The sequence below is a fragment of the Zingiber officinale genome, chromosome 2B (genome assembly GCF_018446385.1).
Source record: "Zingiber officinale cultivar Zhangliang chromosome 2B, Zo_v1.1, whole genome shotgun sequence".
NCBI lineage: Eukaryota > Viridiplantae > Streptophyta > Magnoliopsida > Zingiberales > Zingiberaceae > Zingiber > Zingiber officinale.
The window spans coordinates 131,548,016-131,620,104 of record NC_055989.1 but is presented as its reverse complement, the minus strand read 5'-3'; the positions used below and the strand labels follow the sequence as shown (position 1 = coordinate 131,620,104).

Sequence of the window (72,089 nt, the reverse complement as noted above, 5' to 3'; positions counted from 1 at the left end):
AACCAGAAGGGAGGACCAGCAAACAAGCAGACCAAGTTCCCTCCCTATCCTAAATGTGGGAGAATGCATCCAGGAGCCTGCCTTTTGAGGAAGATGGGATGTTATTCGTGTGGGCAGGAAGGACACATGGCTAAGGAATGCCCTAACAAGCTCAAAGCACCTCAGCCACATCCAATACAATATGGAGGCAAACCTCAGTTACATTATATGCCTGCAACTCTGGAAGGACCTCAGCTCAGTCAAGGTTGGAAGCCCCACCAATTCCAGTCAGTGCCAGAGTATTCTCCCTCACTAAAGAGGAAGCTGCTAGTGACTCCACAGTCGTAACAGGTCAAGTAGTTATTTTTCAGCATTTAGATACTGCACTATTTGATATTGGGGCGACCCATTCTTTTGTATCAGTACCCTTTGCCAAAGAATTACAGGTACCTACAGAAAGCATGAACTCTAAGTTCCTGACAACCCTACCTTCTGGGGAAGTCATGGAATCCAACCAGTGGCTTCGGGTTGTATCAGTCAAAATTACAGACCGAGAGCTATATGTTAATCTGGTAGTCCTCGCCATGCAGGATTTCGATGTCATTTTGGGTATGGATTTCCTCAGCAAGTACAGTTCTTCAGTGGACTGCCGCAGAAGGAAAGTGATCTTTAGTCCAGAGGGTGAACCAACCTTTGAATTCACAGGAGTGCCAAGGACGAGGACCCAGAAGCTTCTCTCTTCTCTGACAGCTCACCAGATGTTAGCTAAAGGGTGTGCTGGTTTCCTTGCATTCATTGTGGGTACAGAAGAACAAGAAAGACCCAAGCAGGAGGAAGTTCAGATAGTCTGTGAGTATCCAGAGGTATTTCCAGAAGAGCTACCTGGACTACCTCCCAACAGAGAAGTGGAGTTTGAAATTGAATTAGTTCCTGATACCGGTCCAATTTCAAAAGCTCCATATCGCATGTCTCCAGCAGAGCTGAAAGAGTTACAAGAACAACTTTAGGAGCTGCTTGACAAAGGCTTCATTCGCCCTAGTCATTCACCATGGGGAGCTCCTGTGTTGTTTGTCAAGAAGAAGGATGGATCTATGCGGATGTGCATAGATTATAGGGCTTTGAATCAAGTGACAATCAAGAACAAGTACCCACTGCCCAGAATCGACGACTTATTTGATCAATTGAAAGGGCCAACAGTGTTCTCTAAGATAGACCTGCGCTCTGGTACCATCAGTTGAAAGTGAAGGAAAGTGATATACCCAGAATAGCTTTCAGGACCAGATACGGACAATATGAGTTCGTAGTCATGCCTTTTGGTGTGACTAATGCACCTGCAGTCTTCATGGACTTGATGAACAAAGTGTTCAGAGAATACCTTGACAAATTTATCATCGTGTTCATCGATGACATTCTAGTCTATTCCAGAACCTCAGAGGAGCATGACACACACTTGAGAATAGTCCTGCAGACTTTACAGCAGAAACAGCTTTATGCCAAATTCTCGAAGTGCGAGTTTTGGTTAGATCAGATGGCGTTTCTATGTCACATTATTTCTAAAGAAGGCATCCAAGTGGATCCTGCCAAGATAGAGGCAGTCAATAATTGGCATAGGCCCAAGAACGTTAGAGAGATCAGAAGTTTTCTTGGATTAGCTGGGTATTACAGATAATTTGTGGAGGACTTTTCCAAGGTGGCCTCTCCACTAACAGCCCTAACAAGGAAGGACAAGAAGTTTGAATGGTCAGACAAATGTGAACAGAGTTTCCAAGAGCTAAAGAAGAGACTGACCAGTGCTCCCATCCTGATAGTTCCAGAAAGTGACAAGAGTTTTGACATCTACAGTGATGCTTCCAAGATGGGCCTAGGAGCTGTACTCATGCAAGAAGGAAAAGTTATAGCTTATGCTTCCAGACAACTCAAAGACTATGAGAAGAACTATCTCACTCATGATCTTGAGCTGGCAGTTGTGGTCTTTGCACTAAAACTCTGGCGACATTATTTGTATGGAGTTCAGTACAGAATCTTCACCGACCATCAGAGTTTAAAGTATTTCTTTACTCAAAGACTTAAACATGAGACAACGCAGGTGTCTAGAGTTGGTTAAAGATTATGACTGTGAAATCCTCTACCACCCAGGCAAAGCTAACAAAGTGCCAGATGCACTAAGCAGAAAATCCAGTGCATCCCTGATGTCTTTGTCATCATTAGCCCTACCACTGCAGAAGGAGTTGTCAGATTTTGGAATGGAAATTATTTATGGGCAACTCTCTGCATTGACCTTAGAGTCTACCTTGCTTGAGGATATACAGAGAAAGCAAAGTGAAGATCCAGACATCTAGAAGATCAAGCAAGGGATACAAAAAGAAGAAAATTTGGAGTTTTGAGTATCAGACAGTGGAATTCTTTATTAGGGGAGCCGTCTTTGTGTCCCCAATGATGAAGAACTGAGAAAGAAAATTTTAGAAGAAGCTCATAGTACACCTTACTCCATGCATCCTGGTTCTACCAAGATGTATCAAGACGTGAAACAGAGGTTCTGGTGGTCTGGACTCAAAAGAGATGTTGCTAAATATGTCAGTACCTGCCTGACATGTCAGAGTGTCAAGCAGAATACCAGAGACCAGGAGGAGTTCTACAGCCTCTCCCAATACCAGAGTGGAAGTGGGAAGACATATCCATGGACTTTATAATAGGTCTTCCAAGAACTACAAACGGATATGATGTGATATGGGTAATAGTGGACAGATTGACCAAGTCTGCTCATTTTCTAGCCATCAAGGTCTCCCACTCTATAGAGCAGTTGGCACAGCTATATGTAAAGGAGGTGATCAGACTTCACGGAGTTCCTAAATCTATTGTTTCTGATAGAGATGGGTGTTTCACCTCTCATTTTTGGGAGTGTGTTCAGAATGCACTAGGCACCAAACTCAAGTTCAGCACAGCCTTCCATCCTCAGACTGATGGATAGATAGAGCGAGTAAATCAGATCTTAGAAGATATGCTCAGGGCTTGTGTACTAGATTTCAAGGGAAGTTGGTGCAAGTATCTGTGCGTAGCTGAATTTGCCTACAACAACAGCTATCAAGCCACCATCAAGATGACACCATATGAGGCGTTGTATGACAGGAAGTGCAGATCACCCATTTGCTGGCAAGAAGCAAGTGAAAGAAAAGAAATGGAAGTGGAGCTGGGTATCCAGACAGAGATGATAGATGAGACCACTCAGGCTATCCAGAAGATCAGACAGAGAATTGAGGCTGCCCAGAGGAGACAGAAAAGTTATGCTGACACACGCCGTATGCCACTTGAATTCCAAGTAGAGGATTCAGTTTTTCTCAGGGTTGCTCCGATGAAGGAAGTTATGAGATTTGTCAAGAAGGGCAAATTAAGTCCTCTCTACGTAGGACCTTACCTGATCATGGAAAGAATTGGGAAAGTAGCTTACAAGCTGGATTTACCACAAGACATGTCAGCAATACACAATGTACTTCATGTCTCTATGCTAAAGAAGTGTCTCCACTGTTAGGACCAAAAGTAGCTAGAGGGGGGGGGGTGAATAGCTCGTCGTGTGCCCGGTGTTCGGCGTTGCTTGTTTCTTCAAGAATTCACAGCGGAAATACAGAGAAACAACATACAACGCTAACACGGTTGGTTTACTTGGTATCCACCTCACAAGAGGTGACTAGTCCAAGGATCCACACCTACACACACACCCTCCACTAATGAAACTCTCCTTTATGGTAACTACCAAGGGCGGAGAAGCCCTACAAGACTCAATACAAGAAGAAGAAAGGGTAGTAAAGAGATACAAGCTTACAAGCTTACAATGAGTGACCCTAACCCTAGTTTCTTCTTCTTGCTTTGATCCGCCTCTTGACTTGGAAGAGCCTCCAAGAACCTTCAAGAACTGGCGATCTCGAGCTTGAGAAGAGCTGTGGAGGAGCTGGTGAAGATCTGAAATGAATCTGTGAAGTGATGCCGAAGACAACACTCGCCTGCGGCTCAAATACGACGCAACGGTCGGATCCCAATCGATTCGATTATTCCCAATCGATTGGGGAGGCTTTAGATCGATCCACGGATCGATCCAGAGCACCTCTGTGCTCTGGAAAAATGCCTGGATCGATCCACGGATCGATCCAGCGCTTATCGCGCGAAGCAGCAGCGTCCCAATCGATCCACTGATCGATCCAGAGGCTTTCTGTTCGCTGGGAAAGGTCTGGATCGATCCACTGATCGATCCAGCACTTGGTTTTTGCCCAAAACCAAGTCCCAAACCTCCCAAACCAACATCCGGTCAACCTTAACCTGTTGGTACGTCATGCCTAGCATCTAGTCACTCCCTTGACCTGCTAGGACTCCCTCACCAAGTGTCCGGTCAATCCCTTTGACCCACTTGGACTTTTCTTTCATGCCAAGTATCCGGTCACTCTCTTGACCTACTTGGACTTTCACCTAGCTTCACTCACTAGGGTTTTCAATCTGCCTAGCTTCACTCACTAGGTCTTTCACCTGGCTTCACTCACCAGGACTTTCAATCTGCCTAGCTTCACTCACTAAGTCTTTCACCTGGCTTCACTCACCAGGACTTTCATACTGCCTAGCTTCACTCACTAGGTCTTTCACCTGGTTTCACTCACCAGGATTTTCCTTCTGCCTGGCTTCACTCACCAGGACTTCCACAGTCAAGTATCCGGTCAACCTTGACCTACTTGACTCTTCTGCAATCAACCTTTCATTGTCAAACATCGAAATTCAAACCAAGACTCAAGCTTGGTCAACCAGGTCAACCTTGACCTAAGGGATATTGCACCAACAATCTCCCCCTTTTTGATGTTTGACAATACAACAATAACACTTACAATACTACATGTAAGTTAGGCTAATCCCATAGCCTCCTTCTTCATGCCACTAGGTAATGAACACATAAGTTAAGCTCTTCATTCTCCCCCTAAGAGGGCAAACTCCCTCTAGGTAATGAAAGCCTAACTTACCCCCTTTCATAAGTCCTTTCATTCTCCCCCTATTGGCACACATCAACCCATGCCCCATTCTTGGGCACACATCAACAAATCCACTTGTTGAAAACTCTCCCCCTGAAGAGTTGCTCATCGTTGTTCACAACTTTACTCATTGTGATCAACACGATAATGAAGGTTCCATACCCTTCATTATCACTAATGCTCACCCTTGAGCATTAACAAAGTCCAATGACCTAAATGAAGGTCCCATACCCTTCATTTATCCTTAACCCTACATTTCTTCCTCAATGTAGGCAAATACCCATCCTTGAGCATTATCCACTGAAACCAGTTGAACAATGAGGTTATCCACTCCCCATTTAAGTTCAAACGCTCAACCTTGAGCATTTTCAAATAGAAGGTTAACCACCTTCCAAGGTTCATGAAAAATAATTTTCATGTCTTTAAAGAGTACCTCCCCCTAAAGACATGGTGGTAACTTCTGTCATTGCACCAACAATGACCTGGAATCCCTAAAACTTTAGGAAACCCAATTGTAGAAGTTTTGAGGTTCAAATATTCAAAATCTGAAACAAACCTCAACCTAAACTTTAACTTAGCCTTCCTTAACCAATCCATCCTTGTTTTCACATGAAAACACCCTTTTTATGTATACAAATATATTTTTAGGGGTTTGGAAAGGTTACCTAGACTAAAATAGATTTAAAGATGCTGAAATCAGGCTTTCCCAGCCAAAATCAGCAACTTGGATCGATTGGAGTTGGGTTCCAATCGATTGAACCCGATTCAGACTTCCTGGATCGATCGGCTGATCGATCCAGCGAGCTTCTGCTCGCGGGAGACTTGCCTTCTGAATCGATCCACGGATCGATTCAGGCACTCCAATCGATCCATGGATCGATCGGAGCTCTGATAGTTGCTGAATTTCAAAATCAGCCAACTTCAGAAACCCCTAGAAAATTCTACAAAGATCCAAAAATCATGAAATTTCATGTAGGTATTATTTAGGGCATATACTATCAAGGAAAAATAGTTTTCTATGAAAATACTTCATATTTTCAAAGATTGACACAAACTTGAAAACTTGCAAAAACTTTAGTGTTTTCTTCAAGTTTGTGTCTAACTGTTCAATGGTGATTACTATCAAAAGATAGCCTTCACCAAGGTTTTTCAAAATTATTTTGAAAACATTTTCAAACCAATATCCCACCATGTTCCTTGGGCTTAATGCACATGACTTGTACATTAGCTTTCCCAATGATGGAAAAACACATAACTATGTGTTTTGATGAACTTAAAACTCAAGGAAATGCACTAACTCAGCATGTTGAGTTTTGTTCGTCTTCCTAACATCTCACTTGTATCTATTGTGCATAAAACACATACAAGTCATCTTATAGGTCTTTGTGAGATGTTAATTTTGGTTTTGCCCTAACCTAGGGTTCATGCATATTTATCTAGGCATCTTGTGGATATTGACCATCCACCTAGGATGTCATTTGGTATACCACTTGATGATCACTGCCATTTGTCCTTAATTTTAAGGAAATAACATAATGCATGATAATATTATGGCATACATCAAAAAGAAATAATTTTCAGAAGAAAATTTCCTATAACTACATGATGTATGTATGTCATGACATGGTATTTTTGAGTTTTTCATAATAAGTCATGAATGCACAAATAAAACATGATGTCATGGCATATAATGGGCAACCAAACATGGCAAGATTTAGCATAATTAAAATATACCTAGATTATCTATGTAAGTATCCTTAACCCTTAGCTAATCCTAAAGCATAAACCCTAGATTGCCCAATTTCCTTAAGAAAATGCCAAAACCCAACTTGACATTTCTTTAATCTCTTGAATTAATTATGCCAATTAAAAATTTAAAACATTCCTCAAATGTTGGCATATTTCATTTCCCCATAAGAGTAATCACTTTAAATTAAGGCTTAGATTTGCCTTAAATTCCTAAGACAATACCAAAGTCCCAATTTGGTATTTCTTAACACTTGATTTCTTGTGCCATTTAAAGTCATCTCAAATTTCTTCCTTTATAGCACATTTTACTCTTTCCAAGAGTAACAATAAATCCATTTCATTTTCAAAGGTTAACAAAAACCTTGAAAATGCTCCTTGAGTGTCAATTTCTTCAAAGTTGGGTTAACTACCCTTCTTCTCAGAGTTGACACTCTCTAACCCATCTATGGGGTAGAGAAGATGCTCCTAGGAACCCAAAACCTATTGGTGCTCCTTGGATGCTCTAGGTATTCACTAGGGATAACTTCCCTAGATACCTTTCTAGTGATCTTGTTTGACTTCTTAGAAGTCTTGGTCACTTTTTCTAGGTCAACTCTAGGGATTGCTTCCCTTGTAACCTTCTTTGTGACTTTCTTAGACTTCTTAGAAGTCTTAGTCACATTTGTTGCAAAAATACTCTTAGAGATAACTTCCCTTGTATTTTTGGCTTGACCACTAGACCTAGGGTTGGTTCCATAACTATATGAAACCCTATGGTAAGAGATTACATCCTTCTTAGCCTTTGGTTTGTATCCCAAACCCCTATGGCCATTAGATGACCTTTGTGCTCCTAGACATAGGTTATGCTCATTTTGCCCTTTTAGGATATTTTCCATCCTTTTTAGGGTCTTTTCCATTTTATCAAGCCTTGACCTCAAGACTTGATTTTCTATCACTAAGTCCTTAGTTTTTGGTTTTCCATTAAATTTATGAGCATTTTTATTTCTAGGCTTGTAGCTAAGGTCCTTAGTGTGATTGCCTAGATTTTTATTTACCTTCATAATCCTAGGTGTGGTAGTTTTAGCATGGTAAGCTACATTATTTTCCTTAATTTTACCATGCTCTCTATTCTTATGGTAAATAACATTAAAATGATATAAGTTAGAACTAGCATTCTTTTTACCATAATGTAAAGGGGTAGGCTCAATAAAAGTTACCTTCCTTTTTACCTTAGAGGCTCCCCCTTGACTTGAGCTTCCTCCTTTAGCCTTGACCATCTTCTTCCCCTTAGGGCATTGACTCCGGTAATGCCCCTTTTGATTGCAAGAGAAGCACACAATGTGCTTCTTGCTCTTCTTTGTTCCGGGGATGGTCTCCTTTGGCTTCTCCTTGCCCTTAGGTGCCACTTGGCCCTTCTTCTTGGCCAATTTAGGACACTTGCTTTTGTAGTGCCCATATTCCCTACATTCAAAACATATAATATGATTCTTATTATTAATTGAACTATTTATACCTTCTTGTGTAGGGGTGGCACATGCTCCTCCATTTGATATGAATGTAGAGGCTTCCTCTTGATCCGAAATCGATTTCCCTCCAATTGATTTATCTTGACTTGTGGAGGTGGAGGCTTCACCTTCTTCTTCATCCTCTTGTACATGAAACAAGGAATATGCTCCTTCCTTGCTCTTTTGATTACACTCCCTTGAGAATGAAGCTTCTTGGATTTCCTCTTCTTCGGAAGTTGAGCATCTCTCAACTTCGGAGTCCTCCTCTTGATCTTGCTCCAATGAGTCACCCTCTTTGGATTCTTCTTGGTTAGGTACAGTGGAGGGGATCTCATGAGCCTTTTCCAATTTGCTCCATAGCTCTTTGGCATCTTCAACTTCTCCAATTTTCTCCAAGATGTTGCTCGGCAATAGATTGACCAAAAGCTTGGTCACTTTGTCATTTGCCTCACATCTTTGGATTTGTTCTTGGCTCCATTTGCTCCTTTTGAGAACTTTACCCTTTGAATTCCTTGAAGCCTTAAAACCTTCCATTAGAGCAAACCATTGCTCTATCTCCATCATCAAGAAATTTTCAATTCTTGATCTCCAAGAATCGAAGCTTGTGGATGTGTATGGTGGAGTCACCCTTGTATCAAATCCAAGTCCATCTTGGAATTGCATCTTGAAGTTGAGCTTCTTGAATTCTTTGACTTTGATGAATTTGCTCCTTCTTCTTCACCCTCTAGCTTTGCTTGTTATGTTTGCCCCTTCCGGCGGTGATTCCGGTGAAGAGCAACCTTGCTCTGATACCACTTGTTAGGACCAAAAGTAGCTAGAGGGGTGGGTGAATAGCTCGTCGCGTGCCCGGTGTTCGGCGTTGCTTGTTTCTTCAAGAATGCGCAGCGGAAATACAGAGAAACAACATACAACGCTAACACGGTTGGTTTACTTGGTATCCACCTCACAAGAGGTGACTAGTCCAAGGATCCACACCTACACACACACCCTCCACTAATGAAACTCTCCTTTATGGTAACTACCAAGGGCGGAGAAGCCCTACAAGACTCAATACAAGAAGAAGAAAGGGTAGTAAAGAGATACAAGTTTACAAGCTTACAATGAGTGCACAAACCCTAACCCTAGTTTCTTCTTCTTGCTTTGATCCGCCTCTTGACTTGGAAGAGCCTCCAAGAACCTTCAAGAACTGGCGATCTCGAGCTTGAGAAGAGCTGTGGAGGAGCTGGTGAAGATCTGAAATGAATCTGTGAAGTGATGCCGAAGACAACGCTCGCCTGCGGCTCAAATACGACGCAACGGTCGGATCCCAATCGATTCGATTATTCCCAATCGATTGGGGAGGCTTTGGATCGATCCACGGATCGATCCAGAGCGCCTCTGTGCTCTGGAAAAACGCCTGGATCGATCCACGGATCGATCCAGCGCTTATCGCGCGAAGCAGCAGCGTCCCAATCGATCCACTGATCGATTGGGACCTCTGGATCAAACCACTGATCGATCCAGAGGCTTTCTGTTCGCTGGGAAAGGTCTGGATCGATCCACTGATCGATCCAGATTCTGGATCGATCAACTGATCGATCCAGCACTTGGTTTTTGCCCAAAACCAAGTCCCAAACCTCCCAAACCAACATCCGGTCAACCTTAACCTGTTGGTACATCATGCCTAGCATCTAGTCACTCCCTTGACCTGCTAGGACTCCCTCACCAAGTGTCCGGTCAATCCCTTTGACCCACTTGGACTTTTCTTTCATGCCAAGTATCCGGTCACTCTCTTGACCTACTTGGACTTTCACCTAGCTTCACTCACTAGGGTTTTCAATCTTCCTAGCTTCACTCACTAGGTCTTTCACCTGGCTTCACTCACCAGGACTTTCAATCTGCCTAGCTTCACTCACTAGGTCTTTCACCTGGCTTCACTCACCAGGACTTTCATACTGCCTAGCTTCACTCACTGGGTCTTTCACCTGGTTTCACTCACCAGGATTTTCCTTCTGCCTGGCTTCACTCACCAGGACTTCCACAGTCAAGTATCCGGTCAACCTTGACCTACTTGACTCTTCTGCAATCAACCTTTCATTGTCAAACATCGAAATCCAAACCAAGACTCAAGCTTGGTCAACCAGGTCAACCTTGACCTAAGGGATATTGCACCAACATCCACGACCCTAGCCAAGTGATCCAGCCTCAGTCAGTGCAGATCCAAGAGGATCTTAGCTATGAGAGCAGACCTACACAGATAGTGGATAGAGCAGTCAAGAGACTAAGAAACAAAGAGGTACCACTAGTGAAGGTCATCTGGCAGAACCAGAAGCATGAGGAAGTCACTTGGGAGCGTGAGGACAGTATGAGACAGAAATATCCAAAATTATTCTAAGTTCGAGGATGAACTTTTTATAAGGTATGGGGAATTGTAACAACCCGAATTTCCTCATTTAGAGTTCTAATTGTGGTTTGAAAATATTTGAAAATGCTATAGAAATATTCTAGAGATTTTTAGAGTATTTTTATGCAATTTTTGGAGGTCATTTGGTATTTTTACTAAACGAAGAAAGTTTAAAAAAAATGTCCAAGCCGAGATTCGAACCCACGAACTCCAGCCGACCCAAACCTTAAGCGAATCCGGTTAGCCAAGTGTGCAAGCGGGCGGTGTTAATTAAGGAAAGAGTGGAAAATATTTATATGGTAGTAGATAACAAGAACCCTAGGTATAATAAAAGAGAGAACATAAGTTATTTCGGGAAAAAAACCTTTTCCCTATCTTCCTCTCCCGACGGCGTGGCTCTCTCTCGGGCGGAAACGAAGACGACCTAGGGCACATCTCCGGCGACCGACGAGCACCGTTCTCCGGGAGATCTTCACACCTTCGTGATCCCCTCGTCGAGAAGAGCAAGTAGATACAAAGAGATCGTTGAGATTTGCACATCCTTGAAACCCTAGAAGCCCTTCCATTCGGCTATGAGTTCAAGAATACGCTGTAAGTGCTTCTCACCTGTAGTAGAGTAGTTTCGGATTTTTGTTTCTTCTTATCTCTTTTCGAAGCATGCTATAAAGGGGCGGTTCTTTTGGGTTTGCTGCCGTGAGTTTGATAAAGAAGATGAGAAGGGATTTAGCATGTGTTTAAGTATTTCATTTTATGTTAGCTTTGCAGATTTTAGTTCATATGCAATTAACTGGACATGAACAGCATGTGTTTAGTATATCACGTGTTAGTTTTGATAGCAGCAGAAATTCTGTTGTTTCTTTTCCTTATGCTTTGTATTGGCAGTAGACTTGTACCATATGCAGTAGCAGTGCAGAAACTTAGATTTCCTTAAGCATTTCAAGTAGAATCTTCTTGTTAGATAATGGACAGGAACGGTCTTTAGGATGAGAATGCAGATTTAAATTTTTTTCTTTCACCTTTAGTAAATGCAGGTTCAGAATCGAGTTTCCTTGCTACTGTACCAAACGTGAACTGCTTCTTATTCCACTGCCTTCTTGTTCCAAGCATGCAACTTGGATTTTCTGTTAATGAGAATAACATGAGCAACTCTCCTTTACTGTTAGATGTGCACGGGCAGTTTATTTTAGATCATGCAATTACAGAACTTATGCTACTTTCATGAACCTGAAAAGCTCCTCATTTTGTGCATTTAATCCTAGATTTTCTGTGCCATTTAATAATCATGAATAGCCATGAATTTTGGTGGAGTGTTTATGTGTTCCATTAAACCCTTTCTGAGGATTATGAGTAGCTATAAGTAAGAAAAGACCAAGGTCTTGATAGGATCCCTAAATTTTAAGAATTGGGATCAGCAGCATACCAAGTGCTCAAAAAAATGCCAAGGCATTTTATTATAAGAATATTACAAGATAACAAGTATTTTATTTTAAAAATGCTAGTACCCGACTTCCAAGGTTGTCGTTAAACAAATCCAGGTGACCAATTCCAAGGTCTTGGCCCTGGTAAGACCAAGGTCTTTACCCTCGTAGGACTGGTGACTAGCTACCACAGTCTCTATTAAGGAGCGCGCATTGGTACTAAGCCTGGGTCCAAGAAGAAGTTTATTATTATGTTGAAGTATAAGAGTATAAGTTTTTGAAACAAATGAAACAAGCCTTACATAATATTTAAACTTTAGCAGATTTTCATTTTGTTATTAGTTGGGCACAAGCAGATTTTCTTATTGCTATTAGATGTGCAGATTTCTTTTGCTAATAGAAGTGCATATTTCTTTTGCTAATAGATATGCAGTTTCTTTATTTCTATTAGACGTGTAGTTTTTCTTTGCTATTAGTTTAACATGAGCAGTATTGATTCTTATTCTTAGTTCATTTGCCATGAGTTGAGCATGACCAGTTTTCTTGCTATTAGATATACATGAGCAGATTTTCTAGATTTTCCATTAGCTACTAGATGAGCATGAGCAGTTTTTATTTTGAAGCATTTAGTTTCTACATCCCTTTTGTATACATGCATATCCGAGTTTTGTGAGTTAGATAGCGCTTACTAAGCAATTCACTTCTAGTTTGCATTTCCTCCTACTGCAGATAAAGGTAAAGGGAAGCTATAGCCAGAAGGAAGGAGACAAGGAGATGTGTGGTGGATGTGCGATGCCTGGACTATGGAAGCCTTGGGGCTAGAAAGGAGTTCTTTCAGTTTTCTTTCCTTTTTGTTATGTTAGAAGTATTTGGGATCGTATATGTTATCTTGCTGTTATTAGAAAAATGGTAGATGGATTGTGATCTCGTGTGATGTCACTAGTATAGTTCTCTTTTGTTTTTGGGTTATTTCTGATGTGAGTGGTATTTGACACTTATTTAACTGCATGAGTGTTTGATATATGTTCCAGCCGCCTGTGGCTGATGTATACTATATATGTATCTCAGTTTATGGTCACGGGTACAGGGGAGATATTGCCGAAATTTTTCGGTAGGGACTCCTCTTGGTTTCGATCATACCAGTTAAGTAGAGTTAGTAGTTAAGTAGCGTCCACCTCTAGAGAGTAGTAGGGAGGCTGGGTCGTTACACAAGCGCTCCGACTAGATAAGTTTTATCAACACCAGCCGTTGCGAGCTATTGCGATGTGAATAAAGTTTTATCCACACCCAGACACCAAAGCCCTTCTAAGCACCCAGAGCTGCCACGTCAGTAAATGGTCAGATTCGACCAGTAGGCTATAAATAGAGCCCTTATCTCAGTAGTTCAACATAACATTTTCTGTACTTCGAACTACGTCTTGGATTAACAACCTCCTCGGTTGTAACCAAGTAAAAATTAGTAGCCTCTTTTAATTTATGCATTTTAGTTTATTCTATTAAAGTAGTCTTAATCAAGCTGTAAGTTTCAAGAAAGGTCTGTTTAGTTTTTCAAGAAAATTTACCCCCTCTTGCTGGTCGACCAAGGTCCAACAATAAGTATGGCAGTCGACTGGTATCGAGCTATTGGGGTGTAACAGTCAATTTTTTCATAGAAGTCAGTCAATTGGTGACTTTACTAGTCGACTGGTGGCGAAAAACATAGCTTGTGTTTTCTTCCGAGCTCTATTTAATAGAGCTTGTGGTGGCCAGCCATGGTTGACGAAATAGAGATAGTTAATCCCTATTAGTAGTTTTCCAAACTCCTGTGTATGATCCGTGTGTATGTGATCAAGATTGTAGTGTGGTTTCTCTACCGACAAGGAGATCGTGCTAGCCGAAGGTTTTTCGGGAATTGATCCACCGAAGGATCACGGGGATCATCCACCTTATGGATACACTGTAGAGTAGGAGTAAGTTATCTCAAAACTACGTTACATAAACGTGTTAAGGTTTGCTTGGTGTTTGTCTTATCTTTGTTTTAGGGTTTAGCTTTATTCTTGTTAGTTTATTTTTGTATTCCACTGTGCACTAACAAGTATAGGAAGCGAACGAAGTGGATGATCGGATATTCACCCTCCTCTGGTCGAGCATCAAGATCTCAACACCTACTAGTCTAACACAATAAGTGAGCTATGATTTCTATCCTCCGATCAATTATACGATGTTATTAAGATATTAAGTAGATCATTATACAAAATTATGACCAAATATATACAATCGAAGAAAGAAAGACTATGCATGCATACTAGAAAACTTTGATCAAATTAAAATTGAAAATGTAAAATTAAATAAAAATAGAATTATTAGAAAAGAATTTTGCATGTTCAAATTTGATTTTTTTTTTTAACGAGTTTCAAATATTAAAAATAATAGAGAACTAGAATGGTATTTAAAAAATTACAAGGCCAGAGTATAAAATATCTTAAAAATTATTTTTAGCAACTCTTTTGTTCGATTTTAATTTATTTTAAATTCTTCTTTAATATAAAATTATGTTTGTTTTGCTAGAAAATATTTTAAAATTTTTTGACTTATATACAATTTTTTTATGAAAGTTTTACCTAAAAATGAAATTTTAATATTAAAATGTTTTGATGATAAATTTTTAAAAATTTTGATTTTTCCAAAACTAATTGCTAGATTTTAAATGTTCAAAAAAAAACTATTAAGATTTTGATAAGTTAAAATATATTTTTAAGTATTTAAATTCGAAAATAACTATTTCTGTTCAAAAATATTTATTCTACTTACAAAAAAGTATTCTTTTTGTGAAAATTTTTATCATGATACGAATACTTCTGTTTAATGTTGACAAAAAATTTCATGATTTTTTAAAAATAAAAAATAATTCTTAAATAATTTTTATCAAAACTGAGGACTAATTGTTAAAAATTATTTTCTTTGTAAAATAGTTTTGATAAAAAAGATACATTCTTGAATAATCTGTTTACAACCCCAAGAATTTTTTAAATTTTTTCCTTTTTTTCTTTATTTTCTTTTATTTTTTGATGTGATCAAATGAGAAAAAAATTATAGAGGTGAAGTTAAGGTGGAAATTGCATTGCCAATTGCAATATTTTATATTGTTAGATTGCATTGCTAGTATTTAATTGCAATATTTCATATTGTTTTATTACCTGTACTAAATTGTAAAATTAATTGTTTTAAATTTTATAAATTATTCATTTCTTTACTTACCCTAATCTTAACTCGGATTGAAGTATATCAAAAATAAGAGATTGTAACTATCTCGAGTTATTTTTGATGTGATAAACTTAGTTAAGATAGATCCTGTGTAATTGATATCTTGTGTCTGAGTGTGTAGGGACTTAGGAACACAAGAAGTCGAGCCGAAGACACAGTGAACGAGATGGATGTTACGGGAAGCGAGTTGGCGGGCTCGATTTATCCGAGGGACGAAGAGTTGCGGAAGAGTTCACTAGTGAACGAGAAAAACGCAAGCGGAGCGTTCAAGGGACAAGAAGTCGGGGAGGAAGCATACTCAAGGAGAAGTTCAGAGTTAGGTTCAGGTGAGCTCAACTTCAGACGATCGAATCATCACCCAAGCGAGCGTGAGGAAAAGAATGATCAATGAGGAGAATGACCATTCGACTGCATAGTGCTCGAGACGTCTCCGAGTGGACTGGAGGTGTCTTAGACGTTCAGCGAATGAAGCTGTTGAAGATGGGATTCAAGCCGCCTCCAATGGACTGGAGGACCCTTGGATGAACACTAGCCGAGTTGCCTCCAGTTCATCAAAGGCGCCTTGAATCCCATCTTCGGTTACTTCATTTGCCAAACGTCCAAGGCGCTTCTAGTCTAGTCGGAGATGATTGGAGGTGATTCGAATGAACAATAGTCGAGGCGCCTCCAGTTGATCGGAGGCTCCTCTAGTGAACAGCAACCGTTAGGCTACTGTTGAGTATTGGATAAAGTTTTATCCAATTGGAGGCACCACCAAGTGTTTTGATGTGCCTCCAATGTCACGTCAACAAATGGCAATTTTTTTTCCAGAATGCTATAAATAGCATCCTAGATCTAGGAGTTCAATACACACACTAAGAATCAACTTCTGTACTTAGTTATTGAGCTTCTAACTGCTATAAGGGGTTTCCCTACCTCCGACTATTGTCGAAAAAGGAGCATTCTTTTAGTGCTTTCATTTGTCATGAATTAACAACCAGCTAAGTTGTAACCAAGTAATTTCTACCTTCTTCTTTCTTTTTATGTTATTATTTTTATTTAATTAATTAGTGTGTCCTTCCTAAGTAAGTAGTAAAAGAAAGTTCTAAATTTTTATTGTAGGTTATTCACCCCCCCTTCTAGCCGGTTCACCAGATCCAACAACTTCAACACCTCCCAATTGATTAGGTCACGTCAATTCGATCATTTAAAACCTATAAAACAACTTTTCGCCTGACTAATCAATTGGTGAGTCATACCAATTGATTCAGCAGCTTTTAATCAATTAACCAATTGATTCAGAAGCTTTCTATTCTCACGAGAGTCTCTCAATCGATTCCAACACCTACTGTCCTCTCACGCACAAACATCAATCGATTACCTTAATTGATTGGTGAAGCCCAAATTGATTGCCCCAATTGATTCCAAGCCCTTCTATTCTCATGTGAAAATACCCTTAATTGATTGACCTAATCGATTAGCATAAGGCCTAATAAATTAGTCAAATCGATTCAAAGTCTTATTATGTGTTTGGCCAAAACCTCCCAATCGATTAGGCAATTCCTTGGCCTAATAGATTAAGCAAATCGATTGTCCAACCCTAAATTCTGAACTCGAGTTTAGAGTTCCTTTGCCCAACCCTAAAGTCATCCGTGACTCGATGGGATTTCCTGTTGCCTAGCATGCAGTCACCATTGATTTGCTAGGACTTCTTCACTAAGTGTCCAATCAATGTTTGACCAACTTAGACTTTTCATCTAGTGCTAACTCTCATTAGACTTTCGATCACCAAATATACGATCAACCTTTGATCCACTTATATTTTTTCTTTGCCTGGCTCCGCTAAGACTTCCACTGTTTAGTTTCACTCACTATGACTTTTTCGTTGCCTAATTTCTAATTAAGATTTTCATTGTCTAACTTCATTCACTAGAGCTTTTCTATTACCTAATCTCTAGTTAGGACTTTTCGTTGCCTAATTTCTAATTAGGGCTTCCCATTGCCTAACATCCAGTTAGAATTTTTCCATACAAGTATCTGGTCCTCCCTTGACCTATTTAACTTCTCTCTCATATATTATCAAACATCGAAATTCAAATTTGAGTCAATTCAAACTTAGTCAAACTAGTCAATCTTGACCCAATTGCACCAACAATAACAAGCCCTTGATTAAGTCACTAAGCATTTAAGCTTAGTCCATTTCCTGCATCAACCGGTCGTCGTTCGTTGTCGCCGTCACCACCGCCTTCAAGCGCCGGTGCCACCGGCCGCCTTCGGATGTCGGCGCCATCGACCGTCGACGGCGACAGAAGTCGCAGGATATTTTATCATTTTATAATAATATGAACTATATTTCTTATAAAAAATAATGAACACTAAATAAAAGAATATAATCATCTTTATAATCAAATATTACATTATAATATACAATTCTTTCATCAAATAAAGTAATATAATATTAATTATATTAAATTACATTATAAATTTTATTATATTACCAGCTTCATTATATTACTCTAACCAAACGCAACTTACTATCTATTAGAACAAAAACAGAGAGTACATGAAGGAAGAAACACATAGCTAGCCAACAAGCGAAGCCATACCGATAATTTTAATGAAAGCGATGTAGGAGATAAGCATTACCTCGTAGCATGGACATACTTGGAGTGAAGTGGAGTCCTTCCCTTCGTATACTCCATCGTTTATATCGTGACGACATTTTGTTTGTTTGGAAGAGGAGGTATCGTACTTGTCTTCTTCCTTCAACGCTTGTTTCAATTTGTTCCTTTTTCGCTTTCACATTTAATACTTCGAAAAGCGAGATGGCTACTTGCAAACAAATCGACCTCCAAAACCCTCATCCATACCTTTTGCCTAATTTGGTGGTGGAGAAGCTAAACAATGCCAAATCCTAATTCAAGTTACATCCCTCGATCACTCGTGTTCTCTCCATCACTCTACTCGCTAGATTGCTCACTCATTCTCGTTCATCTCTAGTTGATTATGCGTATACTTTTCGTATAGTCTATTCGATCGTGATATTATGCATAATAATATGGACAAGAAGGAGATGTCGTAAGAACTCAAAGAATAAGTTGATGTTACGTGATTCAATATTTTTTTTTTTTTTTTGGAAGGATAGAGTATGATAGTAAAAAATGATTTATTTGTCCCAAAGCCTCTCTGCCAACTACTTTTCATATTAATATGAAAAAGATAAATTACAGATGATTAATAATTTTGGATAGTTGAATATCGTACAAGAGAGAACAATACTCTGTTACTAGTAGAGATTTAACTCTCGGATTTTATGGTGGTATCATCATGCGCTAGCTAATTATCCGCAGAGACTTAAAAAATATATATAGTTTGATGAATAGATGTAATTTGCAGGAAAATCCATAAAATTCCAATATTTTGCATGTACATAAAAGAGGCGATAAAAAATGGTATTATTTTTTTTTTATGGCGTGGATTTGTTTTGGTTAATAATGGCAATCCACCAATGCTGGAGGCGCCGGGAAGACGAGTGGTTGCTGGTTCTTGAAGGGGAAGGCGACAATTGACGGCGGCGGCGAGACCATACGATGCTCCTCGGAGTCTTCGTCCTCCGGCGGCGCAGGTAGATTGAGGTCCAAAACGACGGCGTTCTTGATCACCTCATTCTTTACTTCCGGAAGCGGCGCCGCCTCGTCGGCGGGGGAGGGTATCGGGCGGTGCCGGCGCATGTGGCCGCCGAGGGCCTGGCCGGAGGAGAACGCCATCCGGCAGATGGCGCACTCGTGCACCCGCAGCGGCTTCGGCGAACTGCAGACGGTCCGTTGGCCTACGTCCTCCTTCTTCGCCGGAACTCGCTTCGCCTCGCCGTGCGGCGGAGGCGAATCCTTGTTCTTCGTGTGGCTGGTGCGGTGACCGCCGAGGGCCTGGAAGGAGGGGAAACTCTTGCCGCATGTCTTGCAGTCGTAAGCGCACTCCTCGCCGGGGAACCTGCGACCGCCGCCGCCAGCGGCGGCGTTCGCAACGAAGGACTTCCACTCGGAGGAATCCGGAGGCGGAGGAGAAGCGCGCCCCTGTGCGAGGAGGATGAGGCAGCGAGCCGTGGCCTCATCCTCTCGGCCCGTGGCGCTCCTGTAGGGCTCCCCCGCCGACGAGGAGGAAGCAGCCGCCGGTGCTTCGTCCTCGTCCTCCATACGCAGACGCTTCGTCCCCTTGCGCTTGAGTACCGACGGTGAGAAGGCTTCATGGTTCTTATCCATGTTGCCGCCGGTGCTCAGCTCCATGGCTTTCTCCGCCGCAGCCAAAACATAGGAACAGAGAGGGTAGTTATGGAATTATATAGACTTACGGGGAGTGGAGAACGAATGTTAATTTGTAAAACAAGGGCTTCAATTTGTAAAAATGAAGTAGAAAACGTAATCAGGTGTCAACGATGAAATCATTGTGATCTCTTTATACTCATTTGTGTTTAAATATAAAATATTAAATTAATTTTGTTAATCCTTCTCAATTATATATACTCACGAGACTTGTATTCATTCTAATCACATTATAATTGAATCTAAATCCATGAGACATATTGATCAATTCTCTTAATCAATTAGGCTTCAATTTTTATTTTTTTTATTCTAAACAAATTTTAAAATCTTAAAATAATTCATTCGGTTCATGTCCGAAAGTAGAGAAGATGGAAAGTTAGGAATGTGGCTAGAAAATTAATGGGATGGAGACTCCACGTAGTCCTGCAACACAGAAGCATTAGTGCTGGGTCGGGAAAGAGTTTCCAGTGTTGGTCTTCCGACGTTCAAGTCAATTTCCAATGATATAGAGAATAGTGGAAAATTGTAGCTAAAGTGTATAGAATAACGAAGTTGTATATACCTCCGCCTGTAGATAGAAACATCTTTTATAGTGTTATTGTAGTGCATGTGCAACGCATCTCAAAGCGTGTGTACGTTTTCCCAAGTATCCTATGAAAAGACAAGTCAAAAAGTGTCCCTAACACCTTTCCTTAAACGAGCATATATATATCTAATGTAACAGTCTAGAAGCTTCTACAATGCGATTTGCCTACGGAGCATACTTTGTTATAAGTGACACAAACCTCCAAAAGAGTATAAGAAGATATACGGGTGGGTCCCGCTGTAGGTTGACCGGTGGCCGCTCGGGCGGATTGTGCTGCATCGATCAATCCCCCTTCACTTAGCTTTTCCGTTGTCGGAGGGTTGCCTCTCATCCAGACAGACATGCCTCCCACTTGACGGGGACGACGATGAGGGATGCACTATCTATTTATCTCTTAACCTCGAGTTATTTGACCTTGCTCATCTGCTCAGACATACCATTCGCTCATCCGTAATAGATCTGCTCAACCGATTTTGACTCCTTCTTTAATTTTGACTTTTATGGTCAATTTATCTTTTAATAGATCTTTTTTATCACCGCATCCCATTCCAAAAATAGTTAGGAAAGAGTATAGTATTTCATCCTTTAGATACTAGAATGGAGTTTGATCTTTTGTAAAATAAATAAAATACTTAATTTTCAGTAATTGATGGAAGGGCATATTTAAAAGTGGAATTCTAAAAGCACATTTAACTTTAAATTACTAGACATATTTATTTTTTTTATCCCTCTATTTAATTATCATGGTGCTATATTCAAATTGTAATAAAAAAGGATCCTATTCATCCTAGGCATCCCAGGTTATAAACAAAAGACATAAATTACATGTCAGTTTATAATCGATAGTCAACTGATTAGAAAAAGTGAAAGAAATATGATAATTTTTTATTGTATTCTTTATTTAAAGAAAAAAATTTTAGAAATAGATCATAGTTAGAAATTAAATCTATATCCTATAGTGATATTATAGTCCTGAGGACATAGTACTATATTCAAAGAATCGTATTATTGTGATTTTAATTTTAAGATTTGTATAGTATTATTATGATGTTGATTTTTAAAATAAGTATTACTATAATGTGATTTTTTAAAATTAACATCTAATTTAAAAATGCATTACTATAGTGGTATTATTCTTTAAAATTTAATATCATAATCGTAAAAAAAATTAATGAACCGGATAATATTGAAGTCGGGACGTCCGGCTCAATCCCACATAGGATCAAAATAAAAAACAAATGCACTATTTAAAAACTTTAAAAGTTAGATGCATTTTTAAGATCTGATCATTTTAAGTGCGTGGTTAATTTTAGAACCTAGTTAAAAGAAACAACTAGAGAAAAAATTGAGCAAGTGGTGGAGGTGATGGTGCTAGTTGACATCCAGCATTAAATAGGAAGCATCTCTTGCTGTCCCTTTCTTCTATTTCCATAGTTGCTGAGAAAAATACAGCTGAGCTGCAATCTCTTTCTTCTTCTTCTTCTGCATCACAATTATGTAATTAAATGAATTGCAAACTCAAATATCCAAATAATTTAATAAAACTGTTCACAAAAGAAAACTTCACTCGATTGATTTATTTATTTTCAAATAATAAAACCAAAAAGGAAAATGACTTCCTAACCACTGTTCTTATCATCCTTCAATTAGATACTTAAGGGTTAAGGCTCATTTCAGACTGTTTTTTCCAAACTCTAGTACTAAATAAAAATTCTCATGAGTTTTTCAATATCTTATGACTTGGGCCGAGCATAACTGAGCTTAATACGTTTGCTGAGCCTAACAATCTTTTAATGACTGATCTTTTCGAATTAGGTTAATGTGATACTAACAGTGTGCTAAATGGCTATCTAATTCTAATGTTAGTAAACAAATAAGTTGGCAAAGCAATCATTAAAGCAGCTAAACTCCATTTAATTGACTCTCACTTCTTTAAGCCACACTTTTAATGTGCCACTCTCATTTGATCACCTTCTTGTTCTTTATCTCAATGATGATTAGAGTTGCTTTGCTCTTTCTTCAATCCATTGTTTGACTGGTACTTCATGGCTTTAGTTGTTTGAATTTAGAGTCGAAAGCAAGAAAAATATGTTTTTTTTTGTGTCGACAATTTGAGCATTCAAGAACACAAAAAGGAAAAGATATAATAAAATGTTCTAAGTGATCAGGTATCTGAAAAAGATGCAGAAAGAAAGAGGCACTAGGGACAATTTTCTTTAGCTTATTTATATTTTGTTTGATGAGAAGCTACTGAGAAAAGAAGGTTTTATGAACAACAATTTTCTTGTATAGAATTACTCACTTGGACCTCTGTAATATATCCTGAATAAGTTCGATTCAATTCAGCTTTATCGTTTCATTTATCATACACCGACAAGCCTAATCGGTTGTCATATTTGACCAAGAAATCATTCTTCTTATAAGCTTCTCATGCACAATTAAGATGACCAAATGCCACTGAGTGAAGGTCATCCATATCATGATATGTCGATCTCATTGCATTTGCTTGAAGGTCAAGTGAGGTCATGGCACACGACGAATTGTCATCCATGGTGAATGAGGACTGATCGGTGTGTCTCATATACGAATGCTGAGAAGGTCGTAAAGTATTCGAATCGAGAAGGCCATTGTCATGGTACAACAACATCACTTCAGGGTTCATATTGGCATCTGAAACTGAAGATTGGGTCATGCTCACTTCGCGGGGCGAGAAATAGTCCTCGCCTATTTCATACTGCAGGAACTTGTTACTTGACTCCTCTTCCTCGAGCCTTGATGTTTGAGCTTTTAATGAAGCAATTTGAGCTTCCAAAGTCACAACCTGCACAAAACAAGGTAAGAAATCAGTGATGGTAAAGCATTGACATTTTATTTCTTTGATCAACTCTGATTCGTGTACTAATGTATCAACTCTGATTCAAATTGTATCAAAAGTTATGAAATTTGATATGTTCGATACTGATTAGTCCAGAACTATGTTCCCGAACATCCACATTCTTTGGCACAAGATCGAAAGTGAGTCAAACTGATACTGCATACTTAGTATCAAGATCACTTCTTTGGACTAAAATAGTACTCACTTGCTGTTGCAATGCAAAGATGTGTGCCACACAACCGTAAATAGGATCGTGCAGCCTGGCTTGAGCTTCATAGGCAATGGTGAGGGCGGCCTCAGACCTGTGCGAAACCGGGAGGTGGAGGAGGAGCTTCGAGACATTGCTCGCCCCGAAGACTTTGTGAATGGCTGCAAAATGTGCAGCCCCCTGCTCATGGCAGAAGTAGGGAGCAAACACACATCCTCTCACACACTTCCTCCTCAAGAACTTGCATGCACCACAAGGAGAGCCAAAGCCTGCCATGCCGAGCTAGCTACTACTCAACTCCACACTGCCTACGATTCGATTCGATTCTGATCTTAGGCCTTGTGGTGAATCACCATGGCATTATAAACATTTAGAAGGGGAGGTGGAGATCATGCTTTGTGGAATAATTTACAAAGAGTTGGTCTCCTTAATGGCCTACATTAGCCATTTTTTAAAGAAAAATCATCTTCTTCATCTAAATTCGAAAGGCCAATTCACAGAGAGTGATGACAAAAGAAGGTAAAGACAACCCAACCCATTTCAGTTTGCTTCAGCATTTTGCTTGCTCCTTTTCTGCGTCCCTTTAGATTCTCAACTCTATGAATGAAAAGGGTGGTAAGTGTGTTACTCGTGATCGAAATTGAAAGCTTTTTTTTCCTTTTTGGCTTCTAGATTATCTTGTACTAGTGTTTTTTTGTTTCTTGAGGCATTAAAAGAAGGTGATCATTTGAAATATAGAATTAGCTTTGTAATATTTCATCTTCTTCTATATCGATTTCTTTGAAAAACTTAGGTTATTTGATTTACTTCTTGATATAATTGTGATCATTTTCAAGTGTAGATGTTTGACACTTAACCATGAAGAAATGGTTCACAAAATTGTTTGTTTTTAGGTGAAGAAGACAATTGGAAAGTTAAAGAATTAGAGGGGGAGCATACCGAAAGCACTCGAATAAATAAAAAATGTTAATCTATTCAAAATGGCTACCATTGAGAAGAGAGATTTGTGCCCACTTTTGTCTTTAATCATGAAAGATATAATATTAGATTGATTATCAATAATGAAATTGTGTTAGTTGAAACTATTTCCAAGTATGAGATTAAAGTCTTGTTTCATGTTCTAATTAATATATTGAGTCTTATGTTTCAAGAAGAAGAAGAAAAAAAAGAAAGAAACTAGAACTAAAAGGATCATCAAAGTCTTGTTGCTTACTCTTACCAGGAATGATTGAACTATAGGTAGGAGGATTATATCTTTATATATATGTTTTTCACACTATTAACATGTTTGATTAGCTCGATTGTATCTATCCATTTTTTAATCCACTAGGTTCATCTCTTGTATTCCTATCGGGTCCATCCAACTCGTAAGCTCACTCACTTTCTTCAATTTGTCACGCACTCATTTGTGTGCTTGATTTCCATAACCACTAAGTCTAATCGAGTCCATGAAACAACACAATCTACCCAACCAAAGTTCATTTATGAAGCTTTAATTGTCCCCTCAAGGCGATGCGATGATTTAGGCATGGAATGTTGCCACACTAGGTCATGAGGTCGAAACTTGGCACGTCTGAGCATGTCTTTCCCCCCGTGTTGGCCCTGCACTAATGGCTAGTAGTCATCCATGATTTATCTCCTCCGTGTTGACCTAGGGATAAGTTGGTGGAGGCACTGGAGCGAGCGAATTATCTTTTGCCACATTCATAAAGCTTTAATTTATAATTGAAGATTGAATGAATCACCTAGTTTTAGGGATTGACATCTAGACCTAGACCGACATCGATACATTTAATATCCCTAAAACTATAATTAAATAAAAATTGTAAAAAAAGGATAAAATGTTGGATTGTGATTTCAATTTGATCTACATCTCAAATTTAATCTAGTTTAGTTTGATTCGATTGGACTGATCGAGTGGGCACCCTAATAAACCCAAACCCTAATCATTAGGTGGTCAAACTAGTGAGGCTTAAGCAAACTAACAAGTTAGTAAAAGCATGAAATCTCCAAAGACTGGTCAAGATTTATTCACAAATAATTCTAGGGTTTAACCATTGTTTGTCTTTCTCCAACAAGCCAACTTGTTAGCTCCAAGAGACAAAACCCTAGTTAGGGCTTTTAGCTGTATGTGGAAAACCACATGCTGAGAAATAATAGTCAATGGCAGTAGGATACACAATCTACTAAATAAAAAAAATTGATCTGATGGATACATAAAGGGTTGTACTTTTCAAACTTTTCCTCACTTAGGTTTGACCTTGAAATGACATTGTAAACTTGTATGATATCATTGAGAACATGCACATTGATTAGGTTAAGTTGCAGTCCTTGTCAGCGTAGTAAGGGATTGGAGTTTTTTTAGGTATCGGGTGGATTCGGTCGACTTAGGCTAGCTTTCGAGTTGGTTTTGATAGTAAAATGAGTGAAAATTAGACGTCCGGATTGATCATTAGAGAACCTCTTATGAAAGCTAAATTGAAATGGCCAATTGTATAGCGGATGAGTACTAATGAATATAATCAGATTGCAATGCTTTAGCATCCAAACTCTCATCCTTGTGCTTTTTAACTATTGAAGCTCTCCAATTCTTGTCTTCTTCCAACAAATTAAAGGGTTAGACAAATTGAAACACACTCCTCCGAAGCGTAATTCGATCACATATTGAGGCAGGGGGGACAATGGTGGCCCCTTTGCCACTCTTGCCTGATGGTCACACAACACATGACTGCTTTCAAGGTCTTCTCCATGCAGAAAAGCTTTTTGTTCCTTTTTCTTTAGGTTTTGGTGGTTTATAGTTGGGTGGGATGTGGACTCGCTGTCTTATTTGGAGACAGATCTTCCAACTCTTGAAGCCTTGACCAAGAATTTAATCATGTCTCTTTGCTATTTGATTTTGATGTTGGACCAGAAAAACAAAAAAAAAATAGTATTGAACAATTGCAACCTTTGATGGTAGAGAGACTGATGATTGATGGAGGTGTTTGTTTTCTCGAATGAACGAACGAAGAAAATAGAATTGAGGATGAGAGTTTGAACTTTGTGTTCATTTTGTGAGGTTGAGTTGTGGTTGTGCCATTGAATGCCTCTTTACTACTTTTTTCTTCTTCTTCTTCTTCTTCTTCTTCAATTCCTCAACATCCAATTCGTTATCAGCACCATATGTCAGCGATCGATCGATCAATCTCCTTCGAACAGGTCGCTGAAACTGTCACTCAGAATGATATTAAAAATCTGGATTGAAGCCCAGCGGATTCAAATTCACTTGAAGCAAGAAGTGCTAACAGAGAAATTATTCCTCCACAAAACTCATGCCATGTTTTTGTTGTGTATACATACAAACAATAAAATTATTATCGTATATTTGATAAGTTGATAAAGAATATTTTAATATAACAGTGAGACAATGTGTAATAATTTAATCAAGTTGGAAAAAAATATTACTAATTTACTTGACACGTAATGATTGTAGCTACATGTTGTAACAACTATTACTAAAAAAGATATGGATAAAAAAAATATGACAGGTCGCACCTTTTTATTTTTGCCAATTACATTATACTACAAATTCTGAGGTATATCCAAGTAACTTTGAATGCCAAACCAAATATGAATTCTTCAAGAAGGATGCCAATCCAAGTGTCTAGCACGTTCAGTTCGGTCGATACCCTGGTCGATAGAAATAATTTGAAGGTTCCATACGCCAAAAGTCTAAGTATGTAATCACTAAGTCTTCAGATCTCTCAGATCTGAGACTGTTCTTCCACCTTCAGAGATTGGCAGGCTCTTGAGCACTTCCCTTAATGCATAATAATGACTATCGCATCTATGATCTGAGATAAACTTGCCTGATATTGCTATGCTGCGGAAATCCTGATCTGGGTTCCGCTTCCAGAGCGAATATGATTCTCCACTTTTGTGGCCGTCGATATTATTGATACCGCGTTTAAGGTAATAAATTGTTCCAGGTACATAAAGCTCCTCAGGAAGCTGTTCCTCCAGTTTTGTAATGGATAGGGAATCTATGTCGGGTTTAGTTGAAGTAGCTGAATCTTTGTGTTGTTTTGCTTCTGCAGCAAAAACAATATCGAGTAGTAGTATTCAGATAATATGTTTACAGCGAAAACAATATCGAGTAGTATTCAGATATCGTGTTGTTCTTCCTAAAAATTTTACGGTCAAAAGACACTAAAAAAGATGAAAATTTAGCCACAGTTTTAGTATTTCCAGTCGTGATAGGACTGTAAATTGTCAAAGATATAGTCATGTTGAATCTTTCATGAAAGATGAGTACATTTTCTTCTTCTTGCTTTTTAATTCAGAGTCAATGATTGATTGTTAGCAAGGTTTAAAATCTCAACACATGCCCAGAACAATACGATTTCAGTATCATATCGTGCCGATACAGTTCAGTATTTTTTTATTTATATATAGGAATTATTAAATAAATATGTTTATTATGTAGAATTTAAAAATAAGTTATATATTGATTTTATATAAGTTCTTCATTATTAAACAACTTAATATTGTTAGAAAAAATAATTAAATATAATTTTCTTTAAAGAAAATTAGTCTATCAATAACTCGAATTAAAATTGATACATCATAATATGTTACTTTACTAATACCAAAAGGATTAGCGTGAATTAGATGGAAGCATTGCACCCAGATTAAATAATTATAATTATATAAATACAAATATACTCTTTTATATATAATAATTATCAAAATATAAATATGACTTATTAGAATTTTTAAAATGTTTAAATAAAATTTAAAACAATAAAAAAATCAGAATATCAATTAATAAAATTTATTAATTTTTAAAAATTTTAAATATATTTTTTATATGTTTTTTATTGTGATAATTTAATTAGGGTTTATAAAAGTCTCTTTAAAATATCACACTTAAGTTGAGAATTGTTTGAGTTAATTAAATCCAATTTTAATTTTCTTCAGAAGAACAGTAGCATTGTGTGTCGCGAGATGCCTCCGGCATCATCTCGTATTGCGGGGCACTGCTAGCGGCACAGGAGGCATCGTAAGACGCTTCCGACCCACCTTCTATCGCGCGACATGCGTGTGATGACACACGCAAAATTGTCGCGCGTATGGTGCCGGTTTCGCTCCCGCGCCAGAACGGTAAAAACTGTTATTGCTGCCCGGCACAAATCAGTATTTCAATCACTGATTGTTAGGATTTGCAAAGCGAATATGATTATATGTTGCCTTTAATATAGAGCCCAATAAAATAAGACGATTCAGATAGACGACTCCACTTAGTAAGATAAAATTTATTTGTTGTATGATGTTGTCTTTAATCATTAAAAAACCCTACAGATGGCTGAGATAAAAATATCTTTGAAAGGCATACCAGAAACGATTGATGCATCCCTAAACTTGGTGTAAGAAGTAAGCTTCCGTGCGGCATCTTGAACAGAAGAAACAACTTGCTTAGCATTTGCCACCAAATCAAACATTCCCTTCCAATCTTCCTTCCCTAGAACACTCATCCTGCAAGTTTTCAGGGAGAGAAAGATGAATGAGCATGTAAAAAACATCATAAAAAGTTATACGAAACAGAATTTCTGAGTGTAAGATTCATGGAATACCTAATTGACAAAATAAAACTGAAACTACAAAGTGACAAGAAAACCAGATCAACACAGGATGATCAACACTTGCTTCCATTATTCAATTAGCTCACTTAAAGATGACATGAAACTTGCAAACAGGGTGATCAACACAACACATGCTTCCATTAATAAGAAATGGAATGTCTAGAGTTTAGCTGGTTAACCTAAAATGGCTAGGAATGAAAACCAGATCACAAGAACTATTGTCGATAACATCCATTCTTGCTCAACCTGTTTAAAGGCTTCGTTCTCCACACATTACTATATGTATATGTGTGTGTGTATTACCATCTGTCGACACAAAAGTTCAACTAGAGCATTTTTAGCTTAATGTTCAATTTCGTGCATTATTGTATCAAAAGGGCGTCTAAATCAAAATTTAGAACATGGTAAACCTATGAATAACAGGGTTGAAGATGACAGTGGAGAACTTGCTTAAACCTATTGATTAATTTATACTACAAAAAAGAAGAAAAACTGACTTAAAATTGTCACCTTCACGAATGCACCATGGACTATAGCCATGGGCAAAAGCAAATAGAAATTACGGAATTATCGTAGATAGAAACAATGCATATATACTACAAATGTGTCCAACAATCGTCTCTTTTATTCAATGACCACAGCTGTGCAAGGTCTGCTGCTTCAACTTTGATGCATTTAGAACAATGTACCTTTTCAATGCTTACCAGTCAGTTTCCAAAATTTGATTTCGCAATTTTGCCAATGCAACAACACTTAATCTAGGAATCACATCATCCTGTAAAAAGGAGTCAGGGAAGCAAAAATTGAAAAAGACAATGCAACAAAATCAAACTACAAAACCCAAAAAAAAATAAAAATACAACACATAAATTTTGTTATCCAAATCTAACCTGTAAAACAACTGTAGTAACATAGCTGGCACAGCTTTCAGATAGTTCTTTTGAAACACAAGGTGGAGTTGCAAATCCCACTGCAGATACAACGTCAGGATCAAAGCCCAACTTATCAGCTGATTGTTTCCGCAAGATCACAGCAAATAAAGCAGCAGCTGCACCACCAAGGGAATGGCCTACTAGCCTTAATTTGTAACCCTGTATGAAAAAAATCTTTCCACTGGGATAAGTGTATTAAATGACATTGATAAAGCAACAAACAGAATCTTTCTATCTAGTTATTATTTGAAAGCTATATATAAGGTGTAACATTGTATTTGCAGAAATGTTTAACTTACCTTGTGTTTTTCCAGGCATTTTCTAATAGTTTTTAACTCATGATGAAGGAACCAACGAGCAGCTTCAGCTGTTCCAAAGTGTGTCGTGAAACCTTCAAATGACACTTCATTATTACTTGAAGTAATAATATCAGTAATGAGGTCATAGATATTATGTGTTCCACGTATCCCAAAGATAACTAGTTTATTGCGTCTATCGATCCCAATATAGTAGCCTGGCCTTAGCAAGCTTGAATCTTTAATAAACTTCAAAATGTTCCTTTCTTGGAGCATGCTTATCCGTGAGAGAACAGTTGCATTGTCTTTATAAGCCCCCTTTGCTAGCTCAAGGTAATAGATAAGATCTTGGACCTGAAAAATGTTAGATTATGGAAGCTAGTAAAGATAAAAATTTACTATAACTATTTCTTCAAAGAAAAATATAATGTTTTACATGTTCGGAAATCAATGTTAAAATATTTCATTTATATACAGGTGCTTATGGAGATCAATAATGGAATGATTCAAATTCTCAGTTAAAAAAAGGTAATAGGTCAGTTGGAATATGAGAAATCAACAACTTTAGGTCAACTCAACCATATGATCCACACAAAAATATAAATAACTGATAGCTCCTACATTTAGTATATATGGCATCAACCGAGTTGGCAAAAGAACAATCACAACTAAAGTTCATGTTTATCACACAGAAATACATTACTGACTAATACGTTGCACAACAAAAAAGTTTCAAACAACATAGATTACACAAGGCAGTAGATGTGAGAATCCCCACCAGGCAGTGTATATGAAGCCATATATTTCAATAATTCTGATTCAAATGCTTTCTCAAATATATATGGTGAATGCTTTTAATGAGAGAATCAGAGAAGAAATTACGATAGCATCTGAGAAAATTTGAACACCCTCAAACTCCTCAGCCTTCTTAGTTGAAGCTTGACTGATATAAATAAGATATAAACCAACTGTTAAGTCACTAAAACTCCAATCCTGGATGCCAATTTTACTTTTCTGTATACTCGTAAAAATTTCAGACAATGATCTACTGCTTGAGGGTGCATTATGCTTCTCATCGCTGCCTGAAAAATTTTGTCAATCAAAGCAATCAAGCCATAGGTCAAATAGAAAGCAAAATAGTTCTTATTGTGGTCAATTGAAAGGTCTTAAGTTTGAATTTTATGACAATTTATCATAAAAGCTTGGGATATTAGGGGGAAAAAAACAGAAATACTAATTTTAACTATGAACAAACAGCCTAAACCCAGCACATAAATTGAATTACATCGGAATATATTTTCTACAACTATTGGAGCTAGCAGGATCTGAACATCTAACCTATTGCTATAATGATTGGATGAACATTCATCCCAAAAGCTTAAACTAGTAAAGTGAGTAAAAGTCCTGACAGATACAACTACAACAACAACAACAACTACTACTACTACTACAAAAACAACTCTTCAAGCTCATATCAAAACATAATACGTATAATAATGGATATTCTATGATTTCTTCTTAAACAAGGATCATAAATATGCCTTTGAGTTTTGAGAAACAAAATAAACACTCTGACATGAATATTTCTGAAAGCAATCCCGATCACAATTCCAGACATTTGATGGAAACCAAAAAAGGAATCACTTTAAAGCATATACAAAAGATTGTAAAGTTATCTTTGAATATGCAAATATTGGAAATTCAATTGCAAATAATTTTGAAGAGATCCTTAAGTCTATTGAAAGTTGTAAGAGGCTGTTTTGTGGTGGACAAAGAACAATTTAAAGATTTTTCAAAGAATAAGTAGGAAAGATAACAAAATAACCAAATATCAATAACAATCACAGTTGTCTGGTCTGGAAATACCAGAGATATGATAGCATGAATACTACATGCATAATTGAAGCAAAGTAATCAAGCAACAAAATCACCTGCCAAGGATGCCCACTTGTACAACTGCATTGCTGGCTCAAGAGCTTTGGAAAGCCATGCAACTTCAAGTTTCTGCTTCCATCCAGCAAAATTGTCAGATTGATCACTACAATTATCGTAGATGTGAGGCTCATGCAATTTCTCATCCCTGATAACAGGTGAAGTTTCAGCTTTGCTCAAATTAGAGCTGAACACTTTATCCTCTCTCTCCACTTTAGGGTGTTGTGAAAGGCATCGATTTATAACGCCAGCTACATATTGTAGGTAAGATTCTTCTTTTCTCATTGAACGGATACCAGAATCTATAGAAAATCAATGGGATGCAGACTGTAAGTTCCAGAAAAGGAAGATGCTAAATATAAACTTGGTACAACCAATATGGAATCCTAATCAAGGTTAATCTACAGCATTAGACCACCCTTATTCTCATTAGCTTTTCCAAAATGTGATTACCAAACAAAGATTACACCCATTTCCAAAGTATCATAAGTTCATGTAGTCCGTATTAAATGAAGATTAGAGCTTGTTAATTCACAGTACAAACAAATCCATGAATTTTGCTTTCTTGTTCAAAAAAGAAAGCTCCTTTTCCTCATTAAGAGTATAAATTGAAGCATCCTTTTCCAGTTGACCTCATCAAAACCTAATACGAGCCTGGTCAAAATTTATCGGTCACTTGCAAGTTGAATACATGATTTAATAATGAATGTAAGCCCTGCTCCCCACTTCACTTCCTGTGGCACAAATGATACAGGCGATTAATCGTATCGCGCATCAATTCCCCTCAAAAAGAAACTAAAACGTGATTTTGAAAGGGAAGGATATCCCACAAGAACAACAAGCGCAATTCTTGATCCTAGGGTTCGAAAAATTGTAAAAATTAGAGGATGCAAGAGGAGAGAAGCGCGTACTGAGATGGAGGAGCAGCCGCTTCGCCATTTCCAGGTATAGCGCATGTGGCAATACAACTGACTAGCGAGAGAGAGAGAGAGAGAGACGGTGGCGAAGACAACTGTGGAGGCAAGAGATTTGGCAACGATATCCTTCTGCAATCTGCCGTTGATCGTGTCGTAGGAAATGGGGGAAAAGGGGGAAGACTCGTCACAATTTATTTTTATAAATGTCTCTAGAACAATCATGAAAATAATCAATTTTCACATCGGATAATATATAAAAGACAGTCCGTGCACTAAATTTTTATTATACGATATTTTATATTTTACATGAGATTACAAGAAATAATTTTTTATAAAAAATAAGATTTTTTATAAAATAAGAAGTTATTTCTAAGATTCAATCTTCACGTCTAATAATATATATAATCATTAAATTTTAGAATAAATCTATTGAGAAAAACTATGATCAAAATATTAATGGACTCTCTAAAGTATTTATTTTCGCATGATATCTTGATGCAATAATTTTGAACACCCTAATTATTAATATTTTATCCGTTAGAGTTTACTCTTTTTTAAAAAAATACCTCTTCTTTAAAAAAATAATAAAATATTTAATAAAAAATCTTGGAAAAAATTAAAATGGTGTTCCAAATTAAAAATATCATATTAGCACGTCTTTTTGTTAAAAAAAAAGTCAAATAAATATTTCTCTCATAATTTTAATTATTTCGAAAAAAATCTTGAATTCAGTGCTATTGTATAAAGCTAGCGTGTAGCTTTTACAATATCTAATCACTAGAGTTAACTTTTATATATTGTAAAAGTTAGCTGATAATTATTTTAAGTTGTAGAAATTAAACGCTAGTTTTTATATGTTTAATTATGATTAAATGATATTCATTTAAAATATAATAAGTATCATGTAGTTTTTATCGTTTAGTTTGTTCATTGACATGTTATTTTAATCAATTATCACTCCTAAAAGCAAAAAACAAATGATATAAAGTTACAATTGTAGAAACTAGCAACTACTTTTTATGAAAGCTATATGCTAATTTTACACAGTCGATCATAATCAAATAATATTTATTCACAATCATTTATTTTGTTGTTGAAATGTTGTTTTAATTAGGTTATTGAAACTCCCCTTAGTTTTTTTTTAAAAAAAACACATAATAAAACATAAACTGCGAGCGTCACTTATTCTTACTTCCATGATAATTTTTTAGTTCAAATTACATAAACGGTTCCAAAAGTAAACATAACTAAATGTGGAATTAAACGAGGTCTTCGAGTTGTGTTGCCATTGTTCCAAGTTGGTCATTGCCTCCTGCCTCATTCGTCCCGTTGTCTGAAAAAAAAAATTAACATATGTGAGTCGAAAGACTCAGCATATTCAAAATCGTATTAATGCATTAGTTAGCGTCTATAATCTAATGTACTGAGAGAGACTTCATCCTAAGTAACTTGGAATATTCCTACTAGCATACTATGAACGTAAGCATGACATAGACATAAGCATGAGGGCATAAGCATAAGCATACTTGTATGACATAAATATACTCATAAGGATAGACTTAGTCATAAGCATATACATAGACATAGGCATAAACATAAACATAAGCATAAATGTAACGTAAACTTAAGCATGAACACGAGCATAACGTGAACATAGTTGCATGTGTACTTATAAACATATTGTTAGGCGGCCTAGTTATACTTAGCAGTACCATAACATAAGTTGTTGATCAGATAACTACCCTAGCACTAGGTTGGTAGGGGTCCGAACTTAGGACCGGAGTCCCCCTTTATTTTGGCGCACTCACCGGGCTTAGGTCCCTGGATTATACCACCATCCCAGAACATATCTTAATTGATTCTGGCAAACTCATCGGGCTTAGGTCCCCGGATCATACCATCATCCCAGAGCATATCCTAATTGATTCTGGTGTGCTCACCGGTCTTAGGTCCTCGGATCATACCATCATCCCATAACATGATTTGGCAAGCTCCCCAGGCTTAGGTCCCCGGATCATGACTTAACTAATAATAAGATTTGGTACGTTTTCCCGGGCTTAGGTCCTCGAGTACAACTAACCACATCCATTACATAAGCATAGACATAAGCATAAACATAATCATGGTCATTGCATGACATGAATATAAACATGTACATGTGCATAAATATAAGCAAGTTCATTTCAGGAGCACTTACACTTATCATGACGAGGAAGAAAACATGGGCTTAACTAAGCTAAATCCAAACCTTACAAATCTATAAAAGCTAACGACGCTAAACATACATGAACTTGAGAGACTAAAATAAAACATGTTATGAGATAGGCATAAGGAAGCTTGTATTGCAACACCGTGTTAATTAACTCTTAAAACAAAATTTAATCTCAGCTCTAAAGTATCTAAAACTTACTAGTCCTAATAATTCATGTGGGTATGAAAATCTCCCCAACTTCTAAGGGTGAACCAATAACAAAATATGAAACAACTTGTAGAACAAGATCATGATAAATTAACCTCTAAACCGAATTTCACAAGACTAAAGATACTAAACTAAAGCATTTATATAGTTGAAAACATACACAATTCATATGAACCGAACATGATATCATAGCAAGAAGCCGATCAAAACCTTACAAACTACATTAATCCGAATCTACACAAGTCATAGGAGGTAGTTTAAAACACTATCAATGGTTGAGAGCATGCACAATTTGTGTGGTCGAAGCATGATATTATAGCAAGAAACAAATCATAACCTTACAAGTTATAGAAACCGAAACTTCACAAGGCTCTAGTAGCAATTAAATGCATTAACATAAATGGAAACATGCACAATTTATAGGTCCATAATGTGATACCATAGCAAGGAGAAACATGCCAACCTCATACGTTATAAAAATCGAAACTTGATATCATAGCAAGAAAACATGTCAAACTTACAATCTATAAAATCTGAAACATCACAATACTATAGAAACTAATCTAACACAATAATATGGTTGAGAACATGCCTTAAGTGCTTAGCTATTACTCCTTGTCTTCCCTTAAAACTCTAGCACCATTGGAGAAACAAAGGATCGAGAAATCTCCTTAGGGCCGACAACAACAAGAAGAACAAGTGGCGTTCTAGGTGAGGTTTTTATATAAGGTGGTTAGGACTTGGTCTAGTTTTTTATCTACTAAACTTTTATCCCTATCATTTATCCATATTCATAATTATCTAAATTTTATATATACACATATAATTTGTATGTGATAATATTGTAGTTCTTAGTTATTATCTACAACATATGCATTTTATAGATTATGTATATACACGTGAGTCACATATAAGTTCGTATACTTTTATTTTATATATATATATATATATATTCATATTTCATAGTAATTATATGTATATTTTACCTGTTACACGTTATATATATAATATATTAATCTTATATTTTTCTCTTATTTTTATTTAATTAGATATTTAATATTATTATGTATGGCTATAAAATTTTATATACATATTTAAGTATAAAATAAATATTTATATCCAACAATTTCCTTAATAAAATTGATCAAATTAAATTCCATAAATGAAAGCTAACTAATTAATTAAAGTTAACTAAATCTATATATTTAAATTAATAAATTAAATCTAAATTCTAATTAAATATAATTAATCTAATAAATAACCTTAATTAAATAAAATTCTAAATTTAATTAAATTATAATTAATCCAATAAATCCTCTTAATTAAATAAATCTGAATTCTAATTAAATTATAATTTAATCCAATAAATATCCTTAATTAAATAAACACTTTCGGACACTATAATTATCACTTAAATAAATAAAATCAAAATGATATAAAATTATTGTTGTAGAAATTAACATCTAGTTTCTACAATTGTAGAAGCTAGTTGTTAACTATATAGTCAAATTATCAGATAATGTACTATAGATTACAAGTTGTAGAAGTTAGATGTTAATTTCTACAATTATAGAAGCTACTTACTAGTTTGGTTCGATTGTTGGAGATTGCTATGTTGCACAAGATTTGCAATGTTACGTTAAGAAAATGATTGGTTCATCCCTCAATGTACATTGCGATTAAGAGCCATCAAGGCATCAGTTACAAACTGATGTTTCCTTTTTATAAATTTATGCGTCCAAGAGCAATCAAAGGGTGAGCATCGAGGAGGTAATCACAGGCAAAGTGAAGAACATTCGGTGCAGAGGGTTTTGGTTCATGAACTTTGTGGAGAGCTGTTCAATATCGTTACATGATCGCTCTTCCGACATCAAACAGTAACCAAGTTCATCTCGGGAGATCATTGTGAGTTGTTTACATGCTTTATTTTTATGTCATGTTAGAAACGACATTGGTATCAAAGTAGTGCCTTAGTTCTAACAAATGCATGAAACTTATCTCTTCATCGAAAAAAATTGCTTTGTCGTCGTCGCCAGGCAAGATTGCGACTGGGTCATGATCTGCCGTAATTGTCGAGCCTTGAGAGGTTGTTGGCTATCAGTTTATGTGGTTGGAGAGTGTCGATGACCACATCAGAAAGTCGACAATCGACAGTCGCGGCAACCGCGTTCGCCACGATAATCATGTTCGTCGTAGTAGAAGAAGTGAGCGTCACAGTCACGGTAGAAAAGAGAAAAAGTTTAATTGATTAAAATTTAATAAATTTTAATCGATTCCAAAATTTATGTAATCGACTAAACTAATAAAGTATAGTAAATTTATGATCTGTGTAATCGATTACATAAAATTTAATCGATTCGATTTAAGGTATTTTAATCGATTAAAATGAAATAAAAATCATGATCGGTGATCATGCATTTACGTGAACAAAAAGTAAATCATGCCTGAAAAGTTGCTTATTTATTTAAATAAACGATTGAGATTGATTAATCAATCTGTTCACTATTTAATCAATATAGATTAATTAATTAAGATTCAATTAATTGAAAATTGAACAGATCAGCTTTTATCCAATTAAATCTAGATCTGGCGTTAGTTGATTTAAATAGATAAATTTGATTCAATAATATTTAGATCTGGTTTAAATCATTGGTTGATTTAATCAGATCAATTTATTATTGAATTAATTGGGTAGTTTGAACACATGGGTTGGGCTAACCAAATCAGACCAAATTCATTCTAATAGGCCGGATTTGATCAAATTTGATCAAATTGCCTAATGGGTTAGAATTGATAAAAATAAAGATTAGATTTATTCTTATGGGTCAGACTTAATCCAATGGGCATTTAATTCATCAAACAGACCTGAGTTTGATCAATAAATTTGAGATTAACTTAAATAGGCTTAGATTTAACAATAACAAAATATAGATCTGAAATCTTTGTCCAATTAGATTAGTTCTAACGAGAACAATGGACTAAACTTAAGATCTAGATTCCTGATCGACCAATCTAATGGGTCAGTCGACTTAAACTCCTGAAAATTGAAAAGACTTATTTTTCTTGATTTATAATGATGGTTCTATGTCTGTATAAATTGAATTAAACTGATTTTATACTGGTTAGTCGATTTTATACTGACTTATTTAATTTTAATTTTTTAGATGACACGGACGATTACCATATTGACTCGTCGCGAAGTGCAGCGAAACCAGCTTAAAGAGGAGATTTAGGAGATAGAATATAACTCTACTTATCCAGTCGACATACATGTCAGACGGCTTGATAGACTATTTTGAAAACTTAAGCAAGAAGAGTTTTCAATCCTCAACAATTATAGGATCTGGGTTTGATGTGTTCATTGCCAAAGTATCCTAAGGTGATAACAGACTATGTGTGAGGGTGTCATGAAGGACGCGTCACATATTCAGAACTATGTGAGGAACTACTTCACCATATGGGTGAAGAGAATCCTAAAGAGTCTAAAGAGGACCTGGAAATGTTCGAGAAAGATTCAGAAATGAATTGATGGAGAATCCTGAAACTGTCTCATCTGAGATTAACCCAAATCAGTCTAGGTTGATAAGGTTAATGTTAGTTGCTATACTAGTATTTGTCATAATAGGAGTGGTGTTGGCCTATATAGTTTATTAAAGTTCTTTTATTATTACTGTCGTTATGTACGAACAATATTAGTCATTTGAGTCGTATAATAATTTTTATCGTTATGTACGAATAGAGTTATGTTATAAAAAGTTATATTATGTGTTAACAAACTTGTTTATGATTAGTTCATATCTTTTTTATTTGTTCATATTCAATGATTAGTTCATTTGATATGATGTGTGTAATATAATTGATCAATATTGATTGGATTGACACATACAAATGATAGATAGAAACATAGTTATCACTTGATTTTGTAAACCAATTTTAATTTATACTGAATCAATAATTAATTACATATATATGAATTATATTGAAATAATAAATAATGTATTTATTTATGTAGATTATGACAATTAAAACATCATAGCTAAACTCAATAAAAGAGAAAAATCATATGGAGATAACTACAAAATCTGACACCTCAAGATACAATACGTTCTTGAAGAACAAGAAGTTCTAGAGGTTGTAAATCAATTTATGGATGAACCGGCTGATGGTTTTACAGCACAGCATAGACGTGACCTTAATGCCTATAAGACATGGAAAAGGAAGGACTCCACTGCTAAGGGAATATTGATTAGTTCAATAGTAGATGACCTACTATTGAGTATGAGCCATTACCATCGGCTTATACTGTCTGGGTAACCCTTAGAGAGAAGTACAGTGGAGTAAGTCTCAATAAGCTCTGTCAGCTAACAATTAAGTTTGATAGCTATAAAAAACACTCAAATGTTACCATGGCCCAACATCTAAGGGAGATAGGTAACATAATTCGAGAGCTTAAGACTGTTGGTCATGCATTGACCGATGAACAATAGGTTCAGGCAATTATCCGTTCTCTTTCTGATTCATGAGAAATGATAGCAAAACCTTTCACATAGTGAGAGTATCAAGACTTTCACTAATATCTCACGCCATGTTGAACTTGAGGTGGAGAGGATTGAATCTGTAAGAATTTTTGGTTAAGCTTTTGTAGTTGAAGGTTTTGGTTCCAAGAATAAAAAAAATGGTTTAAGAAAGGGAAGGGAAAAGGAAAGGAGGCTAATGTTATTGCAACGAAAAACCAAATCAAGAAGAAAGGAAAGAAATGTGGGCAAAGACCTAAGAGCAAGTTGGCTTGCTACAACTGTGGCAAGAAGGGTCATTTTGCTCGGGATTATACTGAGCCTAAAAAGGTAAATCCATCTTTATCTTCTTTCCATGAGCATTATGTTGCAAGTACAGTGTTGTTAGCTGATTCCTATCTTTTGTGGATTGTAGATTCAGGAGCAACAAACCATGTAGCTCATGATCGAGTTACATATGTGAAGTACCGTCGGGTACTAGCTGGCAACAAATAAATATATATGGGAAATAATGCAAGAATTGAAGTCAAAGGAATTGACACTTGCAAGCTCAACATACGTGGTGGATGAACCTTGTTTCTACATGATGTCCTGTATACTCTTGAGATTTGATGAAATCTGATTTCCATCATTTGTCTTCTTAATTTAGGTTATTGTGTAAATTTTTAGAGTTGTTGTTTAGAACTTTGAGTTAAATCTACGTTAATTGGGCATGGTTATGTAACAAATGGTTTTATGATTCTTGATGTAAAACCAAATAATAATGATGATTGTTTTTCAAACATTGCTCTTACTAGTAATACTGATGTTAATGATGAAATTTGGCATGCTAGACTAGGTCATATAGGACAAGAACAAATAAATAGATTAGTTGAGGAGAGCCTTTTAGGCACTCATGCTAAGAGTAATTTGTCTATATATGAGCATTGTCTTGCTGGAAAGGCAACTAGAAAACCATTTGGTAAGGCTATTAGGGCTAAATCATCATTGCAATTAATTCATTTGGATATTTGTGATCCAATGAATCTGAAGGCTAGAAATGAGAGTTTTTATTTTATTACATTTATTGATAACTTCACACATTTTGGTTATGTGCATTTGATTTCTCACAAATCTGAAGCATTAGACTGCTTCATTCGTTACTTGAATGAAGTCGAGAATCAATTAGAACGTAATGTTAAAATCTTGTGCATTGATCGTGAAGATATATATTTATATGATCAGCTCAAAACAATGTGTAATGAGAAAGAGATTATTAGATAGATAACTATCCCTAGAATTCCATAATAAAATAGAGTTGTTGAAAGAAGAAATGAGACTCTTCTTGAAATGGTTAGATCTATGATGGTGCAGAAATTTGTCAATCTCCTATTGAGAAAATACATTATTAGTTGCAGCCTATATACTTAACAAAGTGTCTTCAAAGTCAATTTTATCTACCCCACATGAACATTAGATAAACAAAAAGACATATTTAAGTAATCTAAGACCTTGGGGGTCGGCTGCCTATGTTATGATTAGGGGAGTCAAAAATGAATCCGACCCAATGACCCAACCCGAGTCGACCCGAAAAAATTCAGGTTCGGGTTGGACATTTTTGGGTTTGAGTCGGGTTCGGGTTGGAGGGTTGGAGAGTTAAAATTTTTTGGGTTGGGTTGGGTCGGGTCGGGTTCGGGTTGACCCAGGTTGACTTAAATATAGGGTTTAGTGGGTTTTTTTGGGTTAAATCAAATTTTATTTTGAAAATTAAGATATTTTTATGTATATTAATATCATGTTTGTATGATAATGATAGAGTATTGAGATAAAAGTGAAGAATTATAGGAAAAATAGTTCAAAAAGTCGTTTTGAATCAGATTTTCGGGTTATCTGGGTTGGGTTAGGGGTGATCGGGTTGGTCGGGTTCGAGTTCGGGTTTAGGTGTTTTGGGTTGAACTCGGGTTCGGGTTGGGTTCGGGTTGGGTGTAAAAAAAAAACTCAACCCGACCCAACCCAACCCGACCCACTCGAATTGACACCCTTAATTATGATAAAACTCACGAATATGAAAAATTATGACCCAGAGATAAGAAGTATATCTTTATAAGGTATTCTGAGACTTCTAAGGGTTATGTTTTCATTGGTGAGCGACAAGATGGAACCATCTTTGAAATAGAGTCAAAAGATGCTACTTTTCTTGAAACTAAATTCCCAATACGAGGTGAAATTGATAAGACTATTCGTCTATATGAGATAGAGGAGGAGTATAATGTTTCTTTATCAATAAATCAGGAGATGCCTGAAAGAGACAACATATTATTGCCTCTGTTTTCAAAGATCAAATATTAACATGAGTGGCTACAGAGATGTAGATTGGATAGGAGACCTTGATGACAGAAAATCCACATCTACCTATACCTTCTTGTTAAATGGTAGCGTCATCTCATGGAATAGCAAGAAGCAAGCTGGTGTAGCTCTGTTGATAATGGAAGCTGAGTATGTGGCTTGTGCAGCGGTTGCGCAAGAGGTTGTCTGGTTAAGAAGGTTCCTGAAATATCTGAAGATTGTTGAGGACAGTGAGAGTCCTGTTACAGTATACTGTGACAGTCAAGCTGCTATAACTTTTTCCAAAGATCTCAAATATTACAGCAAAAGTAAGCATATAGAAATTAAGTATAATTTTATAAGGGATATTGTTAACAAGAAAAACATAGTTCTTGAGTGCATCCCTACACGTTATATGCTTATCAATTATTTACTAAGTCATTGATTAAAGAGTTATTTCAAGAACATGTGAAGTCTTTGGGACTTCGAAGAATATAACTTAATATAAAGATATTTTGATAAATGAAAAATATCATGATTTATTCAGTGTATATATATTTGTTACATTTGAAAAAAAAAATCTCAATAAACATGTTGACAGATTGAGATTGGTCCACTCACATGGGCAATCATCTCTATTTGTTAAGTATAAATAGAGGTAAGATCATTACTTATAGGATAGTTTATGTAGCTATGAATAGAGACATGTCCATAAGTTAAGATCACCTTGATAATTGTATCAAAATAAGATCATTTATGTAATGATTGGAATAAATACACCCACCATTTATTGAATCTGTTTAAAGCCAGAATAGAATTCATATGTTGAATTCAGTATTAGATATTAGGTATGTCTAGATCAAAATTTGTACGATGTTGAATTTTAGAAAAAACATGCACTCTTTTTAATAAAGTGAATAACATCATAGCATATGATTCATACCACATGTACTATGACGACAAGAAAGGTAGTAGGAGAATGGATCCCTCACTAGTAGAATTTTGGCTTTTTACTTCGTATATTCACTGAAGTCGTAGATAGATAATTACCGAAGTAGACTCACGTGAAGTAATAGGGTACTATTTTACTTCATCGTATTACCGAAGTCGTATCCAGGAAAAAAATGAAGTCTTTGACCGGTTCAAGGAGCCAAAACCAGTTCGAAGTTGGACCGATGTTGAAGTAAAAAAAACATCTTTTACTTCGTTTGTTTTGTAAAGTGTCGAAGTAAAAAATGATATATAACTTCATGATTTAAATGTATTACTGAAGTAAAAAAAATAGCTTTTACTTCATCGGTTGTGTAACGTGCTGAAGTAATAGATGATATGTAACATCACGATTTATATTGATTGGCGAGGTAAATATAATCTATAACTTCACTATATTTTTTATTTATTGAAGTAATTGGTATTATGTTACTTAATAGTTTATATTTATTAACAAAGTAATTGATTGTCAAGACTTCATTGTTTTGTATTATACTGAAGTAATTGATATGATACGACTTCGCAATTATTAAACTGCGATGAAGTAAATGTTACCTTTGACTTCGACACAATTTTAATGTGATGAAGGAAAAAAAATATTTTTCACTTCATCAAAATTAAACAATATATATATATATATATATATATATATATATAGAGAGAGAGAGAGAGAGAGAGAGAGAATTTATGTGTTGCGGTGCTTATGCTGCGGTGAAAATGCGGTGTCATCCACGTCAGCTGCGGTGAAATGAAAATGAACGAAAGAAAGCAGCGCGTGAGAAAAAAAAAGAAAAAGCAGTGCAGGAGGAGAAAACAAAAAAACCGCTTGCCACCTCCTCAACCCTAGCGCCGCTCTCTCCCATCCCCAAGATCTGCTCTCTCCCTCGCCGTGCCTCTCGCCCTCGCCGCACCTCTGAGATCTGCTGCAGCTCTCTCTCGCCGCGCCTCTGCAGCTCTCCCTCGCCCTCGCCGCGCCTCTCGCCCTCGCCGCGCCTCTGAGATCTGCTGTTGCTCCTCCCTCGCCGCGCCTCTCGCCCTAGCTGCGCCTCTGAGATCTGCTGCAGCTCTCCCTCTCCGCGCCTCTCACCCTTGCCGCTGCCTCTCGCCCTTGCCGCACCTCTGAGATCTGCTGCAGCTCTCCCTCGCCGAGCGCTGCTCTCTCCCTCGCGAAGCTCAGCTCTCTCCATCGTCGAGCTCTGCTCTCTCCCCTCTCCTGCCGCCGCCGCGAGTCCCCTCCAGCCTAAGCGAGGTCTATTGAAGTTATCCTTGGTTAAAGTTTCAGTTGTACTTCGTATCATTTATCTTTGGTTAAAGTTAGATTGCTTTTGAATACAACCATGCTTGTCTTGGCTCAGCTTGGTTTCCATTCCTATGAACAGGTCTATTGAATTTGCCAATTCAACATTCCGATCTCTTACACAGGGGAATCCTTGGTTAAAGTTAAATTGCTTTTGAATACAACCATGCTTGTCTTGGCTCAGCTTGTTTTCCATTCCTAGTTTATTTTACTATGATGTATGCTAAAATTATAGTCATGTTCTAGGGTTGATAATTGCTAGTTGATAAAATTCGATTTATAATGTAATTGACCTAGTGTGAGATACTTGGATTAGGAGTTTCATTCCTAGTCATTAACTTGATCAATTGACATTTGTTTTGTCTTTTTTATTCAATTATAAAAATATATAGAGTTGAGACTAATATATCATATAAAAAGTGTTTTACTTACCAGTGTTGATATAGTGACTTCTAAATATTAGAAATGTAAGGCTACATAGTGTATCACTTTTCATCCTAATAATGTTTTCTCTCATAAGCAACGTGTACTTGATTTGTCACTATCTATGCTTATGCCTATGCCTATGGAAAGACCTTTAATTTCATGTTTAACTTAGATGATGTTCTGTTAGAATTTGATGCATCTATATCATAATCACTTTTATTGGAAGAATTTTTATTTATATCATGTTTATGATTTATTTATCTATTGTCAAATAAAATGCGAGGGCGTCCAGAAATGGAAGAAAATATAGTTGATGATCAGGAATTCATTCCCCAAGTTGCAGATGATCGAAAGCCAAAAATTGGAATGGAATTCTCATCTCTAGAGGATGCATATTCGTTCTATAACCAATATGCACGAGAAGCTGGATTTAGTTCAAGGAATAGCACGAGCAGGAAAAATAAAATGACAAATGAAGTGACATGGAAACAAATTGTATGCTTCAAAGAAGGACATACAGATCTAATGCGACACAATAAACATCCAAACTCTGATCAACAAATAAGGGAAAGAGCACGTGGCACAGTTAGAATGGGTTGTAAGGTAAATATTGCATTTGTCAAGAAACAGATGAGACCGGATTGGGTTATCTATAACTTTATAGAAGCTCATAATCATCCGCTCTCGACTCCATCAAAGGTGCATTTGCTACGCTCACATCGTAGTGTTTCGGCAGTCAAAAAAGCATTGACAAAATAATTTTCAGAGGCCAATGTACCAACTTGTCAACAAATGTGTTTATTAGAGATAGAGTATGGAGGCCTTGAATGGGTAGGTTGTACAGAAACTGATATTAGAAACTTTGAGAGAAATCTAAGGGATGAACAAAAGGGTATTGATGCTGAAACACTTATCGAGTTTTTTTTACATCTGAGCAAGAGAAAAATTCAGCTGTTTTCTTTGCCTACGAGACTGATTCTGATAACAGATTTAGTAGGTGTTTTTGGGCTGATCATGTATCAAGAAGGGCATATAGTGTATTTGGTGATGCTATTATATTTGATACAACTTATAACACCAACAAATATGGTTTGATTTTGGCACCATTTGTAGGAGTTAATCATCATCATCAGACAATTCTTTTTGGTTGCAGGTTTCTTAGTGATGAGAAAACTGAGTATTTTGTTTGGTTGCTTACAAAGTTCTTAGAAGTCATGCCTAAAGGTGCACCAAACATTATCATCACTGATCAGGATCCTGCAATGACAAAAGCTATTGCACAGGTTTTGCCTCAAACAGTGCATCGCTATTGTTTGTGGCACATATTGAATAAATTCCCAGAAAAATTAGACCCTTTGACTTTTCGAAACCATTATCACAGCATAGAGAACGTCATTGCAAATTCTTCAACACCTGATGATTTTGAAAAGTAATGGGAAGAGACTATCAAGGAAGCTAACTTAGAGAAAAATGATTGGTTGTCCTTGATGTATGAATTGTGACACAGATGGGTGACAGCATATTTTAGTCATGTATTTTCTACAGGAATGTCAAGTAGCCAAAGATCTGAAGGGTCACATGCATTTTTCAAGAAATATGTCTCAAATAAGAACTCATTAATAGATTTTATCACACGTTTTAATAGAGCACTGAGACACCAAAGACACAATGAGTTAGTTGTGGACCATATCGATATGAATGAGAATCCCAAAGTTAATACAACCTGGCCAATGGAAAGTCAAATGGTTAAGCTGTACACAAAAAAGAAATGGCTCGAATTTCAAAGTGAAATGATCAAGAGTCATAGTTATTATATGCAACAGACATGTATCGGAGTTGCCTCAGCAGTTTACCACGTGATAAAATTTCAAAGTTCCTCTTCCTCAAAATCAAGAGTGCTCACGCATGACAAACAAAGGGATTACATATTGTGTAGCTACACTAAATTTGAGTTTGAGGGCATTCCATGTAGGCATATGTTAGTTTTTTTTCGTATCAACCAAGTGTTTTATTTGCCTGATATGTATATACTCAAACGATGGACACGATATGCAAAAGTTGGAGCAATATATGCTTTAGGAGAGCAAAATGTCATTGATGATCCAAATTCAGAAAGATATTTGATGTCGAGGTACTCGAGGTTATCCTATAAAGTTTCAGTGTTAGTTGATGATGCATATTTGAGTAATGAGAGGACAACCTTCTTGGAAGAACAATTTGATTATATCTACAACAAAATTCAAGAGATGTCCATTAATACAACATGCAGTGATAGAAGTCAAAGAAAAAAAATCCATGGATGAGACACTTGGTATTATTGATCCTTCTGTAGTACGAACTAAGGGATGTGGGAAGAGATTAAAATCATCAAAGGAGAAATCAACATCAAATTCTAGGCTTTGTCGTGGATGCGGACATCGAGGAGTGTCACATGATAAGCGTAACTGTCCCAATTTGCAACGAGGGTATGTGTCGATTCAATTTTTCATTTTTATTATATTTTTTCTTACAAACAAACTTATTTGATTATTGTATATGACAATATGCCAATTATCAAATCAATTGAAGATAATAATCATATTAGTCTTGACGACACATATGAACCGGATTTGGGATCTATAACCGGTACTATCAAAGTTTTAATTTGTTAAATTATAGTGGTTTATTGTTTATTGAGATAATGAAATTAATAAATTGTCTTTATTTTGCAGGTTCAAACAACATGAGATAGGATGTTGTAATTATCTATGGTTGGTAATTTATTGAGATAATAAATTGTCTTTAAATTATAGTAAATTGTCTTTACCTAATTGTCTTTCTAACAAAGTATCTATGCATACTATCATACCATGCTTAGTACACCAATGGTCCACTTGGTTTACATACTATCTTTTTTTACATTATTTCTTGATGTACATATTTTACATACTGCTACCAAATCTCATGTTTTGATTGCCAGTGTAACTATAACCAGAAAACTCATGTTGGACAACAACAATTATGAATATTGAACTGTTACTTAGACAACAAAGCTTCAGAGTTTGATCCTCTACAAGCAGGAAAAGACAGGATGATGTTAGATGGCAGCAATTCACTTAAAAAGGAGTTAAAGGTCGTAATTCTTTCAAAAAAATAAGACGATATGATGTAATTGATTTGATCAAATGAATTAGAACCATCACCTAATTTTGCTGGTTCTCCATTGCACTTCAAATCTGTGCTAATTGATATTGATGACATCCATGAAAGTTGACTCCCCCAAACAATGAAAACTAAGGACTGCCAGATCATCAATATATAGTGAACAAGGTGTCAAATGTCAGCAACATCCACATTTTTACTAAGTCCACAATGATGGATGATTGGACAAATAGGATTTGTCAAAAAGACTTTTTGTATTGATTATTTTGAACTTTTTCATTGAGTTTATTGTGGCCTAGTTTTATCTAACGGCATATGCATATTGCTATATTCATGTCTAGTAATTGCTTAGTCTTATTTAGTCCTAAGTATTTTCTAATGGATGTAGCTTGACAATGGTTACTGTAAGGATGGCAAATGTAGCTTGCCTTGGATGTAGTTGAAAGCTACTTGATCCGGATGCAACTGACGGGAGCTAAATTTCACAAGCAAAGTTTACTAATGTAGCAAAGAATTCATGTTGCATTCCATAGCTCTAGTCTCCTGCACTTAGTTATCGTACTAGATGATGTGTTATTCCTAGTTAGGCCATGTATTGTATTACAGTCGTTCAGACATTTTGCTGTACTAATTTGGTGTCTGGTATCTTAAGGTTTGTTAGTACTATAAACACTATGAGAATATGTCCCAACTTATTCTACAAGGTTGAATGCCAAAGGACGTTTGGCAACTAAGATTCCTGTTGAGAGAACTTGTTTTTGCCTAAGACATGTAACTTTTTTAGTACACGAGTCTTTTATTTTATGCTAAATTTCATTTGTTTAGTGAAGACAACTAATTCTAAATTAAGATTGATGGAAAGATACTTTTGTTTTGTTATAAGATTACTGATTTCAAAACTCACATGTTGTATAGATTTCGAGTAATATTGCACCAAACATGACTAAGTTTGTAAAGGTGTAAAGATCAAATTTTGCCTTCTCCATTTGCATTGCCAGGCCATTGGACAAAAATGAACAACATGTTTAGAACGTGAAGCTATTGTCAGGTGAGTCATCAAAGCTTTTTACAAAATGTTAGTCAATGGCCAATGGCCAATGGCCAATGACCAATCTTGATGCTAGTCTTCGAAAAGGCTCATCATATTCTGAATGTTTTACAAAATGTTAACTGAATCTCTGGCAGTGTGTCAGTGCTAGAAATTGTTTCTCTAATGTTCAAGGAAAGAAAATATTTTTGTTACTGATTTTCTCTGTTAAGAAAAAGAGTGAAAAGACCATTGATTTTTCAGAAAGAAAACTAGATCATGGCCCCAAGTTTTTGCCGGTTTGCGTGCTTGGTCTGAGCCATGAAACTTTGCTAGCCCTTACAACATGTGAAAAACTTCAACGAGCTTACAAGAAATCCAACAGTTGCATCTTTTTCATCAATAAAGGACAAGAGTTGCTAAATTGCACCATCTGTGCATTGGCTATGAATGAAGAACAACTGATTCCTGCTTTCACTAATTCACCATCTGTGCATTGACTATTATCCAGTAGTTTTTACTTTCGGCATACTTACTCCCATCACTTTTTAGTGCCAATTACCTGTACACTAAGAAAGAGAAGTAACAAACTACAAGTAGAAGGCAAGATAAATGATGTCGAAGTAGGAAAGAACTGATCACCTGAGTCTTTCCAACAAATGTAATGGGTTCCAAACGTGCAACAAGAGGGACTCTAATTGTACAAGATTAAATGTTAAATTACCATGCAGAAGTCTGTCAAATACATTGATTCAACTTTGTCAAATACATTGATTCAACTAATAAAAAAGTTTACTGTCAAATTCATTCATCCAATTAAATAAAAAAGTCTACCATAAAATACATTCATCCAACTAAATAAAGAAGTCTACCGATTAATCACTAATATTAACAGAGTCAATTTTTTTTTTAATCTCTTCACACATCTCGGCGATCTTAGCTGTATTACGACGATATTCATCAGCTAAATCTAGCTGGCTTTTTATCAACTTCGCTAGTTCTTCAGTCTGCTTCATTTTTTTACCAGAACTTGAGGATGGAGTTGAAGTTGAACCCAAAGTTTAGCTTGAACATTTTTGGACAGTAGGGGCAAAGAAACCATGTTGTCTCTCCTTGTATGAACTAAAAGCTCTTAATGCTTCCTCTTTACTGAGATATGATCTATGCAATGCGCCGCTATATTTGTTAACTTGAGTATTAGTTTCTTCCCAACTATCATAAACACTGGGATTCCGTCCAACAAAAACTACATATGTTTTTCCCTACATTACAATAAATAAACATTTCAAAAATAAATGCTAATCTTATAATACAGATTTTGAAATTCAAATAGGAAGCAAAAATCAAATCAAATGGCTAACCATTTGAATAATGAAATCCAGCTACGACACCAACCTATTTAATTCAATATAAAAGTTAAAATATGTTGAATCAAACATATTGCAAACAATAGAGAATTACATAATCCAAATATAATTTCCATCTGATTCTGTTAAGTGTTCCATCTATCTTAACCTACTTGAACATTATTCATTGCACTTGTAAAAACTTTGTCAAGTAACCAACACATGCACACTTGAGAAATCATATTAGTAACCACACAATATAGTCTGTCTTAAATTTTTAACCAAACATCAAGACTAGTTAGTTGAACTCGACCACTTGTGTGTGATTGTATCAAAGATCATCCTAATTTCTTAATTTCTCCAAGTATCACTTAATTGATCGAACTCGACCACTTAGGGAATAATTGCACCAACATGTATAATCTTCCTTGAGTAGTATAAGGATTCTATCTATACCAAATTTGAAAATTTATTATTCAGACATTGTGCTAAGTGTCAAGAATGGTGAACCAAATCCTTGGAAGAACATGGAGTTGAATTTTTATTTCTCATGTTTCTTTATATGTACTCCAAACTATATGCTTGGTAAGAGATGATATTTTAATGAAACTGATTGTGAAGGTGAAACTTGTAATGTGTGTAATGAACCTTGTTTGATACTATCCATTGAAGTGGAGGCTAACGTTAGTTAATACGGATGTCAAGAACTATGTGGAAAGAGTTTCTTATCTGCTAATTAATGGACCTTGTTCAAGGAAAAGATGAGAGGACATGTCGTCGCTTCTGCTAGGGCTCGCGGCAGAATAGAACCTGTCGCCGAAGAGAGGGATAGCTCGGCGCTTCTACAGGAGGGGACTCACGGCGGCGGCAGGAGAGGGGAGAGCGCAGTGCTCAGTGATGGAGAGAGCAGAGCTCGACGATGGAGAGAGCTGAGCTTCGCGAGGGAGAGAGCAGCGCTCGGCGAGGGAGAGTTGCAGCAGATCTCAGAGGCGCAGCAAGGGCGAGAGGCGCGGAGAGGGAGAGCTGCAGCGGATCTCAGAGGCGCGGCGAGGGAGAGCTGCAGCAGATCTCAGAGGCGCGACGAGGGCGAGAGGCACGGCGAGGGAGAGCTACAGCAGATCTCAGAGGCGCAACGAGGGCGAGAGGCACGACAAGGGAGAGCTGCAGAGGCGCGGCGAGGGCGAGAGGCGCGGCGAGGGCGAGAGGCGCGGCTAGGGTGAGAGGCGCGGTGAGAGAGAGCTGCAGCAGATCTCAGAGGCGCGGCGAGGGCGAGAGGCACGGTGAGGGAGAGAGTAGGTCTTGGGGACAGGAGAGAGCGGCGCTAGGGTTGAGGAGGTGGCAAGCGTTTTTTTGTTTTCTCCTCCTGCGTTGCTTTTTCTTTTTTTTTATCACGCACTGCTTTCTTTCGTTCATTTTCATTTCACCGCAGCTGACGTGGACGACACCGCATTTTCGCCGCAGCATAAGCACCGCAGCACATAAATTCTCATATATATATATATATATATATCTTAAAATGTATTAATTAGATTCACAAAATGACAAATATCATAACAATCTAGAAATTTATCCATCAATCCACAAGTATATATATATCCATAAATCCACAAGCATGACTAAAAAATACATCGACAAACCAAAAGTTTATCCACAGGTATGTATGCCCAAAAATCTATAATGTAAAATAAAATATTTATCCTAACGTACATAACCCATTTAGGCACCTAGATACGAGTAGATGAATTCGCTCTATTCACTTCTGACTTCATCATATTAAGATTGGTCCTGCTTCTCTACTCCGTGAGACCCTTGAGATTATAAATTAATCTAAATCTTATCCTAAGTAATCATTTAGCTGTATACTTGAAGTTCTGATCAGTGTCTGTTACTTTAACATGTTTTCTATTAGCTATGGATGATTCAGTCTATAGAACATAACTAGGAAAATGACTGATTAGAATGAATATATTCAAGCTAAAAAGGAAGATTAAAATTGATTTACATCTATGACATTTATTCACTGGTACTGGTTACATTTTTGTTCAATACATGAAATGCAATTGTGAATAATTGTATCTATTGGAGATGTTGAACATGCTCTTGACATCAGTCATAATGCGGGATTAGAGATGTTCATATTGATATAAATAATTTAATCTAGGCTAAATGCAAGTTATTGATGTCTCTGATTCGTTCTATAGAGCAGTTATGTAAGGTGTAATAATCTTCTTAGCAATTATTGCTCAATATGCTTGCTGTCGCACAAACCATTTACCCTAAAGTATGGATAGAATGCTCTTGTTTGGTCTTTGTGATTGATTGTTTTACTCTGGTCTTCGTGACTTGATCATCATATAGTATATGCGACTTATTTAGTCTTTGTAACTAATTAATGTTTTGGTCTAGCCTTCGTGACATGATCATATTGTAGTCTATGTGATTGACATGGTCTATGTGACCAGATAACATTTATGAATTAACTTGGACGAGTGAGAGATGTTGGAGATCGCTATGTTGCAAAAGATTTGCAACGTTATGTTGAGAAGATGATTGGTTCATCTCCCTCAACGTATATTGCAATTAAGAGTCATCAAGTCATCGATTACAAACAATTGCTTTCTTCTTATAAATTTATGCGCCCACAAGCAATCAAAGGGTGGGCATCGAGTAGGTGATTGAATTAGGAAATAATTATTATAAGTAAATAGTTATTTATTTCCTACTTAGTAGGGAATAATTATTATTAGAAAATAGTTATTTGTTTCCTAGTTATTAGAGAATAATTATTATTAAGAAATACTTGTTGTTTTCCTATTTTCACTGTAATGATATTTATATATATCATATGCTTTCATTAATAATATATGTGTGAATTCTATCGTTAATATGGTATCAGAGCGATAAGCTTAACAACAATTTTTTTAAAAAAAATTTCTTTCTTTTTCTCCTCTCTTCTGCGTTTCCTTTTTCTCACGGTTTTAAAAAAAAACCTAGCTTTCTTCTCCTTTCTCTGCCACTGACGCCAACGGGACTCGTCGCTGTCGCATCTTTTCTATTGTTCACCTGTTGCTGCGGCCAGAGGAGGCGTCGTCATCCAAAGGTAGCCCACCATCAGCCTTATCGCCATCAAAATAAAAGTTCTTGTTGTCCCTCCGTCGTCGACGCCCTTGTATCACCAGCCCCCCTTTCCCTACAAATTTAGCGACTCCACTGCTTCCTTCGCTTTCTCCTTCACGGGTTCAAGTCCATCCTGTGACACCTCCTTCATCGGTGTCGCCTTTTCTCGAGCTTTCTGTCCGACCGCTTCTGTGATCTCTTTAACTTTCTTAGAATCTTCTTTCTCCCCTATTTTCCTTTCTTATTTTTTTTGTCCTAAAAAAAATTCTCTTTTCTGACTTCCTCTTTTCCACCGTATAATAATTTTATTTTCTTCTTTCAAAAAGTCCATTAATAGTGAGGTTTAATTCCTCCTATTTTCTCTTTCTCTTCCTATTTTTTCTCATAGCAAGAGCAATATTATTATCTTTTTTCTTAAGTTTAAAGACATCAAATTTTATCCTTCTCTTTCTCCTCTCCTTTGTTTGTTTGTTTTTTTTTTAAGCAGCAGTCACATTATAGCGGTCTTTCCTTTATGAGTATTGTTTTAGCCATCTTCTGATAGGCCAAATAGCAAGTTTTTTTTTTTTCCAAATTTTGTTCAATAGCAGATTTTCTACATCTGCTCCAACATATGCAGCCTTCTCTCTCTACTGCTCTTATTCCGATAACAAGTCAGATTCCAGCCTTCAAACAACAACACCTCGTCTCCTTCTAGTTGTTGTCTTCTTTCATCAAAGGCAAAGTTCAACAAATCGTCGTTTTGTTGATCGCACTGGTGGATTTTGCTCTAAAAGAATACCCATCGATCGTCTTCTACAATGGTTGCCGCTAACGACATCACTCGCCCTCACAAATACTTCTAATTCATCTTCCAAACAATGCACGGTTGCGTGCTCTTCAACTAAGGCTGAACATTATGTCATTGCCTCTGCGACATCTGAGATCCAATGGATTAAGTCACTTTTGACATATCTGCTTCTTCCGGTTACCACGCTTACTGTGCTTTTCATTGATAATTTGGGTCTCCGAACTGCGAATTACTCATATTTCTTCTGAGGATCAGTTGGTTGATGCACTTACCAAGTCACTTTCTTTACCTTGGCTGTTTGCTATTTGTAACAAGATTTGTGTTATTTCTGGGACACAATCTTGAGAGAGCGTATTCTTAGAAAATAATTATTATAAGTAAATAGTTATTTATTTCTTAGTTATTAGGGAATAATTATTATTAGAAAATAGTTATTTGTTTCCTAGTTATTAGAGAATAATTATTATTAGGAAATACTTATTATTTTCCTAATTGATGTATTCTACTATTTTTACTTGCAATGGTATTTATATATACCATATACTATCATTAATAATATATGTGCGAATTCTATCGTTAATAGATCGTAGGCAAAGTGAAGAACATTCGGGCAGCAGAGGGTTTTGGTTCGTGAACTTTGCGGAGAGATTTTTGATATCGTTTCGTGATTGCTCTTCCGACATTAAGCGGTGACCAAGTTCATATTAGGAGATTACTGTGAATTATTTACATGCTTTATTTTATTTGTCATGCTGTTAGAAACGAGATTTGGAGATGAGATCCTCTGTCCCGAAAATGTTGTGTCCCTGTGTCCCAGCGTCGATCGGATGACTATGACATTTTCATGATGTACACTGTATCCTTGAGATGTGATTTAATTCGTCCGATCGGCATTGGGACATGAGGACAACATTTTCGGGACAGATAATCTCATCTCATTAAAAACGACATGGATAATCAAATGATGTAAACATATTTTGGACATCTCATTTTAAATGGGGTGCCCATTTGATTTTAATCAAAAATGAGGGGTCGATTTGATTTTTTTTTTTACCCCAAAATCTTTTATTGCACTATAGAATAATTTTAATTAAAATTATATTATTTTAAACTAATTTTGATAAAATTAAATGGATACAATTTAAATTAAAATTACTCCCCGTTTAAATCACTATATCCTAAAAATATATAGAGATCAGAGATTTTTGGATTATTTTATTAATCACGTGCTGCGCAACATGCGGCTCAAGTTAGCAGAGTTTCTCATAATCTCTCTTGCGTGCGCCAAACCCTAAAACCACAGTGATGCTTCTTTTACTTGGGATTGAAAAGCCAACGCCGCGAAGCTTCTCGTACCTTGTCGAGACCGCCACCCTCCTGCTCTCTCTCATCTCTCATCTCTCATCTCTCATCTCTCGGGGGCGCGATCGCAAGCGAAGACGAGACGTGAGTTCGATCTCTACTTCAGCTAAATGGCGGCGGCTAACGCGATCTCGGTCTCTGCTTTCGTCACCTCCCCTCGCCAGGTCTGGCTACACTTTCCCCATCTCGATCATGTTCTTGTTAGATCATAGAAGTCGGTAGCGAACAGTTTAACCTGATCCCGAAGGATCTGGGATTTTCGTGTATTGCTTCGATTTGCATGGTGTTGGTTTTGTGATTGGGTTTCGTCTTGGGCGGTGCAGCGATGGAGCATGAGGAGGAGGACGAGTGGCGGCGGCTATAAGCCGATGGTTGTTCGGGCGAAGGCAAAGGATATCGCTTTCGATCAGGAATCCAGGTCTTCCTTGCAGGCCGGTGTCGAGAAGCTCGCGGACGCTGTGGGAGTCACCTTGGGTCCCAGAGGTATGGCGGCTTCGTGTGGCTGTCATCTATTGAGAAACCATTAGATTGTTGGTTTTGCAGCTTCTGCAAGCACAGCTCTTTCCATGTCAAGAAGAGAACAAATAACTTCTCTTTTCGTGCTTTGATCATAACAATTAACTATTGTCATCTAAAGATTGAATATCACACATGCTTTTCTTTTACTCCTGTCCTACACTTCCTAATTAACTATTCGTTTTCCTCCAATTTTTTACCAAAAACAAAGGGAGGAATGTTGTTCTGGACGAGTTTGGGAATCCTAAAGTGGTTAATGATGGTGTAACAATTGCTCGGGCTATTGAGCTGGCTGATCCCATGGAGAATGCTGGTGCAGCTCTTATTAGAGAGGTAATTGAGCTTCTTTGCCTTTTCATTCACTTGGATGGTAGAAAGTAGGAAAGATAAGTAGTAGTTTTAGTGAGAGGAATGAAAAGAACAAAATCATATCATCCTTTCTACTCAGTTGTGTTTACTTTGTTGGAATTTCTTTCCCTTCATTTTCACCTGATTTGGGCAGAAATAAAATCAAGAAATTGAATGGATTTAATCTTTCCTCGTTTCATCTTCTTTCCAAGTAAAACAGAAGAAATTGAGAAATACGTCTTTTTTTCTTTTCAATCCTATTTTCAATGGTTGTTGCTTTCTGTGAAAGGTGGCCAGCAAGACCAATGACTCAGCTGGCGATGGTACAACAACTGCATCTGTTCTTGCTCGGGAGATAATTAAGTTGGGTTTGCTAAGTGTTACCTCTGGAGCAAATCCTGTTTCTGTTAAGAAGGGAATTGACAAAACTGTGCAGAAGCTAGTTGAGGAGCTCGAGAAGAAGGCAAGGCCTGTGAAAGGACGTGCAGATATCAAAGGTATTGGCTATTTACTACCAAATAAAGTGTTTGTACTGGTATGTGTTTTTATGTTTTTCATATAATATATGGTTCAGCCATCAAAGAAACATCTGTGCAGTGGAACAAGTTTGTAAACTTCACTCTCGTAAGCTTAGTTACTTTTTTCTTGGCAGCTGTTGCCTCTGTTTCAGCTGGCAACGATGAGTTTGTAGGTGATATGATTGCTGATGCTATCGATAAAGTTGGGCCTGATGGAGTTCTCTCTATCGAATCATCATCATCATTTGAGACAACAGTTGATGTTGAGGAAGGCATGGAGGTCTGTCATCTCAGACATGTTTTATCCTCTTGTTTTATCTTTTGATTGATTCCTTGTTGTTAACAACTGAGCATGTAATTTTTGCAGATAGACAGAGGTTACATTTCCCCACAATTCGTCACGAATCTTGAGAAGATGCTAGTGGAATTTGAAAATGCAAAGGTTCTTGTTACTGATCAGAAGATCTCAACTGTTAAGGAAATAATTCCATTGTTAGAGAAGGTAACACAGCTAAGAACTCCTCTCCTCATCATTGCTGAGGATGTAACTGGTGAGGCTTTGGCCACACTTGTTGTAAACAAGTTGAGGGGTATTCTGAATGTTGCTGCTATTAAAGCACCTGGTTTTGGCGAGCGCAGAAAGGCTATCCTGCAGGACATGGCAATTTTGACTGGTAGGCTAATTTGTTTCTTTTAGAACTTAATGATTTGGGATGAGTTAGTCTATTTTTCTACTGCAGAAGCTACTTATTTCATTAGGGATTTTTTAAATTAGCTTAGAAAATAATGCTTTAGGCAACAGTTAGTAGCACATATATGGTCTGGAAATCAAATAACCACATAAACTTTAGCAACCTTTACCTTTTCCTCTACATTAATGTTCTTCTGTCAACTATTGGTGTAGGTGCTGAATTGCAGGCCAAAGATCTAGGTTTATTGATAGAAGATGTATCTGTCGAGCAGCTTGGTACAGCAAGAAAAGTAACTATTTCCCAGAACTCTACAACAATAATTTCGGATGCTGCTACCAAAGATGAGATTCAGGCCAGAATTGCTCAACTGAAGAGGGAGCTTTCGGAGTCAAATTCTGTTTATGATTCTGAGAAGCTAGCTGAAAGAATTGCAAAATTATCTGGTGGAGTGGCAGTTATAAAAGTAGGTGCTGCAACAGAGACTGAGCTTGAGGACCGCAAACTTAGGATAGAGGATGCTAAGAATGCCACTTTTGCAGCTATAGAGGAAGGTATTGTACCTGGAGGTGGTGCTACATATGTTCACCTGTCAACAATTGTTCCTGGCATCAAGGACAGTCTGGAAGATCATGATGAACGTTTAGGTGCTGATATTGTACAGAAGGTGAGAGATATTGAATATCCTAACAACAAAATTATAAATTCATTCTTCAAGAATATGATTTGAATAGATTTAAGATGTACATCTTGAGAAAGGGTGAATAATGAATCTTTGTGTTGATAATTTTTAGTATAAATACCTAATAGCTTAAGCGTTGGTTTACTGGTCCCTCAATTACATGCAGAGTTGTTGTATTCTAGTACTGTTGTAACTCATGATCAAGTCCACTCATAGAATCAACCTGATCCAGTTCGATCCTGATTTTTGGTAACTTCGGGGATTAGTGCTCACTCAATCAGAGTTAACCATACTGTTGTGACATATGAACTCTAGTTTCTTGATGGAGTAATATAGCAGTTTTCCATATAAATAAAAACAATACTTTCTTCTTGAATCCACTCAAATTGTAGTGATTATGTGCTGCTTGGTGCATTAACTGTCATACTAATGTTAGCTTGTTAACTTATTTGATACATTGTGGTGGTAGATTGACAGGTATTTGAACTGCCATTGTCTTTTGTTTTTAGCTGATAGCTTTTGAGATCATTTACTACATTCTATCTTTGTCAATTTGAAATACATGCATGAATTGATTTTATACCTTCTTAGATTAGCTAATTTCTCTCATATTTGCCCGTGAATCGGTGAACTCTAGTTTATACAAGTTAACTAATACCGTTTGCTCAAGGAAACACAGTTGAACGGAAAAAAAAAAACATGTGAACTATCAAAGTGTGTTTAATTTCCCATACCAGCAAGTAATAAATATGCTTATATCTATCATAATTAATCTTGTGTGCCTATCAGTATCTTCCAGATATGGTTATGAAATTTGTTTAATATTCATCCATATTCATTTTCCAATTTATCTAAGTTATTTATACGAACACACCAAGATCCATCTCCTATATTCTTCCATATTTAACAGTATTTTTTGTAATGCTATCTACTGATGTTGGCCCTGTAAATATTTTTGTCATTTGAACATACCACCTAAATGTTGCTATCATGTTAGAGTTAGCAGCTTATTTGTAGGATAATTGCTAATAAGATATATTCTGCATCCGAATGATCAGGCACTAGTGGCACCTGCAGCTCTGATTGCCCAAAATGCAGGAGTAGAAGGAGAAGTTGTGGTCGAGAAGATCCTTGATAGCGACTGGGAGATTGGCTACAATGCAATGGAAGACAAGTATGAAAATTTACTTGAATCCGGGGTAATCGATCCCGCGAAAGTCACCAGGTGTGCACTCCAGAATTCTGCCTCGGTGGCCGGAATGGTTCTCACAACGCAGGCTATTGTGGTGGAGAAGCCCAAAAAGAAGTCTTCTGCAAAGTCACAAGCCAAAGGGCTCGCTGTCTGATTGCTCAAGCATTTCGACCTCCCTGTTGGTTTAGTTGAACAAGTCAGCTCCCGTCTTTCTTCTTCATCAGTCTTCTCCAGTTGTTGAGTATAATAAGTTCGGTTAATACTTTCCCACTGTTATTCCTTTGACGGCATAAGTTTCTTCAATCTCCTTTAGTTATCGTGGATCATAAATTTGGTTAATACTTGCCAACTGTTATTGCTCTGGAAGTACAAGTTTCATCAGTCTCTTCTTCTTGGTTATTATGAATCATATTTTTTATTAGCACTAGCCCACTGTTGCCATACGAGATAATACTGAGTTTCAAATTAGATTTTGTTTGATCCAAGTGAATGGATACTCTTCCCATCAAGCCTTCATACAGTGGAAAAACAGAGATGGAAACATCCAATTGAAATTTCAAAAAGAAAAAACATCAATGACTTGTACTATTTAAGGCTTTGAACAACAGATAGAATGAACTATTAAACTTGAAAACTTACTGTAATTAAAAGATAGTAAAGAATCAAATTCAGACCTCCAAAATACTGTGGAGTTGAAATCGATGTCTACTTGCTTATTTCCTCCATCATCGTTTCTTTCATAAGCATCGACCTGTGGAGATGAAGAAAGATCGCTGATTCATGCAAGCATTTATGTTTGATTATGTACCAAGAACAGCACGCTTCAATTACATTCTTAAAATGAGAATGCAATTAAGTCTAGAAATACTATATCTACACCGAACTCGTACATCAGATTGCTAATATCATGCATTCGAATTCTTGACTGTGAGAGTTGTAAGTATATCCGACGAGTGACTCTGAGAATGACCCGAAACAGATCTGAAACCTACTATTTGAAAATAATTTGCAGTTGAATTAGTGTGTGATTGCTCTTAGAAACGCCTACAGCTCCATGAATAAAGAGAAGGGGAGGAATATCATTTTCTATATTTTTTATTACATATGAGCTGCTTCATATATACACATTAATATATGTTAATTAAGGAATAGATCTTTAATTAATTATGATTAATTGCCATCGTAATCTTTTTTTATATATACATTAATATTAATTAAGGAAGAGATCTTTAATTAATTACGATGGATTACAATTAGCCTATTTCCATATATACATTAATATCTCTCCCAATCTTAAAGTGCAAAATCTTTTTGATAAAGGTGGAATCCCTAAAAGGCAGGTCAAACCTAAGAAAAAGATAGATCCGCTATCTTAGCGGCCCCCCTAGTGTCGGCTCCATGGATATAGAGGGAGGTTCATACAGGTACACAGGCCATAGGCGCATAGCGGGGTAAACCCCAGGTCGTCAGTTCTTGAGAATCGACGTCTGACAATTATGCCAGAGATACCATGCGTCCACCGTCTGCGCTACGCCCTGGGGGCAAGGTCAAACCTAAGAAGAATGGCTAACGAGGTGGTCAAAATCAATGAGCGATTAATCTTCAGAGTCACCAATTGAGCCAGGGACACAGTTGAACGGACCATAGGGACGACCAACCCTCGAGTGGCCGGTCGGACCTTGGGATGACCCGTTCAAGCCTTGGATAGCCAACCCGGCCTCAATATGGTAGGGGCAATAAGCAGGAAAACCCAGCTAACCAAGCCTTTCGATCGGGCATATGGCATCCTTAATGCGAGCAAAAAAGCCGAGTGAAGACAGAGTCACTCAGCAAGTTCCGCAAGCCCGAGCGGGCGACGTTCTTGAGTAACAGCCGGTGAGCCTAGCGTGAGCCCCAAGGCCCAACAACTCCGTAATCTCTTTTGAAAGTTTGTGCCACGAGAGACGGAGAATATCCTACAGACAAACTACGCTTTCGAAGCTTCCATTATATCAAATCACAGGAATTTGTAGACATATTTAAGGGAAGGTATCATAGCCACTTTATGGCTTGTCCTTTCTTAGGACCACTTTGGAAAATGTGTAAATACTTTGAGATACGTGCATAGATACAACAATGACACTATAAGAAGGGGTCTTCATATACAGGCAAGGATATGTGATGTTCTATATTTTTACAAACTTGTTGCTACAATTATCTTTCACTATTTTCTTCTCCTAAATCACGCACTGACTTGAGCGTCGGAGGGTCAACACCGAGGATCCTTTCCCACGCCTGACACTAATGCTCTTTGTGTTATGCAGGACAATACGGAGTCTTCATTTGGTCAACAGCAGAGCCACGTTCTTAGCCAACCACCTTCATCGCTTTCAGATAGGATCATATTTAGTGTTGTCTATGAGAATCTCACCTACTTCCGAGACGTGAAGATGGAAGATACTGGACAGCTCACCATAGTGACTTTAACTCAAGAAGAGATGGAGATATTGTAGGTGCAGCGGAGGCCGGCAAGAGGGGGGTGAATTGTTGAAATCAAAAAATAAAAATACCCTCCTCGGATTTCAACTCAGAAATAAATCAGCAATAAAATAACAACTAAATTAAGGAGACAGAAAAAGAAACAGAAACAGAATTTAACCTGGTTACAACCAAGGAGGTTGTTAATCCAGGGCGATGAAAAGCTCTACTAGCAGAATCTCCTTTACTGTAGACGGAGAAGCCTTTTTACACTTAGAACGCTCACTTAGTTGCTAGGAATTGATTACAAGTTGGATGCTTGAGTTGTTATAGAATTCCTAGCTCCAGGGGCCTTTTTATAGCTCCTGGAAAGTCTATCCCGAGGGTCCAAGGCGCCTCCAGCTTGGTCAGCGGATAAAACTTTATCCGCATGCAAATGGTCAAATCTGACCTGTTGAGGGCGCCTTCAACAGGGTTGAAGGCGCCTTCCAGGGCGCCTTCAAGGGCACCTCCAAGCTTCCAGCTTGGTTTCTTCAGCTTCCGACGCTCCGTTCTTTTGGGTGATTGCGGCCAACTGGAATAGGGATCACCCGAACCCAATTCCCGGCCTTCTCCTCGAGCAGCCTTCCGTCCCGGCTTAACGTCCCTCGAACGCTATGTGTTAGAGTGTATACTAAAAGCCTAGCTTTTGATATAAACATTTATCTAGAAATAAGAATCACATTGGTCAAATGTCTACATTTATGATAAATGTAGTTGTTCAATTAATTTATATTGTAGATAACATGGTGTGTGGTGTCACACACAGAGGATCATGTTATCAGTACCTTATAAATTATAAACAGTAACTCACGACCATAATGGAAAGGAACAAACCATTGGAAGGTCGTAGTGTAATTAGGTATTAGTTTATCTTAACTATATAATTACACTAGTACACTTAGAGTGTATTGAGTAGGACCATTAGAGGTCATTTTTTTTATACTGACTTTATAAAGAAACAAAGACCTCAGTTATTATGGAAGTGTGTGCTCTTAATCCTAATATAATAACAAGCATATATATTTGATATTTATTTCTTTAATTTATCAATGAGTGAGATTTAGTTCGATGAATCAATAAGCCCGATAAAGTTGGGAAATGATATCACTTATAGTGTGTATTGTTGATTATAGAAGGAAACTGTGTCCTAGTGATCTAGGTTGAGAATGTCCTCAAGAGGAGCTCATAAGGATTGTCATGTTAAACCCTGCAGGTGGACTTAGTCCGACATGATGATAAGGTTGAGTGGTACTACTCTTGGACTAAGATATTAATTAAATGAGTTGTCAGTAACTCGCTTAATTAGTGGACATTTGACATCTTAAACACAGGGAGACTAACACACTCATAATAAGAAGGAGCCCAAAATGTAATTTGGGATTGGTGCGGTAGTTCAATAATAGTTCTTTAGTGGAATGGATTATTATTGATGGAATTAAGTTGTGTGTTCGGGGCGAACACGGGAAGCTTAATTTCATCGAGAGACCAAAACCAATTCCTCCTCTCGGTCCCTATCGTAGCCTCTTGTATATAGAGATTTATACCCACCACATACCCACCTTCTTACCCAACCAATAGGGGTCGGCCAAGCTAAGCTTGAAGCTCAAGCTTAGGGCCGGCCAAGCCTAAAGGTTGGCCTTAAGGTGGTCGGCCAATAGCTTGGAGCCCAAGTTTAGGTGGCCAGCCACATCATATTTTAAAAGAGAGTTTAAAAATTAAATCTTTCCTTTTAAAGCTTTCTACAAAAGATTAAGAAAAGATTTGAAATCTTTCCTTATTTGTAGATTGAAAGGAGATTTTATTTTTAAGAAAAACTTTCCTTTTTGACCATGATAATAATTTAAAAGAGAAGTTTAAAAATTAAATATTCTCTTTTATTAGTTTCTACAAAAGATTAAGAAAAGATTTGATATCTTTCCTTATTTGTAGATTGAAAAGATATTTTAATTTTTAGAGATAACTTTCCTTTTGGAAATTATCCACATGTTTATAAGAAGAATTTTAATTTATAAAATTTCATTTTTATTAACCAATCATGAAGGGATAAAAATTATTGGAGAAATTTTTATAAATTTCTAGAAACAAATTAGGAAGTTTTAATTCTTGTGTGAATTAAATTTTCCTTGTTTTGGGGAATTAGAAGTGGCCGGCCATTATTATTAAAAGAAGAAAATTGTTTTTTAATTAAAATAATTTTTCTTTTTTATGACAAAAGAATTAAGGAATTTTTTATTAAAATTTCCTTATTTGTCAAGACCAAGGATTATAAAAGAGGGGGTAGAGGTGCCTTCACGGGTGATCAACTCTATTATTCTTCTCCTCTCTTTTCCTTCTTGGTGGTCGGCCCTAGCTTCTTCCTCTTCTCTTCTTCTTATGGCCGGCGGCAACCTCTCTTGGAGCTCTTGATGGTGGCCGGTTCTAGCTAGGAGAAGAAGGAGAGAAAGGTGGTTTTGTTTCTTGCATCCCTTGGAGCTTGGTGGTGGTGGCCGGACCTCTACTTCTCTTGGAGAATTGTGGTGGCCGAAACTTGCAAGGAAGAAGAAGGTGCTTGGTGGTTCTCATCTCGGAAGATCGTTGCCCACACAACGTCCGAGGTTAGAAGAGGGATACGGTAGAAGATCAAGAGGTCTTTTTATAAGGTATAACTAGTAATTTTTCCTTTCCGCATCATGCTAGTTATTTATGGAAATAATACCAAATACAAGAGGCTTACGATTCTAGTATTTCGAATATGTTTTTCGAAGTTGTGTTCTTTTATTTTTCTTTTCCTTGTGATTTGATTGTTCTTTTGGTTGACCTAAAGTTATTTTAGGAAATTAAATATTAGCTTTCCATAAAAGGTTTTGTCTAGTCGGTGGTGGTTGTTCCCATATCCAAGAAGGCCATGTGCCTCGCCACGTCAGTACTGGGAACCAATTATGGAAATTAATATTTAATGGAATTAATAACTTAGGTGATTTGGATCAAACGTGTTAAGTTCCGCAGGAGATCCAAGTCTAAACCTTAAAGAACAAATAGATTAAGTTTTGGATCAAACGTGTTAAGTTCCGCAGGCGATCCAAAATTTAATTTAAAAGAACACATGGTAGCTAGGAAAAGGTTCAGACCTTTGTACAAAATTTTTGTACAGTGGAACCTCTAGGTTTTCCGAGTAGCAACCAACAATTGGTATCAGAGCTAGGGTATTGCCTCTGTGTATTTGGTATTAGTTTAATTATGCACACGTCATACATAATTTAGGCAGATTAATAGTAGGATGTGCTAACTTTGTGGATGCAGGATCCAACTATTATGGCTTATAGTTATTATGTGTGTGATTGGACCCTTGGACATGTCAAGGATATTTTATTGTGTGTGCATGATTGTATTATAAAATACAGCAGGAGCTGTATTTAGTTTTATTAGGATTTTATTTTTTGATCTAGATACATGTACATTCCTTCGAGGAATATAGGATCGAAAAATGTAAAATTCTATTTATGTCGCGGATCGAGTCTTGCAAGGCGTGGAACCTTTTAAGGACCAGAGGCGCAGCGGAACAAGGAGCAAGATGGATGCGACAACTAGACCCGGTGGCAGTGGCCAAAGATGGCAGCAGCTAGGGTTGGTGACACACGGAGGACAGCAATAGATAAAAGCCATAATAGTTGAAAATTAGTTTTTCTATTTATTGCTTTTTATGCTGTGTTGTGTGTGCTTGTTAGTATGCATATTTAGTAGGCTAGCATAGTTAAAATTCCTCATTTATAAATAACTAAGTGGGAGAGAGATTTTTAAGTAAATCCCATGGTCTCCATTACTGGTTTGTAAGTGATGCAAACAAGCTTGCGCGTTGGCTCTGAGTGCCTTCCTCCATAACGGATGAGCTTGTTTGTGGATCACTAGAACATACTTCCATTTTGGATGACTATAGGAAGTTAATTAAGAGCGTGTGATCTTCCCCAACGGAAGGGGCATAATCTTATTAATGGACTTAGTGTCAAGTAATGGTATACACTTAGACACATTTAATAGTATCCTCCCCAACGGAGTCACTACTATCACTTGTGTGACCAAAAGGAAATCAACTATTGATTTGTCATAAAACTAGATTGTCAATATAATAAAATTAATAAACCCCTCTTACAAATGTTTGAATTTGTATACGTCCACACTAACGTGGCATACAAGATTCATGGTGTTTGAGGTAATTTTATTTGTCAAAAAGTTATATTGACAAGATAGTCAATGGGTAAAACCCTCCTCTTACAAATGATGAATTTGTATCGTCCACACTAACGTGGCATGCAAAATTCACGGTATTTGAGGTGTTGGTAAATTTAAATAATATTGTTTGAGGAATCAATGTTATTTTAAATTCAAAGAGTTTTGACCAAATATTTGATCAAAGATCAACTATTAATTTTATTCGTTATAAAGTAAAGTTGACGAGATAATAAAATTAATGAATAAAATCTCCTCTTCGATTTTGTATACACAAAATTCATGGAGATTTTAAGGAGTTGATCTTGACCAAATGTTTTTGAGATTCTTAGGATGTTTGTCAATCCCTAGTAGTCATACTATAGAAAAGACTTAGTAGTCCCAATTGTAATGATTGGAAATAGGACTTGGACATTAAGGTAGACTGTCTTCTTAGAACTAAGAACAATTTAGGTGTATTTAATTCATTAGTTGAAACATGCCTAGTGGTGTTATCTACCAGAACCTGGAGTGTAGATACAAGATGCCATTAATCATGTCTGCAATTCATTGCAGGGTTCCAGGAAACCCGACAACTAAATGAAAGGTAAATCACCGTCCACATGGGCACTACTGTAAAAGTGGTAGCTGTTGCAGTGGGAGATGTTTATCCTTTGATAAGAATAAAATATGGATTTTAAGTAATTGTCTTTACGTACCAAGTTTAGAAAGAACCCGATTTCAGTTTCTAAACTATTATAGATATTGTGTCTATTTTGATAACAAAGTTGTTATCAAGAAAAATAGGGAAGTTATCTATTCTGGTATGATGGTTGACAATTTATAATCCAATAACTCTCACGATGCAACAAATGGAAATTAGTAACACATCTTCTAATTTTAAGAGAAAGTAACCTTCGGAAATGAACCAATTATATCTTTGGCACCTAAAGCTAGGTTATACTTAAGTAGGATTCATTGGTAGCTGATGAACTTTTGGGTTCATTGGTAGTGGAAATCTTTCCAACCTGCGAGTCTTACTTGGAAGGAAAATAACCAAGAAGCTTTTAAGTCCAAGGGGTATGGAGTCAAAGATATGTTGAAATAGGTTCATTCTTATTTGTGTGATCCTATGACTATCCAAACAAGAGGTAGTATTGAATATTTCGTCTATTTTATAGACAACTATTCAAGATACAAATAAATTTACTTAATGTACCGCAAGACTAAGTACTTTGATTAGTTCAAAGAGTACAAGGCTGATGCGGAGAAATGTTAAAGTAAATGTCACTATGGTAAGATCGTAGTGGCAAGTACCTCTTGGGAGAATTTAGGAGTCACTTATCAAAAGTAGGGATTCAATCCCAACTAACTGCACCTGGTACACCCCAACAGAATGGTGTAGTAGAAAGAAGGTAAAGGACTCTTATGAAATAATTAGATAGATGATGAGTTATTCAGAAAATTACCAAATTTGTTTTAAGGATAAACTCTGAAAACGAAAGTGAACATAGTACCTTCCAAGTTAGAACTCTCTACTCATATAGAATTGCTGAATAGGTGAAAACCTATTTTGAAGCATATTCGGATTCGGGTAATCCAGCACATATGTTAAAGAGAGACAATGATAAGTTGGATAGGAGTTCACTTGTTTGTAAGTTATCCTAGATAAACAAAAGTAGGTTTATAGTCTTAAAAATCAGAAGGTCATTGTTAGCATCAATGACTGATTTTTTAGAAAAGGACTATATAATGAACCACGTGCTCATAAGTAAATTTGTTCTTAAGGACATGTCTAACCTAGTACCAACTGTACAAGATGAGATACCACAAGAAAACTGCAACACGTATCACAAATTGATACACAATTACAGAAAGTGTCTTGTTGTAGTGGGAGGGTTGTTATGCAACCTAAATAGGTTCATGTTTTGGGAGAGTTTTTGGACTCGATCCCTGGAGGACATGAACCTGATCTCCGGTCATATGATGAAGCACTCCAAGATAAAGATGCAGCATCTTGGCAAAGAGTAATGAATAAAAGAATTAGAATATATGTATTCTAATAAAATCTGGAAGCTTGTAGAATCACCAAATGGTGTAAAAGCCGTTGGGTGTAAAAAGGTCTATAATAGAAAAAAAAGGGATAGACAGGAAGGTAGTAACTTTCAAAGTAAGGCTTGATGAAAAAGGAAACTTTTTCACTAGTAGTCATGCTTAAGTCTATCCGGATTCTTTTATCTATTTGGCAAGAGGATGTCAAGACAGCATTCCTTAATGGAAGTCTTGAAGAAAGCATCCATATAAAGCAGCCAGAAGGGTTTATTGCAAAGGGCTAAGAGCATCTTGTGTGCAAGCTCAATCAGTCTATGGACTGAGGCAAAGCTTCAAGGTCTTGGAACATCCGGTTTATCAAAGTAATCCAGATCTATGGATTTAGTAACCGGATAAGTCTTGTGTATACAAAAGGTGTGATGGAAGCGTGGTGGTATTTCTTGTACTATACGTAGATAACATTTTTGGTAGTTGGAAACAATATCAAAATGTTGTCAGAAGTAAGGGTATGGTTGTCCAAACAATTCGATATAAAGGACTTGGGAGAATGTATATATTCTTGAGATCAAAGTAATAAGGGATCGCAAGAAAAAATATATTTTATCCCAAGCTTGATACATCGGAAAAATCCTTGCTCATTTTAAGCATGCAAAACTCCGAGAAAGGTTTCTTACCTTTTAAGCATGGAGTGTCTTTATCTAAAGAGATGTCTCCGATGACATCAAAGGAGATTGAGGACATGTAGGCAGTTCTTTATGCTTCGGCAGTTAGATAACCTAATGTATGCTATGCACGAGATCAGAAATCTGTTTTGCCAAGGGCATAGTTAGCAGATATCAAAGTAACCCTAGACAAGGACATTGGACTGCAGTAAAGCATATATTAAAGTACCTTAGAGGAACTAGAGATTATATGCTAGCTTACAAGGCAGTTAATTTGGTCCCTGTGGGTTGCATGGATTTTGACTTCCAATCGGATAGGGACAATAATAAGTCAACCTCGGGGTTTTATGTTTACTTTAGGAGGTAAAGTCATAACTATGGAAGAGTGATAAGCATAGGTATTTTTCTGGACTCCACCATAGAAGCTTAGTATATGGCAAGCCTCTGAGGAAACCATAAAAGCTGAATGACTTAATTACCTCAAGATAGACTTAGATATGATTTCTAATTTGTCCAAAGATTATTACAATTTATTGTAATAATAATGGTGCAGTAACAAACTCGAAGAAACCATGAGTCTATAAGGTAAGTAAACACAATAGAGCGCAAGTACTACCCAATACGAGAAATCGTATAAACGAGGAGAAGTTGTTGCCGCCTAGAATGCATCAGATGATGACCTATAGATCTTTTCACTAAGGTCCTTAAGGCGAGAGCTTTTGATGGACATGTTGAAGGGTTGGGAATCAGATGTATGACAGCAGATATGACAGCTTAGTCTTTTAGTATAAGTGGGAGATTGTTAGAGTGTATACTAAAAGCCTAGCTTTTGGTATAAACATTTATCTAGAAATAAGAATCACATTGGTCAAATGTCTACATTTATGATAAATGTAGTTGTTCAATTAATTTATATTGTAGATAACATGGTGTGTGGTGTCACACACAGAGGATCATGTTATCAGTTATAAATTATAAACAGTAACTCACGACCATAATGGAAAGGAACAAACCATTGGAAGGTCGTAGTGTAATTAGGTATTAGTTTATCTTAACTATATAATTACACTAGTACACTTAGAGTGTATTGAGTAGGACCATTAGAGGTCATTTTTTTTATACTGACTTTATAAAGAAACAAAGACCTCAGTTATTATGGAAGTGTGTGCTCTTAATCCTAATATAATAACAAGCATATATATTTGATATTTATTTCTTTAATTTATCAATGGGTGAGATTTAGTTCGATGAATCAATAAGCCCGATAAAGTTGGGAAATGATATCACTTATAGTGTGTATTGTTGATTATAGAAGGAAACTGTGTCCTAGTGATCTAGGTTGAGAATGTCCTCAAGAGGAGCTCATAAGGATTGTCATGTTAAACCCTGCAGGTGGACTTAGTCCGACATGATGATAAGGTTGAGTGGTACTACTCTTGGACTAAGATATTAATTAAATGAGTTGTCAGTAACTCGCTTAATTAGTGGACATTTGACATCTTAAACACAGGGAGACTAACACACTCATAATAAGAAGGAGCCCAAAATGTAATTTGGGACTGGTGCGGTAGTTCAATAATAGTTCTTTAGTGGAATGAATTATTATTGATGGAATTAAGTTGTGTGTTCGGGGCGAACACGGGAAGCTTAATTTCATCGAGAGACCAAAACCAATTCCTCCTCTCGGTCCCTATCGTAGCCTCTTGTATATAGAGATTTATACCCACCACATACCCACCTTCTTACCCAACCAATAGGGGCCGGCCAAGCTAAGCTTGAAGCTCAAGCTTAGGGCCGGCCAAGGTTGGCCTTAAGGTGGTCGGCCAATAGCTTGGAGCCCAAGTTTAGGTGGCCACCACATCATATTAAAAGGATTTTTTAAAAATTATTTCTTATGTGGATATCATAGTTTTAAAGAGAGTTTAAAATTAAATCTTTCCTTTTAAAGCTTTCTACAAAGATTAAGAAAAGATTTGAAATCTTTCCTTATTTGTAGATTGAAAGGAGATTTTATTTTAAGAAAAACTTTCCTTTTTGACCATGATAATAATTTAAAAGAGAAGTTTAAAATTAAATATTCTCTTTTATTAGTTTCTATAAAAGATTAAGAAAAGATTTGATATCTTTCCTTATTTGTAGATTGAAAAGAGATTTTAATTTTAGAGATAACTTTCCTTTTGGAAATTATCCACATGTTTAGAAGAAGAATTTTAATTTATAAAATTTCATTTTATTAACCAATCATGAAGGGATAAAATTATTGGAGAAATTTTATAAATTTCTAGAAACAAATTAGGAAGTTTTAATTCTTGTGTGAATTAAATTTTCCTTGTTTTGGGAATTAGAAGTGGCCGGCCATTATTATTAAAAGAAGAAAATTGTTTTTAATTAAAATAATTTTTCTTTTTATGACAAAAGAATTAAGGAATTTTTATTAAAATTTCCTTATTTGTCAAGACCAAGGATTATAAAAGAGGGGTAGAGGTGCCTTCAGGGTGATCAACTCTATTATTCTTCCTCTCTTTTCCTTCTTGGTGGCCGGCCCTAGCTTCTTCCTCTTCTCTTCTTCTTATGGCCGGTGGCAACCTCTCTTGGAGCTCTTGATGGTGGCGGTTCTAGCTAGGAGAAGAAGGAGAGAAAGGTGGTTTTGTTTCTTGCATCCCTTGGAGCTTGGTGGTGGTGGCGGGACCTCTACTTCTCTGGAGAATTGTGGTGGCCGAAACTTGCAAGGAAGAAGAAGGTGCTTGGTGGTTCTCATCTCGGAAGATCGTTTCCCACACAACGTCCGAGGTTAGAAGAGGAATACGGTAGAAGATCAAGAGGTCTTTTTATAAGGTATAACTAGTAATTTTTCCTTTCCGCATCATGCTAGTTATTTATGGAAATAATACCAAATACAAGAGGCTTACGATTCTAGTATTTCGAATATGTTTTTCGAAGTTGTGTTCTTTTATTTTTCTTTTCCTTGTGATTTGATTGTTCTTTTTGGTTGACCTAAAGTTATTTTAGGAAATTAAATATTAGCTTTCCATAAAAGGTTTTGTCTAGTCGGTGGTGGTTGTTCCCATATCCAAGAAGGTCATGTGCCTCGC

At 36.8% G+C, this 72,089-nt stretch overlaps 5 protein-coding genes across 6 annotated transcripts; 2 read left to right on the top strand and 3 right to left on the bottom strand.

Annotated features, from left to right (window-relative positions):
- Positions 1-18,592: 18,592 nt before the first annotated feature.
- Positions 18,593-19,668, bottom strand: LOC122049552 (zinc finger protein ZAT11-like). The gene has a single exon (XM_042610920.1). It carries the CDS (start codon positions 19,519-19,521, stop codon positions 18,727-18,729), a length of 795 nt encoding a protein of 264 aa, XP_042466854.1. The 5' UTR covers positions 19,522-19,668; the 3' UTR covers positions 18,593-18,726.
- A 2,710-nt stretch (positions 19,669-22,378) lies between these two features.
- On the bottom strand, positions 22,379-23,598 carry LOC122049551 (LOB domain-containing protein 14-like). Its single transcript, XM_042610919.1, has 2 exons — positions 23,224-23,598; positions 22,379-22,964 (listed from the first exon to the last, which is right to left on the bottom strand). Exons 1-2 carry the CDS (start codon positions 23,500-23,502, stop codon positions 22,572-22,574), a joined length of 672 nt encoding a protein of 223 aa, XP_042466853.1. The 5' UTR covers positions 23,503-23,598; the 3' UTR covers positions 22,379-22,571.
- A 3,055-nt stretch (positions 23,599-26,653) lies between these two features.
- On the bottom strand, positions 26,654-33,136 carry LOC122047257 (diacylglycerol lipase-beta-like). Of its 2 annotated transcripts, XM_042608420.1 has the most exons (9): positions 32,919-33,136; positions 32,007-32,309; positions 30,958-31,157; positions 30,079-30,429; positions 29,738-29,938; positions 29,552-29,622; positions 28,601-28,740; positions 27,075-27,296; positions 26,654-26,993 (listed from the first exon to the last, which is right to left on the bottom strand). In XM_042608420.1, the coding sequence occupies exons 1-9, from the start codon at positions 32,944-32,946 to the stop codon at positions 26,953-26,955; spliced, it is 1,557 nt and encodes a 518-aa protein (XP_042464354.1). In that variant the 5' UTR covers positions 32,947-33,136; the 3' UTR covers positions 26,654-26,952. The 2 variants fall into 2 exon arrangements, with proteins under 2 accessions (XP_042464354.1, XP_042464353.1); XM_042608419.1 differs by having other exon boundaries at positions 26,654-27,296; positions 32,919-33,135.
- Positions 33,137-51,149: 18,013 nt separating this feature from the next.
- On the top strand, positions 51,150-51,608 carry LOC122048717 (octapeptide-repeat protein T2-like). Its single transcript, XM_042610250.1, has one exon. The coding sequence runs from the start codon at positions 51,150-51,152 to the stop codon at positions 51,606-51,608; it is 459 nt and encodes a 152-aa protein (XP_042466184.1).
- Positions 51,609-55,597: 3,989 nt separating this feature from the next.
- Positions 55,598-60,029, top strand: LOC122047256 (ruBisCO large subunit-binding protein subunit alpha-like). Its single transcript, XM_042608418.1, has 8 exons — positions 55,598-55,821; positions 55,981-56,140; positions 56,385-56,506; positions 56,811-57,018; positions 57,174-57,319; positions 57,407-57,713; positions 57,944-58,395; positions 59,469-60,029. Exons 1-8 carry the CDS (start codon positions 55,768-55,770, stop codon positions 59,754-59,756), a joined length of 1,737 nt encoding a protein of 578 aa, XP_042464352.1. The 5' UTR covers positions 55,598-55,767; the 3' UTR covers positions 59,757-60,029.
- The last annotated feature ends 12,060 nt before the right edge of the window (positions 60,030-72,089 follow it).

Bases quoted from the DNA above. Each gene is read 5' to 3' on its own strand.
- LOC122047257 (XM_042608419.1), bottom strand. From the start codon at position 32,946: ATGGCGAAGCGGCTGCTCCTCCATCTCA. The intron at 29,623-29,737 runs GTTAGATTTGGA...TCCTTTTTACAG, and splicing joins TTACTACAGTTGTTTTACAG to GATGATGTGATTCCTAGATT. The intron at 27,297-28,600 runs GTATGCCTTTCA...TTTTTGCTGCAG, and splicing joins GGATGCATCAATCGTTTCTG to AAGCAAAACAACACAAAGAT.
- LOC122047256 (XM_042608418.1), top strand. From the start codon at position 55,768: ATGGCGGCGGCTAACGCGATCTCGGTCTCTGCTTTCGTCACCTCCCCT. The intron at 55,822-55,980 runs GTCTGGCTACAC...TGGGCGGTGCAG, and splicing joins TCGTCACCTCCCCTCGCCAG to CGATGGAGCATGAGGAGGAG. The intron at 57,320-57,406 runs GTCTGTCATCTC...TAATTTTTGCAG, and splicing joins ATGTTGAGGAAGGCATGGAG to ATAGACAGAGGTTACATTTC.
- LOC122049551 (XM_042610919.1), bottom strand. From the start codon at position 23,502: ATGGCAGGCTTTGGCTCTCCTTGTGGTGCATGCAAGTTCTTGAGGAGG. The intron at 22,965-23,223 runs GTGAGTACTATT...TGTTTTGTGCAG, and splicing joins TCTTTGCATTGCAACAGCAA to GTTGTGACTTTGGAAGCTCA.
- LOC122048717 (XM_042610250.1), top strand. From the start codon at position 51,150: ATGAGAGGACATGTCGTCGCTTCTGCTAGGGCTCGCGGCAGAATAGAA.
- LOC122049552 (XM_042610920.1), bottom strand. From the start codon at position 19,521: ATGGAGCTGAGCACCGGCGGCAACATGGATAAGAACCATGAAGCCTTC.